At 43.2% G+C, this 72,089-nt stretch overlaps 1 protein-coding gene across 1 annotated transcript; it reads left to right on the top strand.

The window, feature by feature from the left end:
* Positions 1–33,496: 33,496 nt before the first annotated feature.
* LOC121945426 (glutamate receptor ionotropic, NMDA 2D) lies at positions 33,497–71,546 on the top strand. Its single transcript, XM_042489583.1, has 15 exons — positions 33,497–33,889; positions 39,137–39,465; positions 40,579–40,693; positions 47,980–48,185; positions 49,018–49,186; positions 51,680–51,833; positions 52,315–52,440; positions 54,582–54,811; positions 55,166–55,326; positions 59,106–59,175; positions 59,283–59,400; positions 66,148–66,383; positions 68,349–69,751; positions 70,196–70,370; positions 70,485–71,546. The coding sequence occupies exons 1-15, from the start codon at positions 33,512–33,514 to the stop codon at positions 71,544–71,546; spliced, it is 4,932 nt and encodes a 1,643-aa protein (XP_042345517.1). The 5' UTR covers positions 33,497–33,511.
* Positions 71,547–72,089: the final 543 nt, after the last annotated feature.

Genomic DNA, 72,089 nt, shown 5'->3' with positions numbered 1-72,089 from the left:
ATCTCAAACTCTGTACGGATGGTTTAAATCATTTTCTAATTATTTTAGTGACAATGGAAACAGAATAAATGGACAAAACAAAAATCTCAGCTGTGATCAGTATTTTCTGTATCAGTTTTACACCCACAGTTTATAATTTCTGCTGTTTCTTAAACAAAACGATAACATTTTGTTTTTAAAAAAGACAGACTTTGATGAAGTAAAAGTTTATCTGACGTGACCAAGACAAAAATGTGTGAAAGTTTTATTCACGTAACCCTAAGTCACGTAACTTCGTATCATTACGTTAGCTTGCTAATATACCTGAACATACCGTTAGCATAGATGAGTAAACTTTATAGCCAACGTTTTGTAACAAATTCAGTCACATTGCAGCGTTATCTGTGGTCAAAACCCTCAAAATAACTTTATGCGCGTTTAATGTTGTTGTGACGTTAAAACGTTGCTGTACGCATTAGAGGCCGTCAATAGGTGGCCAGTCAGTTCGTCCCCCGGTCTCACCGTCTCCTTCGTCTTCTGCAGCTGCTGCTCTGTCTTCTTCTGATTAATGGCGGATGGTAACTGGCGTTTAAGGTGCATTACCGCCCCTCGCTGTGGGCATATGGGTGGTTTCATTATATGGAGGATTTATCAAACATTTTTTTTATATTGCTATCAATGAAAATTATATTGAAATAATTATCGTAATCGTTTCATCGCCCAGCCCTAGGCTCCATTTAGGGGGGCGTCTTTGGGACAGTGACAGTGCACAGCTTAGTGCCTATATGGGAGATTGCAGGGGTTTGTTGTTGGCCATTGGGGGCCCCTTCTCCCAAATGTTTTTGGGGGGCCCCAAAACATTTGTCTTTAGTTTTAGTTTCACACATATATTAAAGGGTCAGTTCACCGAAATGCCCTCCCTAAACCACACTTTTAAAGTTCACCACTGCTGATATTTAGCCATATAGATCGTTGTGGTTTTGTTTGCCCGGGTTTAAAGATATCTGTGATATTTTTGCCTCTCTGTCAAGAGTTTTTATTGGAGCTACATACGAAAACTTTGACAACTGTTGACAGCTTGTTCTGTGGATAATCTGGAGTAATGAGGACACTGTTTTTGAGAGATGTTGTTGAATTTTTTAAAGTCTAATTTTTCAATGCTGTGAGAAGCAGAAATGAAATTCCAGTCTGTTTTATTGAAGGATGGATGCAGAGAAACTGTGTCTCAAAACCAGGGCAAATAAAACCAAAACTGTATTAGCTGAAAAATGTTTTTTTTTCTTTTTCCTTTTTTTTTGAAAGGAGAATAAATACATGTAGATTTGAGTGGGGGCGACATCTCCCTCAGTATTTAGAACATGTGCATTTCTACACCTCAAATTAAAAACAGTAATTTTGACAGAATTAAAGACATTTACAAATTGGGATAAAAAAAAATCACCAGAGAGCAAGAAATATGGGGTTTCAAACAAGATATAACTTAATACCTGAGATTTATATCTAATAACTTTTACAAAAGGCCTATAATGAAAGGGAGAGAGCAACATAGTTAGAAATGTGGCAGTCAAATCCCCTTCAGGACCAGCATCCCTCCCAAATTTGATCACTTCTGACTCCAATGAAACCTCGACTTCAGCACTTTGGCTGTCGTCATTTTGGTTTCATTGGGGGGAATCCACAAACCAGTGGGTGATGTCAAAATACCTACGTCCATTATTTTATACATTTTATGGTTGACACAAAACCAACACCATAAAAACATTTCTTTTAACTTAGAAAAAATACTTTTCAGGCTGTCTTGAATTTTAAGGGGACTGAATTTAAAAAGACAAGTTGAATCATCACAAAATAACATCAATTTTAAGGCCGCCTGTACACTAGCTTTTCCAAGTTAAACCAGTTAATCTATTTTTGCAGTGTAGCCTTTGGACAAGGATGCAGGAACATTTTCAAACAAAATGTAAACTCCTGCACACACACACACACACACACACACACACACACACACACACACACACACACACACACACACACACACAAACATATATACCCAAATAGTGCATCTTGTGTATTGCTTGGAGTCAGCCTCGTATTGATGATTGTTCAATTAGATTGGACTGAGCTGTGCGTCCATCATTTACCAAACCTCCAGGGGAAAAAGACACATTTCTGTCAATACAGTGAGACCTTTGCCCGGATTGTCCCTGAAGCAGTTCTTACGCTTAAACACTCTCTCTTTCTCCCTGTTTATACTGTTTGTGTGTGTGTGTGTGTGTGTGTGTGTGTGTGTGTGTGTGTGTGTGATCACAAATAACAGCCTCAGGTCTGATAAAATGCACCCCATGTACAGAGACAGTGGCTGTGGGTTTGAGTCCGGCCTTCGCCCTTTGCTGCATGTAGCCCCCACCCCTTCTAAATGATTAATAATTTTAATCTAATAATTTTAAATATAATTATTATGATAACTGTGAACATGGCTTAGTTTTAGAAAGATCTCCTTAGCCTTTTAAAATGTTTTAGATTCTTGCAAATTGGGTGCCCAATAGCTCAGCTAGTAGAGCGGACGCCTCGTGTCAGATGCTATGTCCTCGCTACAGTGACTGCGGGTTCGATTCCAGCCTCAGCCCTTCACTGCAGGTCATCCTCTCTCTCTCCCTCTTTCATAGTTAAGCTGTCCAATCAAAAACAAAGGTAAAAAAGCCTAAATAATGATGATAATGATAATAATCAGAATGATAATAATGACAATAAAAAAACAATCTTGCTAATTGCGGGACATTTCTTACCATGGCTTTTTTCACAATTTTGAAAAGAAATCAAACTGATTTTTCTCATAGTTCGAAGGTTTTAAATACTTGTGAGAGGTGTCTGAATGCGGCACGAGAAAAGTGATGTCGATCCAGGTTTCAGAGTGTAACACCCCAATAACCAGACCGTTTACTGAGTCACCTGCTGCGCAGCCGGCTGGTGATGAGGCTAGCTATCGCTCTATTGATTGGTGCTGACACACAGAGGAAAGGGCAGATGACTGAGGGGTATATATAACAACACATCCCACATTTAATGTACTTCACACCTGCTCTTCTTCTTCTTTGGATGGAATTGCAAACAAAATGTAATCCAGCACAGCCTTCTGTCGCATTTCACTGCAATAAATGGTTATGAAAAGCTGCTCTTTTATAAACATTTGAGCTCTGAAGCCAACACAGGAGGAGTTCATTAGTGTTAATGCATGTTCCTGTACTGTAAAATCTGACAAGTTGATGCTACTTAAAATAATCTTGGAAACCAACTGCCTTGAAAAATGAGTAAATATAACTATTAGTCTTGATTTGTGTTTACTTTATGTCAGATTTTTTAGTTTACTTAAAATTTAGATATATTTACTTAATTTCTGAAGTTGTTGCAGCTTAAAAAATGAAATTACCTTTTTTTCTAAGTTTTTGCACCTTCAGTAAACCAGGTTAGTATGACTTAACTTGAAGATGACAAAGAGGAGTTTGCCATGGATGAAGTCAGGAGATCTCTGAGTTCTGTTTTGTAAACATGTTTAAGAAAATACAAATATGATCACTCAACCAGCAGAATACGGATATGCAGCACAGAATACATGGTTTACTGAAGTTGCTGAAACTTGCAAAGATTGATTTAAAGCCTACAGAGATACCTTTTTTTGTTTTAAACATTTAATTCTGAATTTAATGTTGAATGCACAATGCAAATGCAATGCAAATTGGTTTGCTAATAGCCTAACTTTCACAATGCAGTTCTGCCTTCCTCTGGGTATGAACTCCGGGGGAAAATGAGGGATCGAATGACGGCACAAAAAGAACTGCATCAACCACTGTGCAACAAAACTAGAAAGAGAACTGTGCTGTTTGATTTTCCAGGTCAAGTGCTAGCTATCTGCGGCAGAGAAGTAATTCTGCAAGTGATTTTGCAGTTGTCATTCCTGCCCACAGTGTAACTGGAAATAACAGAGGAAGGAACAATTAAAGTAACTCCAGAAATTCTGCAAAGCAAAATAAAAAAGAGCCCCATGAACGCAATTATTATAATAATGCATGAATGTTGGCAAAGTTATGGGAAAAGCTGCCATGTAGCTAAAATCTTGCAACCGTCTTGCATAAAATCCCTACCCTGCAATTCAAACCTATATCTTGGCAGAGTTAAGAACAATTTAGTTGATATGCATCGAACAGAGTCCATAGCAACGGTCAAAATCAAGTTACGCTAGTATCAGTTTGTTTCATTTTAAAACAAAATGTGAGCATGTAGTTACAATATTACTTTACCTCTTAAGTAAACATGTTTATCTTCTCTCCTGAGTGTTTTTGTGTGTTGCTGATGTTGCTTAGTGTCGATTCCTTGTCCGTGGATAGTTGCCAGGCTCTGACAAAAACAAAACGCGATCCTGCTCGTCTTCGCGACCAACCCAGTCTCACTTTGAAGTTTTCGCATGGTGACAGTCTGGCAGTGACCGGTTTTAGGTATCCTCGCCACGTCAAGCTTTGACGGTCCGAGTTCGGAGTGGAGAACGGGTTGGGTAACCACGTAATATAAGGAGCGTGAGTGAGCTCATAGGGTGGACGGTGTGGAGAGGTGGACGAGTCACACAAACAATTAGCTTTCGTGCGGGAATCTGGAGTCCGCATCCTGTGTGTTTTTTACACTTTATCATGTGCTTTTAGTGCCTAATCCAAACCATCATGACAGTTTGCGCTGTTGTGTAAACACAAGGACTGTGACGTGTCATCTCACCACACGGGTATTGATCGACATCGCAGTAATGGGCTGCGTCATCCCACCATTACGTTATCCCACCACGTGCATTTATTGTCATCACCATAGCAGCATCCCGGCATATAATTGATTGACGTGGCAAGGTACCTAAAAAGTCATAGGTTGAGGTGTAAAGTCACTGACGGACCGTCACCATGTGACGAGTTTGGAGTGAGAATGTGTTGTCGCTATGGTGGCGTCAACAATAATACCACTTGGAGACGCTATGTTGGGGGGCATAATTGAAAAGTTGAAAACGCATAGTTTTCCACTTCAATGAAACTTGTCATTTTTAAGTTGCAACAACTTCACACATATACAAAAAATACTAATACATTTTAAGTAAATTTAGCAATCTTATATAAAGCAAAGGTAAATTAAGATTAAAAGTTATATTTACCTACATTTTTAAGGGAGTAGGTGTCCTAGATTATTTTTTAATGTAAAATCCACTTGTCAGATTCACAGTCCATCTGCTCCATCCCCCCCAGAGACTCCATTGATGAAAGTAAACAAAATATAAACCAGCATAGCCTGCTGTAGCATCTCACTGCAACAAATGGTTATAAAAAGTTACTCAATTATAAATATTTTAGCTCTGAAGCCAAAACACCAGGAGTTCACTGTTGTTAATGCATGTTCCTGCACTCTCTGCAAGCTGCTCACACATGGACATGCTACTGTAGTTTCTCTCTCTTTCTCTCTCTCGCGCGCGCACACGCACACACATGCACGCACGCTCTCCATGCAAAGACGCACCGGGCAGGGTGACACTCACATGTGGATCCACAGACGCTGGTGTGGCGCCTCCGTTTTGCTTCGAGAAGCAGAAAGAGGCGATAGGAGGCAGGAGGAGAAAAGGCAGGACGGCGAGGGAGGGATGCAGGGAGGGAGCCAGAGATGGATGGATGGATGGATGGATGAAGGGGAGGGAGGGGGAAATGCGGAGGGACGCAAGGGGAGGAGGGGGGTGGAGGTGGGGGGGCAATGAGAGGGCTGAGTGGTTCTAGTAAATATTTATATTGCAGTATGATACGCGCGACAGTGAGAGAGAGAGAGAGAGAGGGAGAGGGGGAGATATAGAGCGTCCATCCCTTTATTAATTTTATTCCGGACCGCTAAGTTTAGCATTCAACACGTGTCGCCAGTGATGGAGAGAGGGAGGGAGGGGAGGGGGGGGGGAAACGAGAGAGAGAGAGAGAGGGAGAGAGAGAGGTTGACGGTTGCTAGGTGACGGGGCGCATATACTGAATTTTAACAAAAGAAGAGGGAAAGAGGGAGAGGGAGAGAGAGTGTGTGTGAGAGAGAGAGGAGCGGAGAGAGGGAGGGAGAGAGGTAAAGAGAGAGATCGGAGAAATTGAATACATGTAGAAGACATATATATTTAGATATATATTTTTCCAGCGCGTGTGTGTGTGTGCGTGCGGTGGCGGCGGCGGCGGTTCGGAGAAGAGAGGAGGGGGGGGACACCCGCAAAACGGATACCTCAAAAAGGAAGGATGTGAAAAAGGATGGAGGGACGCAGGAAAAGAGGGGGGTGAAAAACAGTAAGTACATTTATTTTCAGTGATTATTTTGCAGTGCGGAGGCTTTTTTTTGCTCACACAGACTGTAGATTAATTGCGGCTCGGGCAGTAAGAGGGTGCTCCGCGTCATTGAGACAGGAGCTCGGGTGTCGGCATCTGTACGGCCGCCTGTGATGGAGAGATGGATGGCCGGGGGATGGAGAGGTGGACGCGGCCGGCGCACCGGGGCTTTGACCCCTCTGTCATTGCTGCGCCTGGAAACTCACGTCTTTAACGCATAGCCGGCATACATAACCCGACTCCCACATTACCGGTAGTTCAATTAATCATATAGACTTGCACCTTTAGGCTATGATTTTGTCTGCCAGGAATTTTCTATGCATTATTAATAAAGACAGAGTTTGGGTTCCGTTTAAGTCTTTAAACACCGGCGCTGGCTGCAGTTTCCCCCTCACTCTGCTGCGGATGTATTAATTGAGGTGATCATATCTGTTGATGCTCATTTTCTCAGGCTGCCTGGTCAATGTTTGCAGTCAGCGTCTGCCTTTTTTTTGGCTACACAGCTACCGCTAAAGCCCGCAAGATTGCCGATCAGTTCTTTTCCTCTTGATCTATTTATATCCCGATACGCTGAATATTTGGGCGTATGGTAGCACACACAGTTTTATCCCTCTGTTGCCACCGAGGAATCTTCCCCCCCAACGGGCTGACTTGCCTCAAACACTCTCAGACAGCTGGAACAGGCGGTTTTTTTTCTTTCCAGCTGAGTGTGTGAGAGATTTCACTTTGTAGGTAGATTTTTTAAATTTGCAGCCCCTGTGGGCGCCCAAATAACTTTTGTTTTTGCCTTGCACTACTTTAATATGGAGAAAAAGTGCAGGTGCAAACCACATCCAGCAGCACTCCTCTCTCTGGAGAAAAGAAAGGCCTTGGACTATATAGACCACCAAGGGAGAAGTCCATGTTGTTGACCTGCAGCACAGTGTTGCTTCTCTTCAAGATTTGCTGCAGTGATTGGGAGTGCAAGGAATGTATTGGCTTTGCACTGCATTTATCCAGATGGAAATTGGAATTAATGTGTTTGTTTTTCTGTTTCTGTGGGGTGTTTTCTATCTCTCCTCTCTCGGCTGAATATCCATTTCAATCAGCTCTTGCACCCACAGGTGACACACTCCGTTCAGTTGATCATTTTTTCCCCCTCGCAAAGCAAACATACACACAGGCGTACTGCAGCAGCATGCACTGCTGCCCGCTCAGTGTCAGCCCCCTTTTCTCTGCCGATCTGTCGTACAGTTGCCCTGAGAGATCTGTACTGTACCAGCTGTGAGCAGGGGTAGACAGGAGGGGAGGGGAGGTGATGAGAGAGACAGAAGGTGTGGAGGGAGAGAGAGATGAGAGAAGGTGTGAGGAGGAGGAGGAGGTGGAGAGAAGGCATGAGGGGAGAACCGGGTGAGAGATTGGGGGGAAAAAAGCAGTAGAACGAAGAGCAGAGTAAGAGAGGGCTGGAATTGAATATCAGAGGGGGACATGGTTGGGAGGCACAGGAGAAGAGATGAGAGGGATCGAGTCAACATTTGTATGCTTGTTTTCTCCAACCTCCCTGTTCTTCATCAATTTCACCTCATTGATTCATTGACTTTTGCACAGAAAACCTTAGCTCTCCCCCTCGCTTGTCTTCTCTTTTCTTCTGCCAATCCCCTTGTTTCTTCTTGCCTCAATCCTTTCCTCTCACCCCTCGCAACCTGTGACTTCCTCTGCACGGTTTCCTTTTCCTCTCTCCTCCTCCCGCCTCCCCTTTCATCATGTGTTTGATGCAACATTAGTGGATAGTTTCCTCAATCCTGCCGCCCACCCAAAACCCCTCTCCCACCCTCTCCACACATTGCACCCAGTGTTCTTTTTAATACCACTAATTAAGGTAAAGCTCGTTAACATAGAACATCAATTAGAGTTTAACGAGATCAGAGGCTGGTGTTTTGGAGCGATTACAGTACTCCCCTCTCCCGGTGTTCCTGTCTGGACTCTGCTCTGGGTTGTGTTGATGAGCATGTTCACTTTGGCCTGGAGCGGTGGCGAGACACAAGGTTTTATACATGCAGTGTCATTGGACGTGGGATGTTTTCATCAATTATTTAAATGCAATATTATGTGATATTAAGTTCTCTAAGGGGTTATTCACAGCATCAAAAAAATCAAACTAATCAACTACTAGTCTATATTTTCCCAAATAACATCCCTGACTGATGCTCGTTAAATAAATTCATATAATTTCAGGAAAGAATGCCCTCCATTGAAACCAGCAGGCGGCACACTTTATCACATTGACTCTCCTCTAAAATTAAGCACTAAATTGCACTAAAATTGCACTTAATCACTTACTATATTTATTTAATGTGCATAACTGACTTTGTGTTTTATTTATGCATTTAAACACCATAAAGGCAACAGTTAAAACCAAACTTTTATCCGTTAAAGGTGAAGTGTGTGAAATTTAGGGGGGTTTGGTGGCGTCTAGTGGTGGATGGCAGATTGCAACCAGCTAAAACTTCTCCCAGCTAGAATTCCTGCAGTTTTCATTATTAAGGAGGTTTTTTTATCGTGAGCCGAATTACCCTCAGAGGTCTCTTTCTCTCAACCACGCGATTAAACAGCTGTAAAAACAGAATAAATCAGTTTCATTATAAATCAGTGAATCTCCGACGTGGTTTGGTATCAGCAGTTGCAGCTGCTCGTCCATGCTCGCCCCTTTTTGCTAAGTTAATGTTTGCTCACCTTTTTGTGATCCACATGTTCAGGAGGTTTTCACTGTGAGCCGTATTATCCATAGAGGTCTCTTCCTCTCCAAATCAAAAAGACCTGGTGATTTAAACAGATCAAAAACCGAATAAAACAGTTTCAGCTTAAACATCTATGTATTTCTGCAGCACTTTGGCCTGACGTTGCGTATGGCTAATCCAACACATGCTAATGTGAAATGTGAAGTCACCTTTTTTTATCGGATAACTTAACGTTCAGGAAGTTTTCACCGGAAGCCAAATTATCCACGGAGGTTGCTTTCTGTCTAAAACAAATTGATCTGATGATTTAAACCACTAGAAAGACAAAATAAAGCAGTTTCACCTTACGAACAGCGTAACTCCGGTGCTGCTCGTTGCAGGTGGGCTCTAACTACAGTGGCTGACGCAAAAACGCAAGTGACCGTATCTGGAGCCACTGGTTAGATTTTCCGTTCTTGGCTGCTGTAGAAACGTGGCAGTGCAACATGTCAGTGGCCTTAAACATACTTATTATATTGTGTGACATTTCTGCCAGTTTATCCCCCTAAATCCTACACACTGGACCTTTAATACAAGATAGTTTGACACATCTGCAGTTGAAAATACAGTTTATTATAAATGTCCAACACCTGACAGTTTATTCTGCCTTTTTGTAATACTAAAGATTTCAGCTCTGTGAAAGTTTAGAAATTCAGCCGGGTAAAGGTTGCTTGGTTGCTGATTTGTGTCAAGTAAAAAAGATTTGACATTGGTGTAGATTTTGGGGATGGGGTGCGGGGGAAATACCCCTTCAGTAGGTACCTGCATTGTAGCTTGTCTGATAAAGAGCGTGACGCTTGAAATGTCACCTCGTCGTGGTTTCATTATATTTTTATGGGAGTATAGTCTAGTGTGCGGATTCCTTTTTTCGTCTTTTGTGTGGTCTTTTGTCCTGGTGTTTATCGTCTAGATGTGCATGCTATTATAAACTTTTTGTACCCCCCCCCCAGTATTTAGAACTTGTGTATTTGTCCCCCCATTATAGCATGATGGTAGTAGAGGATTTATATGTTGAAAAAAATTAAAGACATTTACACCTTTAATAGATTGAGGAAAAATCATCAGAATGCAGGAAATTAAGTGTTTGATGCTCAAAATTTGCTGGGTCAGGACCCCAAAACCCCCTGTTTCATCCCCGGGGTGTAAAAACAAAACACCTTGCCCTTTAAAGACACTGAGGGTCTAGCTGATCAATTGATTAATGAAAAACTTATAAATAAAATTGACAAATTGAAGTAATTAATTGACAAAAAATACTTACCACGGCGACCTCTAGCTCACCTGAAAGTGTGCATCCCACGTAGGCTTTCTGTCCTTGTAGCCGTCTGGTTTCAACTCCCACTTTTTGGCCCCTTCCTGTGTGTTTTTCCTCTTCTCTGACGGCTTCCCTGTCACTCTCGAGCTGTTCTGTAGCAGAGGTAAAAAGCCGAACAAAATAATCTTTTTTAAAAAAGCAATATTTGATGTTTAACTAATATTTACAAAAATCAAAAACAGGGAAAAAATACCAAATATTTTGTGGCTCAGTCTGCTCTTCTCTGTTTTATATCACTGTTAACTAAATATCTTTTAAACATCTTTGAAAGTCGTGATGGCATGTCTCTAACTGTGTTTTGACATTAAATGACTAAACGATGAATAAGCTGCCGATATATCGATTAAGTGCCGGTTGCAGCCCTACACACAGCGTTGGGAGTAGTGAACTATACGTAGTTAAACTAGTACTTTAACCAAATTTTGCAGTAGCATGTTGGTAGCTCGACTGCATTCATGTTTGCAGTTATTTGAATGAATTATTGACATTTTTTTGGGTAAACTACTGAAAACTACACACCATTTTTGGCCAGAATAGGAAAGTAGCATTTATTTTTATTTTACCATTGCTTCTCTTCTGTAATTGAACCATGATTAGTCATAAGCATTGATTATTGCTGTTTATTAACAAATGTTCAGAGAAATTGTTGCATGGTAATTTAGAAGTTTTCTGGCTAACTGAACGATAGTGTTTGGTGTGATAGCTCCACCTGTATCAGGCGTCTGACTGATGGACATTGTACCAAGACCAAAACTGACATTCCCTCCACTTGCACATAAATTGTAGTATCTTTAGTTAGCCAAACTAGATTTCGTCTTTTAAGGGTAGCTTTGCTGTGGCTCTGCTTCTTTCAGTGTGAAGTCATTGGTAGCTTGCAGTGACGTTGTTAGTCATGGGAGTCTGAGGCTTCGCCCTCGAAAAAGCCCCAGGTCTAAATATATTGGACATATATATTTCCTCCTTTTATATTTCCTATTATACCTCTAAATAGTATGATATTGTTAATCAAAAACACGAGTTTTGGTTCTCTGTGTCATTCAAGCAGCACATTTTGTGTGATTGTGCGTGCGGGCGCAAGAAATGGAGCAAACCGGTAGTCATTTTATTGTTGCTTGTAAAGGTGGAGCTAATTTTAAATGCTTTATATACTGCTGGGTAGTTCAGTCTATAATAATACAGCATCGTTTATTAGATGACTGTATTTTGTATTATTAATCTGAGTCTTCAGAGTCACTGAGACACATGAATAATCTGCAGTAAAAAGTATAATAAATCCCTCTGAGGTGTAGAAGACTATACATATTAAGTAATGAAAGTAATTACAAGTAGATTACCTCAAAATTCTCTCAATTTTAATGACAGCAGATGAAACAAGTATTCTGTTTCTTCTTCTGTTACTTCTTTTACGCTAGAAATTACTAACAATGACTATTATTTTCAACATCAATCACAATTCATAATTAATCTGGAAATGAAAAAAACAAACATTTTTTAGGGTAAATAAGATGCTGGAGTGCATAAAAAAGCATCAAAACAGTGCTTGTTCATTAAAAAAAAGAAAAAAATCCAAATCGAATGCCCTCAAACCCCAGAAACACCTCTGGTAGCTTGCAAGGCCGTTCTTTCAAAGAAGCTTCCCCGACACTGCCGACTTACAGTTGTAGGTGGCTGTGGAGGAATCATGAACTCCTTTATTTACCACATGTATTTAAAAGTCAAAATTAATTTATAGTTATGTTGTATTTAGCATTAGTTTTATTTAATAGTTTTATTATCTTCTTATTTGAACCGTATCTGCTATGTGCAAAAATAAAAAACTTCCATGGTAAAATTAGTGAAGGTACAGCAAATCTGTGCTGATAGGTTTTGTCACAGCTGCCAAGCTATCAGTGACAACTCAAAGTAGCGCCCACTAATTGGATGTAATAGTGACATTATGATGTATTTCATTGTGACAAGCTGCAGGAAAAACAAAAAATGATCCAGTTCCATGAAGAGAAACTGGGCATCATTTGTGAAACTCGGTTCACTGCAAGTTTTCAGAGTTAGAGTTAGAGTTACTCTTAGAGGAAGAGGAGCTGCAGTCAGGTAGTGAAATACAGTAGTAACCAATTGCTAGGAGAAGTGCAACTGGGTATGCTTAAAACATTTTTTTTTTTTTTTTTTTTTTGGATTTAGTTTGGTACAGTGTGTCAATTATAAATATGAAAGTTATTATGCTGTAAAAACTTAGAAATAACTTCTCTGAACTCCACATCAGAGGGTTTCTTTTCAGGGAGGTGGCAGCTGCTGTGGTTTAGCAACCCTGAGGTGCCGCCCCCGGCCCAGTTACAGCCCAACGCTGGGCCGGGACGAGCGAAAACAGTCAGACACATACTGTAGAAGGAATGACAGGAAGTCATTTAACAAACAGGTGGAGACGGAAACAGACAGACATATGGACAGGCTGGCAGGGAGACACGTTCATAAACAAAATCACACAGACAGGTACGAACACACACGACATAGTGAGGGAGAATTTAGCGTGCACTGCTCGAACACAGCCACTATCAAACAGGTGCACACACACACACATACACACACACACACATGCACACACACACACACACACACACACACACACACAAACCTGAGCCAAAGCCCCGCGGCTTGTTTTGGGAATACAAGTCTGGAGGCAGCTAGCAGGCACACAGCTTCACATGGCTGCATGCAATACACAATCACACACACTCTTGAAAAGTACATTCAGGCAGATACCCATGGGTATGCAGTCAGACACACACGCACCAAGAGCATAGCCAAAAATACACACACAATGAGTTGCACGCAAACACACACACTAGTAGCAGTTTTGGATGAGAGAGGACCTTGGGACCTTGCCCATGGGATTCACACACTTACAGACTGTATGTATACATTTGATTGCGTGCACACACACACACACACACTAATACACACACACAATGAGGAAAAGGAGGATGAAGACAGTTAATGAAAGCGGATAGAGAGATGTGCAGGAATGTTTTGCGGCGTGCAGCGTTTTGCAGCAGTGTGGTGCGGCCCTTCATAATGATGGATGGGGCAGGAAATGACAGCATAAGTGGTTATTAAAAAGAGGAAATGGGGGCATTTATAAAAACTGTGTTAGCCCATGTCTGCGGCCCATGTCGCATGTCACCCAGGGCTGCTGTGTCATGCCTCCTGATCTGTGAGACTTCCCCGCGCCGCATGAGGGCCGGCTTTGTTAAAACCCTTTGTCATTCTCTTCTCAAAGAGCCCGGGCGCTGGCATTTATAGCCAGCTTTGTGCCGGAGTGACTGTGCCGGATTTACTAGGTGCAGGTACCAGGTGCAAAGTTGAACCTGTTTCAACGCCTTATCGCTCCATATAAAAATAGCTTTGCTTTATTTCCTTTCAAGTTCGAATGTGGAATTCCTTCATAACCAGGTGCCGACTATACAGCTGTTACAAATGCAAATATGTGCGTTTGCACCTGAATGGAATTTGCACAGCGTGTTATCTACAGTACAGCAAGGAGGGGAAGACAAGGAAGGAAGAGGGAACGTCAGCGCAGAGATGGAAGAAAGCCTCTGATGAAGATAGTTTGATGTTCCTGGGCTTGTTTTAATGTGCCTCATCGCCGCATGTAAATAGCTTCTAAAACTGGCCTTTTGATTGGAGACAGTCTTGCAGATCCTGTTTTTATATTTTGTTTTTTATTTTTTTTAATTTGACGCCGAAAAGAACCAAATGTACAATACGCTCGGGATGCAATGCAGTCTGACTCAGGGTCGGGATTCATTTGTTCTCAAATCAGGTTGTGATGTTTCATTATTAGAATTAGACTTTTTTTGTCACATCGAAGCCTTCTTTAGTCTATCTCCTGAAAGGTGATTAGAGTGAACGCTCTCTTTTCAATTATGTAAGAGCAATTTCAATTAATTTTTTTTTGAACGAGCCGATAAATGACCCAAACCTTTGTCTGCTACTGATCAGGCTCATCATTGTTATGTGATCTGTTCAGTGTTAACCGAGGCATATTCTCTATCAAAGGCTGCAGCTTTGGGAAATAAGAGACACTCATTCACACATTTTTGCACCGAACAGTGATTGGAAGCAGCAAGGAGATCAATTGTTGGCACTGGATGCTCTGTGTCATCCATCTCTAAATATTACGACGGCTGATTACAGTTCCCATCACACAGTTGTCCATAGGTTGCATCCCTTTGTGAAGATGCTCAGATATTTTCTCAGTCTGTTTGTATGCGCTCATGCATCATGTTCCTGTGTGTTTTTTGCCCTTCTGTGTGATCTCAGACACTTGATGATTTTGACTCATCATATTGGCAGCGTGATAAAAACAGGAAAACCTCTCGTTATTGTGACTCAGGAGTGTTCACACATTATTCAAAGGTGGTTAGTCGCACCAGATAAAAAAAAATGGAGCCCAAATTAGCTGTATTTAGTGTGCTTCATATATTTAGCGGATCATTGACAGGTAAACTGGAGGTGAACAAATAGTGTGTAGCTTATTCCTAACAAGCTGAATCGATTGTATTCGTGTTAACATAAGATTTGTACATAAGATAATGTACAGCGAGCTGTGGGGTCCTGCATCACCCTGTTGGGGTTTATTCGACAATAATGACTCGCGCACTATCCCCGTTATCATAGCTACTTACCAAAGAAATCAATAATTTGACACAAAATGTTGATTTAAAATGATTTCATTGATTTAAAAATGTAGTTATTACCCTCTCCAGGAGTCTATAATTAGAACTGTGTTCATAGCAACCCTCTGTAATGCTGCATTCGTGTGATTTCGGAAAGATGTAGTTTTCGAATTGGAAAGTCGTTCTTCTGATTTTGTTGTGTTTATGTGCTTTGAGGTCGTAAAGTGGAAACAACATGGAAGCTTCAAAGAAGACAGGCTGTAATTTAATGCAAGGAGTGTTAAAACAAGATCGTTGATAGTTTTTTCCAGTTGTTTTTATTTACATATATATAACTTATTATATATTATTTTAAAATATCTTTTTACATTTAATTTAGGTCACTCTACATGGACAGCAGTTAACATTAATACCATATTACACTTTATATGTGATAAAAAATTAATATTTAATACATGAATTAATAAAAAAAAGTTTCCTACCATTGACCAAACATTGCCTTTTGCTCGCTATGTTTTTATGCATTTATGACGTCAAGTTGGCAACTTGTGTTATAAAATAACATTGTTATCAATGTCAGTATATTGCCTGGCATGCTTTACAGTTAAAAGTTTGCTTGCTGCGGCTAATAGATGCATATACTAAAATGTGCAACTACTAGAATTAAATGATTGCTATGAAAAAAAAAACAACATGACAAAATATATGATTTTTTGCTGTCAGTTGTTGACACTCTTTGCATGCTTTCCGCCTTTTCTGCTACCCTGAAACATCACGCAAATGTCACAACTGGGGAGTCATCAAAATCTCCCAATATCCCACTGATAATTATGACTTTGGAGTGCCGTCCATGTGGTCGTAACTCATAAATATGATATGTCTGAGGAGCTCGTGAAGGCAGCATTATTCATAGCAGCCTTTAAAACCAGGAAAAGACAACACTTAACGATAGGATTAGGGTTGAGTGCTGTTCACATCTAAACCAACACTCTATGGTTCCTTTTTCTGGTACTCAACTTTCTCTGTAATAACAAAAATTTTACTTTTGAATGAGCTGCAGGGGTGACGTAGTAGACTTACAAGCAGTTCTGCTCCTCTGCTCTTTTCTTATCGCACATAGAGCAAATCTTCTGTCTTTGTCTGAGTGTCTGCTTTTGTGTGTGTGTGTGTGTGTGTGTGTGTGTGTGTGTGTGTGTGTGTGTGTGTGTCTGCTTATCATGATACTAGGCTGTTATTCAAGTCATATAGAAAAGAAAATAGACCACACGCCAAAACTGTTGTGGCAGATGAGATAAGATAAACTTTATTGTCCCAAAGGAAATTTGTCTTGGGCAAAAAGTGCTGGACGCAGCTGCATTACATTCAGTACATAATAATACATAAACCACAGGGCAAACAATATTCAGTGGACAGCATGGTATCACATGACTTGGCTATTCTAGATTGGCGTCTGAGCGACAGAGCGACCTGGGAGCGCTTTCGCTGGCTTTCAGGTTTCAGGCGCTTCGCAGCACTTCAGCGTCTTGTATTAACCATAGACTGTGTCAATAATGGACAGAGCTATTTAATGCTACCTATTGGTTTGTGGACTGCAGTCGTGAAGCCCTGAGTTCAGCATTTTGGCCGTCAGCATCTTTATTTATTTATTTTTTTTAACCATATGTGGACAAGAGTGTGGCACTGTGGAGTAGTGAATCTAGTGACGCCCTGCACACAGCTTGTTACTCAAGCTGCCCCACCCTTAAATATGACTAACTTCGGGCTGTGATAAAATGTAAAAAGGTGACTTAAAAAAAAAATGACCCCTCTTACAGTTGTCATAAGTGTTGTAATTAGCTATAGGGACCAAAACCGTTTTTTTTACCAGGCTGTAAGCATGCTTATTTCTGCTGTAAAGTTTCAACATGGGGGTCTGTGTGGATTTTTTGGGCATTAGTGAAACTTTTAGGCACTTCCACATTGCCACTTGGTCATAACTTGGCATTCTCACCCAGATGCGCTCTCAGATCCCGAAATGTGGCATAGTTGGACGTAACATGAATCGGTACTCATAGCAGGGCTCTACATTGCGAGCAATTTACTCGCAATTGCGCCCAAAAATTGGTATGTGCAAACTGGACAAATTAATTTAGTAGTCCAAAGTAACAGAAACGCCTTTTTTGAAAGTGGAGGGCTTTTAATCGGAAATGACGGAAACAGGATGTGGTGACACTAACATCAGCCTCGGTAACTGTCGCGCAGTCATGGACAGACAACTTTTGCTTGCAAAAACTATTGGTGATGATACAATAGCTGACATTATAGATAAAAATGAACCCCATTAATGTTTATTTTTAACAGAGAGAGGAGGAGGAAGAGGATTTTTTTAACACCACCTCACTCACAGAGTGAAAAACACTGTATTGTAGAACCAGTACAATACACAAGGAGAAGGAATACACATGCACGCATAGTATAAATATGTATGCAATTAATGGTTTAATAAATTCTGTGTAGAAACATTTTTAACTGTACTCCTAATTTTCTTTATGTGCTCCTATTTTTTTCAATAAGGAGCACATGCACTCCTTGGGGAAAAGGTTAAAGTAGAGCCCTGTATTTTAATCTGTACCCTTAAAAGTATCGAGTTTGGTACCCACCTTTAATTGCAATAGGCCTATCCAAAAATTGAGCCAATATCTTTTCTCATATCACCGTATAGATATAGTATTGATATACTGCCCAGCCCTACCAGTTAGAATTGAGGATTCAACAAAGCTGCCAGCGATGGTAACTCTGCACTGTTTTTTTTGTTAAATTTGTGTACTTCTTTTCTCCGAGTAGAAAATCACAGCTGTCAGAAATTTTCTGATTTCTCATGCCATGAACAGCTTTTCCCCTCGCGGCTGCTCGTAATTACGTTCAGCACAATCTGATGTGAAAGCGCCATGAAGAGCTGTGGCCATCTCAGACTACTGAACACCTTCTCTGATGATGAGATACTGTTGCTTCATGTGTCAAGACTTGGAGAAAAAAAAAGACAGATATTTCATATTTGTTGCTGTGAAACAAACAGCACAGGATTAATAGGCTTCTGGCTTTGTCGGTGTGAAGACAGCACAGCGGGGCTCTGACATTCCCTTCACTAACCTCTCACCACCTTTTACTCTTGAGAATCATCTGAGGCTGCGCTAAAAAAAAAAAAAATCACTGGTCTCAATCCTCAGATTCCTCTCTCTCTGTCAGGCTTCTGCCTGCATGGGAGTGCATTTCCTGAGCCAAACTGATCCACCGGCGTTTATAGGATAGGCTGACAGAAGTGTTTCTAACACCTTTGCTTATGAGCGGGGGCAGAGCCAGATGTGCTGTGAACGCAGCTGAAACCTGTACACAACATTGTGACATTGCAGCGTTAGGATTTAAGCGGACAGAATCCGGCTTGACTTCAGCAACATGTGGCACCTGCTACTGAAAGAGACCAGCTCACTGTTTCTCTCTTACTCTACATTTTTGGGTGTGCATGTGTGAATATGATCTGTGCACATTTCTCCATATGTTTAAAGTCTGCATGCGTGTCTGCCTGTGCGTCTGCACGCGCGTCTGCCTGTGCGTCTGCACGCGCGTCTGCCTGTGCGTGACCTTGTACAAAGGCGCGATAGTTATCAGTGAAGGTTTCCCACACCAGTTTAATCTGTTTATCCTCAGAATAAGATTGTGAATCATTACTATGCAGAGCAAGGTGTTTTTCTGCCGAGAGTCTCGAGCTGCTTCCTAGTTTGTAGTTGTTACAGAATGTTTCACCTTACGGGTCCTGAAGGGCTGCAGTGTCGGCTGCTTTTCATCTTGCTCTTTTAATTAGTGACTGATTTAGATCTGGCGAGGTGATCCCAGTGTCTGGCCAATCAATGAGGGAATTAATGGAAGCGCTGGTGCAAGCAGAGTGGAGCAACACTGTGGCGTTGCGACAACTGGCTCGAAATGGAATGAGAAAATAATCCATTTAACGTTATTGTTGAAAAACTCACTATTTGCTCCGTGCCTTAACATGATTTCCCTAAATTCCGAACATTCCCGGAGTTATTTCGGCTGTCTCGTCCCATCTGCTGAGAATCTCTCATCCAATTTGTTCCTGATTTCAATCTCAATGCTTGTTTAAAAAAAAAAAAAAAACAGCAACAACAACAATCAGCCAAGCGTTTCATTCATGAATGTACAGTACATTATGTAAATTCACAGCATGAATGCATGTTTATTCTTAGATGATTTTGCTGCGTTGATAGCACTGTGATATTGAAGCTATTTTCCCCCCAAACACAAAGCCCTCAGAGTTTCTGGATGCCTGTAAGAGGTTGAGCAGTGACAAATTATTCCTTTTAAAACAAACATAATAAGATAATCCCCCAGGTCGTGCATTGTAATCTTGACAGAGGATTTGGGGAAGAAAAGCAACTACAGAAAACAATTTATATGTACATTAAATCCAGTAAATGATGTGGTTATAGTCGACCTGGGAGCAGAGGGGGGCCGGCGCTGCAGTCCTCTGCTCCCAGCTGTATTACATGTCAGGTGCTGAGGTGGGGGAATGAAATATTCTTACTCCTTGGCCGGCCTTAAAGAAGCACTTATATTATACAAGCACTGGCAGTGGGCATACAAAACTATGTAGTCTCCTTATAAAACCATTTTTAGTCATTCAAGTCAAGTCAGTATAGGCCAGTTAGGCTTATTGAAATAACACCCAGCTCTATGTCGTGTGAATTCCTGATGCAAGATCCCCAGACACTGGCCTTTCCACATGAAAGCATATGACCCCGCTGATATTTATGTCTCAACACTCATGAGGGTAGTAAACCATTTGTAGCTGTTTTCTGAATGGATGTGTAGATGCGCGTGCGTGTGTGTGTGTGTGTGTGTGTGTGTGTGTGTGTGTGTGTGTGTGTGTGTGAAAGAGGGAGAGACGATAAAATAGAGACAGTCTTGAAATATTTCTGTGCATCATTCATAACAAATTGACGTTGTTTATGCTGCCTGTATAAAAAATACAGTGTGTATGTGTATGTGTATGTGTGTGAGCTTGCAATGTCCTGAGGATTAAATGAATGACAGGAGGTTGAAAGATAAAACACACACACACACAAACAAAGTGAAAAAAAAAAATATTCAAGATGCCAAGGCTGTATTACAAAGCAAAGTGAAACAACTGACAGGCCTTTATTTTTATCAGCTGATTTCTCTCTCTCTCAGGTTACATGAGTTCATTTTCTGAGCTTTACTGCAATGACTAGACGTGTGCAAGCTTATATTAAAGCAAAATTAAACACATTCTCCAATTTGATAATTACTGTATGTACTCTGAGCTTTAGAAAGATGAGATGTGGTAATGTCAAATATTTCAGTGATAATCATCCGTAATGATGTGATTTCCAGTCACTGCTCTTCACGTCTCGTGTTTCAGAAACCACAGTGGGTAGCACTAAGACGTTTTCTTTTTTGTTGAAAAATGAGGTCAGAGGATTGTTAGTGCTACACTGTGGCAGCGTCCAGGGTCAGCTTCATCTCATTTCCATCAATCCATAGAGGGAAGAGAAACAAGGAGCGTCCTCCCATTCAAATAAGGAAATTTATCCCCTGAATGTACAGAAGTGAAGTCCAGTTAATTGACACTGTCTCTTGGTAAAAGTGTTTAATCCGAACCCGCAGAAAAAAGAAATATTTGAATTAAAAAATGGCTGAACTTTGGAGTGAGATTTGTTTTTGTACGACCACATGGAAATTAAAGGGACCTGAAATGTCAGAATAAGATGCTGTTTTGCGCTGAAGAAACAAAGATAGATGTCAAGGTGACTGTTTCATTTTGTTCCTGTAAAAGGTTACAAAATTCAGAAAGGACAAACTGAGAATGTGTCATACAGAGCCAGTGGAGATTTCACTTTCCCCTAAACTGTAACCACTTTAACCTTTGTATATGCAGAGAGATATAGGAGAAAATGCAAAGGTACAACACGGTGGAGTTTAAAAACTTTATTTAACCAAATAAGGGTTACAATGACAACGTGGTCATGACCAAAGTGGGGCCAAATCAATACAGGACATTAAAACATCCATGCGGCTGGTGAAATAAAACAAAATTAGACAAAACTAAAACATCCCAGTAAATACAGTATACTGTATATATATATATATAGAGAGAGAGAGAGAGATCAGAAACTTTAAAATCAAATATTGATATTGGCCAACATGCAACATAAAAATGCATATATATTTTTTAATTGACAAAATGAACATGTACAAAACATCAACCCTAAGCTGAAGTATTTTGCACAATGAATGATTATGCAGTGAAAAGCATTGTATTTAATGTTTCCATCTGCTGGCGGACCATCACTATAAGAGTATGCATAATATGATACGTAATTCTGCTACAGAAGAGACTTGATGATTACTAAAATTATGTGTGCAAAAAAGCAGATATATTGATATCGGTAAGCAACCAAATGAGTTGTTATATATTGGCATATTGGATATCCGCGGCAAAAAATCCAATATCATGCATCTGTATTATTAAAGGAGGGTAAAGGGATTGAGGTGTGGAGCTTTAGCGTCTTTAGCATCATGGAGGTTTGGACTTTGGCAATGACCATAGATATAAACTATAGCCTAAAGTGCGGTTATGAGGTTATCGAGTAGTGAGCAGCGATATAGAGGAGTTTTGCCGATGATAGTTTGATGAATGAAGTGATACCAGTGGATCTGTTGCCTGGTGTGGAGGGATGGCCAGTTGAGTAGAGCACAGGTTGCAGTGATGACTGTTGAAAGGGACGCGAGTGAGAAAGCTTATCCGTTACAGGGTTGCAGTGGATGGACATTAGGTGAGAGGTTTGGTACACCCTGGACAGGTCAGTAAACCACAGGGCAGACACATAAAGCCAGACAAAAATTCATGCTCAGATTTTGCCTGATATCAAACAGAATAGTCAACTTGCTACACTCCAGTTTCCATCTTCTGTCTGACATTGCATCCACTCTAACTGATTAATGTGGGAGAGTGGGATTCGCTTCTCTCTAACCAATCACTAGAGACCGATGCATCCGCCCGATTCTTACATCATTTTAAGTCTGCACTGATATGTAGCCATGCCAACATTCAGGTTTTGACTGGGCTTTTAACAATGGAACAGAGTGAAGTACAACCCTGATTTCTTTTTGTAAATATTTACTAATTCTGAATTTTGATGCCTGCAACACGTTGAAGATCTCTGTGAGCGTTTGGGAAATGAGGACGCTAATTGTTGAAGTTTTGAAAGTGAAATTCTTTTCCATTCTCTTGCTTGATATACAACTTCAGTTTCTCAACAGTGTGGGCTCTCTGTTGTTATATTTTCTTCTTCATAATGCACCACACATTTTCAATAGGAGAAAAGCCTGGACTGCAGGCAGGCCAGTTTAACACCTGCAGTCTTATACTTCGAGCCACGCTGCTGTCATGTGCAGAATGTGGCCTGGCATTGTTTTGGATTGCAGCATATGTTGTGCCGCAACCTTTACATACCTCTCAGCATTTATGGTGCTTTCTCAAGTTGGGTTTCCAATAATTCTCAAATTGGTCAAATTCAAATTGTGAATATAAAATCAAGCTCTCACATATAAGGGACTTGCCTTTCCGTTACTGCTTGCATAACACGCCTGCTTTGCCTTTGATTGGAAATAATGATGGCTAGTGCGGGAGCTGCAATAGAAATAAAATCGCTAATGTTTTGAACAAACAACATCATGCTTCTTTGAATGTTAGCGCGAGAGAAGAAGTCACATAACATCACCCAGTGGAAACACAGTCACCCCCTAATTATGTTTTATCACAAAATATTGCTTACGTTTTGCATAAATCTGTAATGGGAACCTGCCTACTGATGTGCAAGTTACCCATAATGCCATGGGCACCAACACACCCCCATGCCATCACAGGTGTTTGCTTTTAAACTTTGTGATGGGAACTATCTGGATGGTCCTTTTGCTCTTTCTGTGCCCCCAACTTTTTTGGAATCCGGTTGTAAAAAAAAAAAAAAAGTACAATATCGGGCAATGCTGAGAAGAAGTGTTGGTTTAGATGTTGAAAGCAGCGTCAGTCTTGTCTATAGCGGTTGACATTGTAGTTATTACTGCTTATTGGTTCTGTTGCACAGCTTGACAACAGGTAATGGTCCTGCCTATGGTGCTGATTGGCTTATCGTTTTTTAATAAAAAAATCAGCTGTTTCATTTTACGATGCCAGACTAACCTGTCAACTCTTTGGAGTGGGCAGATTCCAGAGCACCCAGGCAAGCTTACATTCACACCTATGGATAATTTACCAATTTACCATTTTTCTACCAAAATTGGTGCATGTGCATTTTTTCGTTTAAGCAAGGGCTAAACCCGCTAAAAATAGGCTATAGACTGCTTTCCCATTGCAAGTAGAGCAGAGCTGTGTGCATGGCTCTGCAGACTAGCGTGTGTGTGGGTTGTTTTGGTGTGTCTGTTTGACGTCATGGACAGTCCAGAGAACAGATAAACAGTAGACAGCAGCATGGACAGGGGTTTATGAAAAACTTCATGGTAGTTACTTCTCTTTATATATCTCTTACTTATTCAGTGTCTTTTTCAAACTCGGCACAGACTAATTTGGATCGATGTTTAAGTCCTGCTTAGGTGGAGACGGATGGTAATTACTGGCCATGCGTCATTGCATCTTGCCGGTGGAGAGGCTGAAATTAGTGCGTTCACCCTGTTATTGTTTTTCCATCAATGCCAATCAGAGCCAGAGGTAATAAAATACTCATTACTATTGCAGTGTCATTTGACTCGGTTGTGAATGCCGATTGTACACTTTCCGATTGAATTAAAAAGCCAGATATTAGAAGGTTTTTTTGGGGGGGAAGTGGCAATGAAGCTTTAGAGTCTCCAATTAACCTAACCTGCATGTCTGTGGACTGTGGGAGGGATCCGGAGAAAACGCTAACATGGGAGAACATGCAGACTTCACACAAAAAGACCCAGTACGTTTGAAGTGATGCTGTGAGCCACCAGTACTAACCACTGCACCACTGTGCCGCCTTTCTGTTAAACAGAATAATAGAAATAAGATTGTAGCAGTAATTTCAATATTCTTGGACAAAAAACAAACCTTCTGATGTCTGTGTGCCCTGAGCGTGTGCAATCGTCTTCCATTTGTCTCAAATTTGTAAACCCCAATTTATTTTCACATTCCCTATCAGCTAGCCCCTCAAATTTAACTGTTCCACATAAAAAATGATGTCAAGTTTATGAAAGCGACCAGCTCTAATCTGGTTATCAGCCCGTGGCATGTGTAATTTATACAAATATGATGTGTCGCGTTTCCCTGTGAGGACCTGGTGTCACAAGGGTTTGATAGATGGCTCCGCCGTTGTGTCACTTGAATGGCTCATGATAGCCACGGCTTTCAAGTCCAAGGGAGGCAACAGCGGCAGGCTTTACTACTGCTGTTTACAGCCATGCAGTAAAAAACACACAGCTCTGACTGTACGCCCTGCTGCTGCACGCTGCGCTACTCGCCGATCACTCTGCTCACTATGCACAATGGGAACAAGAGGCGCTCGCCTGCCTGGTGGCTCTTCTACTCGACAGGGATCAAAGAGAGAGAAAGGGAGAGATATGAGAGAGAGAGGAAGTGAGGGAGGGGAGGAAGTAGAGAGTGAAAGAAGTACAGGACAAAGACGTGGGGAGAGAAATAATGGAGGAGGGCTGGAGGAAAACAGGCAAGGAGATATCAGGGGGAGGGAAAAGGGGAGTTAGTGAAAGAGAGATGGTGCAGAGTGAGGTGAATGAATGAAAAGATGAATGAACAAGTGAAACACACCAAGTGACCGAGTGAGGCAGGCTGAGTGAGGGGAGTGTGTCCATGTGTGTGTGTCAAGTGAGAGTGGATGAGTGGGTGAACAAGTGCAGCAGGACGGAGAGAGAGAAAGAGAGAGAGAGAGAGAGAGACATTGGGAAAGGGAGAAAGAGAGGGAGAGAGGATATGTTCCGTCAGAGAGGACACACTCCAGTGGCTGTGATTGAAGTATGGGCCAATTAACACGAGGAGCATTGAGCTCCAGCTGCACTCTTCTCTTCATTCCTCCGCTCCCCCACACTGCCATATTACCCCGCACGACACACACACAGATACTGATACACTCACATATATGCACACTGTGGGCAACACACTGCGCTGGCACTTTATCTTATCTTTTACTATAGCACAGCTATGGACCCACGGAAATTATAGAGGCTACATGCAGCAGTGTTCTCGAGCACACTGCGGTCTTAAATGTGGACGAATGGGGGAGAACAAAAAGAAAAAATTGAGTTTTCATCTTTCGGGGGAGGGTTTCTTATTCTAGTGACTCACAGAGACGCTGCAATTTCTTCTAATGCCGTACAGTAGACTATATATTAGAGTGCATATATTTCAGATGTTTTGCGTTGGCTGAGGAAAGCTGCCCTGGCTGATTCAGTGCAGCCTGTGCCATAGGCAGCAGGGAGCAGGTCCATTACTCTGCATGACAGAATGGAATGAAGCAGCAGAGCCCCGACGTGGGGTAAACACAACGCTGAACACTGCACTTCCACAACTCCACACTCCAGACTCCTGCTTTCCCCATTCACATTTCTCCCAGCAGATCCGATGCAGCACAAGGTCTGGCACGCTGCCTCCATTGGAGTTCGGGGGGGCTCAGGGAGGCGTGATGCCAGCGACTGACTTCTACCCGAGCGGTTCCCCTCCTCTCTCGCGACTCACTCTTCCAGAGTCACCGCAGGCGCTCGCTGCAGCTGTAGCACGTACAGTTTAGGGGGGAAGGAGGGGATCTCATACTCCAAGACATTGCGATTGTTCTCCTACCATCACACTGACACCAAGAATCAATTTTTCATTTTGTGTTTAGAGGCTATACAACTTTTTTGTTGTCTCTTTGGAGTTTGCAGGAATAATATAGGCTTCAGTGTAATCCTCTGTAGAGGGATATACCTTCAAAGCAGCTGATTTGCCTTCAGCTACACAAAACTGCAAACCTTTTTTGACATTTTTTAAACCGGTGAAGAAGTTGTTGCAAAAGCTGCACATACAGTTCATTCGTATGTGGAATCAGAGTGAGCACATCATGCAGTGTAAATGAAATGTTTAAGCAGAGATATGATGATGTGTTTTGATTGTGAAGCACTGGCTGGCATTTTTTTTGGAAGAGAAAGAGGAGACTGGCTCGCCTGCCTGAATGTTTTCTCTCTCATCTTCTTGATTAGCTGTCTGTGTCAGCCTGAGAATATTCCTGCTCTTAAGTACTCTGTAAATATTCCTGAAGGTGTTTTTAGTTTGCTTCTAACAGTCGCTGGCATGTACGCCAGCTTCAGTGCTGCTGTAAATGCCACTTTCTTTGTTTTAAAAAGACAAACTAACTAGGCTCAGTGGAAAAATAATTATACTGTAGATACAGTAAGCTGCTTATTACAGTGATTGACAAATTGAGAGATCAACAAGGTACTATACAAATACTTTAGTGTAAGTGCTGATATAATGATTTAGACAGCAAATGATGATTGAGGGTGCATGTGCTGAGGCAAATTCAAAGTTTTAAAGTCTAAAAAAATCATCAAAGAAAGCACTCTTATGAAATTTGAAAGGTTTTTTCAATTCTGCCTTTCTTTTTTTTCTTTTGCAGTCAGTGCAGTCACATTGAAGAGAAGAATAAATTACAATATAATATGAATCTGATACATCCCAAATAACCAAACTGAACATATTATCAACCAAATAACAGGATATTATCCTCCTCATAAGGCACACGCAGCTAAGAAATGACTATAGCTTTTTTGCATGTGATGTCAGACATCTCTGTGCTGTCCAACAACTGCAGGTAAAGACAACACGACACAAATGCCAGTGATTTCCATCGGTTAGGGCTTTTCCAATTGATCCAATTGGAAAAAAACAAGGGCCACTTTAAGACCTGAAAATAGTAGGATATAAAGGGCAGAAGTGGGAAAAAAACTTAGTTCCTAAGTTCCTACTAAGTTCCTTTTTTCACTGCACAAATTTAATGCGAAAGGTCTGCCAGATGGTACAAAATACCATCCAGTTCAACCAAAGCAGCGCTCCAACATCAATCCAAATTCGCGCCACTGAGGTTGAAAGAGAGACCGAATAAGTAAGCGATATAAAAAAGAGGTTACATTTTCAGTGGCCTCCGTGCTGATTCACGCTGTTTAAAAACCAGTTTTCTGTCCGGTCTGTGACGTTGAATGTGACGTTCAGCATTACAGACACACACAATCGTTGTAGTCCCCTAGACGAGCGGTTCCCAACTGATAGGTAAGCCCATTCTGAATGGACTGCAAGTGACAAACAAACAAAAAAAACACATTTTATTTTGAATTGCAGTGAATTTCCTGCATAGAGCTTTTATTTTGAAGTGCAGTTTGTTACATTCAACTATTTTGTTGCCCTGTTCTTGGCATTATTTGGCCTATAGAGTGCCCAGGGGTGATGTTTTCTGTAGGCCAACCCTGAAGCTAACATTGCACTGGTTCCCTTGTCAAAAGCCCGTGGGATTCTTCCATTGGAAGAAGCAACTCAACAAAATAGCTTACACAAGTTACAAATAGCCTACATATTTTCAGAGCTTACCATGTAACGTTATAGGTTTGCTCACTAACCTCCGAGCCCTCCAAGTCCTTATTTGTTCTGTCTCTGTACAGTAAGGTACTGACGCTGAGGACGGGGTTATTTGTAATGACAATCATGTCCACTCCTGGGGAATTGTTGTGGGAAGTTATGGAAAAAATCACTTTTCTCCATACTAAATGGATCACATCCAACATGAGTTTCAGTTTTCTGATGATTCTTGCTGCCTGCAGGTTCAACCAAGCCTTTTATCTTGTCACATTACTCTACCTCCAATTCAGGCACTATATGGATTTCTCACTTCCTTCCACGCATGCAAACAAGCTATTCATGTCTCAATAACTAATTGATTCCTTACCTTGAATGGCATTCAGGGAAAAACAGACATCTATCCCTTTTTTCTGACTAATTGATCCCAATTTATAAACATTCCCTGGGCTGTAGGCGGTCCCTTGCCAAATATATATGCAGTATACACTCTGCTAAATAAGAAGCGCCTCCAAAGACAGGAGAGGATGTTTTTTTTTTTTTTAGCGGAATAAAATATACTTAAATGCAAACATTTGCATTTTAACAAAAGATTCATTTATGGTAGCAAATCAAATGAAACAGTAATCTCTCTTTTGCATTCTCCCACACTCCTTTCCCTTGTGTGTGTGTGTGTGTGTGTGAGAGAGAGAGAGAGAGAGAGAGAGACTCCTTTACCGCTCGCTTTTTTATGGTTCAGTTTGCAGAATCTCACACACATAATGAACTCTATAGTAGTATATATTTAGATGAGAATTTGATTATAATTTACTTTGCTTTATTGTGGCGCGCCTTGGCGAGATGTTGGCAGTGGTGCGTTTGATAACAGGCAGGGTACTCTGCAGGAGAAAGTGGATACTGTATATAAAAATGCACTGTGTTCACACTTCCAACAAGGCGCACTGTGACGGAATGGCACACGCTGGCTGAGCAGTGCAACGTAAACACCTCATGAGAGTGAAATACAGTGACAGGCCTAACAGTTAATGGCTCACAGCTCAGCACAGCAGAATACAGCTCCACCAAACGATATGATGTACCGTGTTCCCACCGCTTCGTCTTTTTCTCTCATTTTCTCTCTCTATCCTTCCTGCTCTCTCCTGCCACATCTTCCTCGCCTTAAAGAAGACAAAAAAAAAACAACAAAGGCCTGTTTTCTCCCCCTCCCCTTCATTATTACACTCTCCTTTTCCCTCTCTCCTACTAACAGGTCTGTCTCTCCCTATCTCTCCACACCTCCATCTCTTTTTCTTACCCGAAACTATCCGCCTCCCTCATTCGCCCTCTCACTCCATCTCATCCTCTCTTCCTCCTCCACCACACACAGCCCTGTCACTCAAAACAGGAGGTTTGGCACCTTATTTGTTTAGGCCAAACACGTATACACATCCCGGTAATCAATATTTCTCTTCCTGCTTCTCTCCTCACATATTTTACGCCACCTCCCAGCATCCCGCCACACTTTGTCCTCTCCTTTTCTCCTCTCTTTCCTTCAATCAATTGCTCCACCTTAAGTCGTGTGGCCTGTATTTACAGCACCTTTCTGTTCTATTCATCCCTCCCTTCTTTGCTCTCTTTCTTTTCCTCGCCGCTTTCTATCCAAAAGACTGATCAGGGTCAGGGAATCGGCAGACTGTGACAAAGAGAGGAGAGTCGGATGAAGACGGAGCGGAAAACATAGAGAGGAGGAGAGGGGGGAAGTGGAGGCGCAGAGAGGCAGAGTGACTTTAGAGGGAATATTATGTCAGCAGGCCCCTGTTAATCAATGCAATTGTGTTTGGTACCTGGAGCCATGAAAATAGGGAGAAGAGATGGGGAATATGAAAAGACAGAGGAGCGGAGAAGGGGGGGTGAGAAGGAAACGGAGAAAAGGGTAGGGAGGGCAGTTGGCACCAGAAGTAAATTGAAAATGATGTGCTGTGTTTTGGCGTGTGTGTGCGCGCGTGCGGCTCTCGTATTAACCCTGCTATCTCCCAGGTAGTCATTATCTTTTCGTTTGTGCGAGTGTGTGCGTGCATGTTTGTGCATTAACCCTCATATCTCTCTATCATTAAGTTGCTCCGCAGGCACAGTGTGGCCGTGCATTTATCTCGCGTGTACATCCAACCGCTTGCATTGTGTCTGCGCGCGGAGGCAGCTGTGTGAGGGCGAGCGTGTTTACAGTGATCTTAATTGTTGTTATCATTCATGCAGCACAATAACCACCTCCGCCCCCATCTTTGTCTCCGTCTGCTATTAACTCTCTCTCCCTCTCACCCTGCTTCCCTCCAACGGCCAGTTTCTATTTTTCCTCATATTGTTCCTTCTCAGCCTGCAGCCTAAATAGCACCCATTTCATCTTCTCTCTGTCTTGCTCTCTTTTCCTTCCCTCTATTGTTTTCCCCCCTCCTCTCTCTGCATTCCATATTCCTCGTCCAGCATTTTCTCCAGCCAAAGCTAACTTTTATTACCTCATGATTGGATTCAGAATTCATTACTCTGACTTGCCTGTGTGCAATCTCTGATCACTTTCTGTCTTCCTCCTCCTCACTCTCTCTGTCTACACCTCCTTCTCCTCTTCTTCTTTTTCTCTCTTGATTTGATGTCCTCTGTTCTGGGCTTGACAAAAAAAAAAGCATCATCTAACTTAATCTCTTCTCCTGCTTCTTCTTCACCTCCTACTTCTCGCTGTCTCTCTTTCTTTCAGGCACCCTCTCTTAGTGCGATATATATCTGCCTCCCCCCCTCGGCAGGTTGCCATGGTCGCCATACCTACTCTCTCTCTCCTGTTGGTCCTGGCAGAGTGGGCAGGTCTGGTGGACGCCTCCCCCCACCTCCTGCTCCGGCCCAGCCCGCGGGAGCGTGATGCAGGGGCCATGATGAACTTCAACATCGCCGTGATCCACGCCGGTGCTACGGTGCAGGCCGAGGCGGCGGTGGCGGGGCCCGGGGGAAGGGTGCTCTATCCCGGCTTCGGCCGGGTGTACGGCTCCCTGGGGGAGAGCGTGGTCACCCAGTGGGGCTCTGCTAACGTCATCTGGCTACAGGTTGGACACCTTCTCCTCTGCCCACTGCTCATCCAGCCTTACTTGAGGGGAGGGAATAACAATGACCATCCATTATTCATTCTCACTGCCATTATTTGAGCTGAATGAGCAGCACGCTGCTGCCGGTGCTTGGACCCTGCTGAATGAGCAGGCGCTAGGGGTGGGCAATATGGCCGTGAAATAACATCACAATTTAAAAAAAAAAGAAAGATATTCTTGTCTATATGCCAAAAAACTGATAATGCATTATTATAGATTTCAAGAAGATTCAGTTGTAACAAAATAAGTGTTATAGTTGTATATGTTAATGTAAATGTAGTTTGCTTTCAAATAACTGTTAAAAACTGTAGTGCGTGTCAAGATCAGAGACCCCCGCACACACACAGACCTGCATTTATTTTGACACTATATGTGTGTGTGTGTGTGTTTGTGTGTTTAAATTAGGACAGGCTTATGACAAAATTACCTGATTACACCAAAAGAACACACCAGGGATCCAGTTTTTCTGTAGGCCAACCCAGAAGCTGATGTCGCCCTGGTTTCCTCTTTAAAAAGCATATGGGATTTTTCCATTGGATTTTGTGTAATTGCAGAAATCTTTGTGGTAAACAAATGTTTATGATACTTACTCATTTTGTTCAGCAAAATAATCTTCACAAATAAACACCACTTTTAGGATTTTTGAAGCCTACATTCAGTTTCCAGAAGTGCTATATAGCTAAGCTATTGCTCGGTTATAGCCAACTTCACTACCATCGCATCGCCACCATTATGAGGCTGTAAAGCTGTTCAGCACCGTTCAGCTTGATAATGTTCTGTAGTCTCATTTAGCCATTTGTTAGCAGCAATCTTTTTGTAAGACACACAAAGGCTTCAAAGTTTGCCAGTGGGGTATTTACTGACATATTTTGTGTCACAGAACAAAACCTGAAAGTCTCTTAAACTTGTGTTAACCACAGACCTTGAAGGCTTTTAACCAAAAACCCATTAAAAAAAAAAACTATTGACTTTGAGACAAGGGAACCGGAGGTGCTAAAATGTTAATTCATTTCCGGGTTTTTGGACTCATTACCGTTTGCACATGGCGAGAGGAGAGGCAGAGATGCGCTGTGCTGCTCAGAGCCGCTGACAGTTTACTCTGAGCACTGAGCTGCAGAAAGAGTCTGAAATGTCCGAGGCTGTTCTTTAAACACTGAGGACGCCCAGGCCCCTGATTCCACACCACTGAAGTTGCTTCTGGCCAGTCGCAGTTTTCCTTTAAACCGCGCTTGTTGCAGTCGTATGTAATGGTCTGCAAGTCATGGTCATTACAAGTCGAAATATTGCAAATATAAAAACAAAATGATCTTTTCTTATCATATAGAAAATTATAGCGGTATTATCATGAATTATATGATACGACACACCCCTAGCAAGCACCTGGCTCTGAACTTTAACCACAGTTTGTACTGATAACCGGGCATGTCATACATACCAGACACTTTTCATATGAATAACACAAAGTCAAGACACACTGCCCCAGTTGATCAACTCCCCTCTCTGTTTTCCTCTCTTCATTCTGTCGTCTCCCAGGTGAATGACAGTAGTCCTAAAACGGTGCTGTCCCAGCTGTGTGAGCTGTTGGCGGCGCGGCCCCTGCAAGGTCTGGTTTATGAAGAGGAGAGGCCCCCACGCACGGCCTGGGGTCCTTTGGCCCCCATGCTGGAGTTTGTCTCTGCACAAACAGGACTGCCCATAGTGGCTGTAGGAGGGGGAGCGGGGCTGGGGAGGATGCCACAGGTAGGAGGAGGGGTTTTGGGGTTGGGGTGGGAGAGTGAAGAGGAAGTGTTTGCGGCTTGTGTGTGTGCGTGCGTGCGTGTGTGTGTGTGTGTATGAGTGTAAGAGACAGAGAGAACCAGAGTAATACAAGAGGGCAGATGTCCCAGACGTGTGATTGTGTAGCTCCAAATGCGAGGCCTGGCGAGCGGAACAATGTTAATTAGCTGTGTGCTGTATACTGAAGCAGTATGGATTGACAGCTCTATGAACGGAGTATAAAGGAGAGCTGCTTATATTGCCATAACAAGTTACAATGTCACAATGTCGTGCATCCTCTCTGCGAAGAAAAGGTTTGGGCAAGTGCCGGTGGGACGGAGGGGAAGTTGAAGGTCAGGGTCGCTGATCTGCTGAAACTCTGCGGTGTTTGATCTGTAAATGGCACCAACTGGGGCTGTCGCTCTGCCTCTGATGTTCCTGGGAGGGAGGCAATGAGCAGACATGGGTGTGTGTATGACTGAATAAGTATGTATGTGTGTGCGCATGTGTGTGTGTGTGTGTGTGTGTGTGTGTGTGTATATGCACCAGAGGAACTAATGTCACATGATTTTCACCACCAAACGAGGGGGGAAAAACGAAACAAAAAGCGTTGCATTTTGTGCTTACAAATAACTGTTTTAGCCTTTTACTCTTGAGGAATTAAATTGTAGCACTTTGATGAACTTCCTTTGAAGATGTACCCTCGCCTAGTCCTCATCCCCTCCCATCCCTTGAACAGACTTTTTAGAAACACTCCCTTCTGGACGTCACGGGAGAATTCATGCAACAATCCTAGCTGTTTTAGCCCTGCGGCTGCACGAGTGCTGCTGCTCCATAAAAACTTCAAGCCCCGTGATGCCCTCGATGTTGTGCATAAAGATGGAGCAGTCCAGAGAGTTGTAGTTCTTTGTTGTGAAAATGCTGTCTGTTACTGTATTGTGGCTGCGTTTTAGACGCAGCACACATACAGAGGATGAATTCCACGCTGAGATTTTAAACCAAATCTGCTGCTTCTCTTTCCCAAATCAGGAATCAGGTTCCATCTTTCTCCAGTTCAGCTCCTCTACTGCCCTCCAATTAGAGGTCATCTTTGAGGTGCTGGAGGAGTATGATTGGACGTCCTTTTCCGTGGTGTCCACGCGCCACCATGGCTACCAGGACTTCCTGTCGGTGGTGGAGGGCCTGACCGACGGCTCGTTCATCGGCTGGGAGAAGAAGAGTGTGGTGATCCTGAACGTGACCGACGACCCTGGGGGGGCACGCACGCGCAGGCTGCTGAAGGAGAACGAGGCGCAGGTGAGACAGGGGGGGGGGAGGGGGGAAAGGGGGGAGGAAAGGGGAGGAAGTGCTGCGAGTATCATTGGGGGCCCCCTTTCTGACAGGCGGCTTCCCAGCTTTTTCCTTCCTTCTTCGTCTCTCCCTCTGTCCCTCCACATCTCTCTCTCCCCTCTCTCCTCTATCCCTCTGTTCTTCTCTTCCCCTCCCATCTGCCGAGGCATAAAGAGTTCAACGGTACAACGAAAACCACGAGTCAGTCTGATTTGCTGGCTGCTTGTCGGGTGGCATTGTGCGAAGAGTGATGCGCAAGGTGCTAAACAATTTAACATAGAGTTTTCCCCTTGTTTCCACTTAAGTAGCTTTAAAGTTGGAAAAAAAAAACCATCTTGTCCCAAACTGTCTGTCAGGATCACATACAGTATATATTCTGCAGCTCCTCATACTGTAAATAGTGTTTACACCCAGTGAAATATTCATGGCTGCATCCTCGTGCATTTAAATGGAAATATTCGAGATGTCTTGTGCATTATTTTATACACATATCCCCGAAATGCAACTTGACTTCGTTGGCATCTCTGGAAACTCTGAGCTCTCAACCAGCATCTCAGATAAAGATCTGTGGGTGTGAATAACGATGCTGGCAGGCCACTGCTTGGTGAAGATGAACATGTAAATCTCTAAATCTTTTTATCCAAACATCACCTTATTTAACAGACAATTTCATTTTAATTCCTTCCCTTCTTCTTAACTTCCAACCAATCACTCTCTGTCTTTATTTAACTTCATTCTGGTCACTTTCTCTCCATTACCGAAGTCAACGTCATGTCACAAGATCGGCCCGGTCTTTGTTTGGGGGAAACAGGGTTTTGATTGAAGAATATTGAGGCCAACATGGCATTTGATGAATTTTGAAGTTATCTCTGGCAATTCTAAGGGAGTGTTTCCCAACCTTTTTCCTCAAGGGACAACTGAGTAAACTGATGACCCCTGACTTAGTGGCATATTTCATGGATATTTTGTATTATATTCAATGTTTAACGATAACAGTACAGGAAAACTGATAAATTATACAGTTAATCCAAATAGTGAACACAATAACTGTATAATGAGGGATCTAGATCTGTTTTCACCATATTATGTCCAGTGAATATTGCATCTGTGATAAGTTTTCCTTGTCATTTTTAGTAACTTGGCCATTGTTATGTTGCTCTTAAGTTGTTTTAACTGTGCGCTTAACTAAAGCAGCACAAAGCTGTTTGGTAGAGAGCGAGGCTCTGTGAATATAGCTTGTGTTCAGATCTTCTCTAGGCCCTTATCCTGTGAGATTTTTTTGAAGTTTGATTTCGATTTGATTGTCCAGATTTCAGTTTTCCTTACAGAAATGAATCAAATGCTGCGATAAAGGCCTATTGTATCTTTGTTTCTTTATTTTATGTCGTCTCATACCCCTTAAAACTAAGAAAGCCTCATGACCCCAATGAAGCTTTAGCAACCCATAGTAGGGGTCAGGACCTCCAGGTTGGGAACCACTGATCTAAGGCATGTTGTCCCAATCAGCCTTGAATAATGCCTGAGGTTGGCTTACATGATACCCCTACCTTTGCACATAAACGAAGTATCAGGAAAGTTCTTGAAACTGGCCAAGCCTGAGCCTATAATGACTGCGGATTTTGTGGTCTGTTTTTGGGAATGTTGTTGCCTGAAATGTCTGATTTCACAGCTGTCTGTCGTTAAACCTGTTAATAATTTTAGCCATGCAATGCTACCAGTGAGCCCTGTCGGTGTGTTTGTGTGACTGTTTGCGAATCAGTAGCCTACGCAGCAGTTTAAAAAAGTCAAATTTGCATTGATGGGACAAAATTACAAGCAGAATTCACAGGGATTAATTTGCATTAATTGTTGTGATTGCAACATCCTGGTCGAACTGATTATTTGACTCACAGTACTGTGCAAAAGTCACATAGCCACCATAGAATTATTGTTTTAACAAAGCTGTAATGAGGATGTATGTATATTTATTCCTTAGTCTCTTTATTAATATACAAAGAATACAGAGAACATGTACAATGCATTAGAACACCAAAAACAAGTTAACACAGAAGAGTGAAGTCAGTATTTAGTGTGAAACATGGAATTGTACAAGCATAACAAAATGTAGCTCAAACAATCAATATTGAGCTTTGGACATGTCTGGAATGTAACCAGGTGTAAATACACACAGAAGATTAGTTTAGTAAATGTCATATTGTCTGCCCAAGAGAGTTCAAGACAGTTTTATTTTGAAATATTTTCATTTTTAGTATTATACACATATTTCCTGTGTGTTCCACTCTCAGTAAAGAGTCTACAGAGGAAAAAAAATGTATAATCACTATAAACTTGCTAAAATAACAAGGTTTACAGTGGCCTACGACATCTGCACAGTATTGTATTTGTGTAAGATTAGTTATTATTCTTGCCTGAACTGGGAATAGCAGACATAAGTGTGATTTGACTTTGGTGTCGAGGGTCTGTTTTGGTTGACACTCCCATCTCGTCAGTGTTTACCGATCCCTCTTGATGGCTGCCAAGCTGTTTTTTCTTTGTGATTTCACAACTGGTATTTTATGAAACTGGAGACTTGGATTTGTTTATTCTTGTTACTTATACAGCCAGTTACCCGGCAGCTCTTTGGCAGACTGGAATGCTGATATCACAAGAAAAACAATCTTAATTTTCCATTTTTCCGAGCTATCTGCATTGCCACGAACAGTACTGTGACTGATTTTCCCCCCACCCCATAATCACTGGCAACAGCAGGCCGTAAGTAGACTTTTATGTAACTTATATAGAATATATATATCTATATAAAGTTAACAGCATCAATCTTTTATTTTATATTCTGACAGTGAAACAAAAACTCACCCAACATTTCAAATTCACATCATGATTAACCAGAATGACTCGTGGTTTTGGCTTGTACCTGTCGAGTGTCATTCCTCCATACTGTGTGCCTGCTCCCTCTCCCTCCCAACTGCCTTGCTCGTTCCTCCCTTTCCTTTTTAACTTCTATTCTCGCTTCCCCCTCTTAACTTGTTGGTTTTATTCAGCACTTCCTTTATCTTCTTCTTTAACCCTGTCATCCTTACTTAAACCTCCTCTTTGGCCCCAAGATCCTCCTGTTCAATTTTTCTCTCATCTCCATGTTCTTCCTCCTCTCCCTCTTTTCCTCCCACCCCTCTCTGCCTCCCCTCCTGCGTTTCTTTGCCTGGAGACAAGCTCACTCTCCTCTGCTGCCTTCCTGTTCACCTCCATCTCTGTATGGCTATCTTTCATTCCTTCAGTCCATCCCTCTTGCCGCATGTCTTCCCGGCCACAGACTCTCCGCTGGCTCGGTTTAGTCTGGGTCTCAATGTCATCGCTAATGTCCCAGCATGGCCACTGCAGCTCTGCGTGTGTGTGTGCGCGCGTGACTGTGTGTGTGTGTTTGTGTCTGTAAGTGTGTGCGGTTGTATTGGATTCCTTAGACTCCACTCTGCTAGTGTCACTGTTAATACAACATACTGCCTGCAGCGGGTTGCCTATACGCAGTGCTTGCTTTTTAACCCTCTTACTTTTCAACGAACCCCGTTCTTTTAGCGTTTTTACTCCTGCAGGGCTAATAAATGCTTGCGATTGCTTAGTGATGCTGTGTTTGCATTACATGCTTTCTCTCTTTCTCTCTCTCTGTGCAACATATATGGTAATTTCCTCTACATTGTAAGGTCTGACGCAGGTCTCTGGGTCAATTTCTACTCAATTCTCTTTCTTTTATTCCATTCCTCTTCCAGCTTCTGCCTTGTCAGTATGTCTTCTGCTCTCTCTCTCTCCGTTGTATGTTCCTCTCTTTCTCCATTTCCCGTCTTTAGATATCGTGTGTGTCTGTTTATAACTCTGATTCTCTCCTTCCCTCTTTAATTCAGTCTCCCTCTCTGTCTGTCGCCCTCCTTCTCCCTCCTTCCCTCCGTCCTCTCCCCCCCTCTGTCACTCTCATTCCCTGCCTAATTCACTGGAGGTTTATTGGCATACAGGCAGGATTGTTTTGCCAAGCCATTACAGTTCAAAATTCAATGAAGGCGCAATTCTCAAAATGTGCTTTCAGTCTGTTTCCCTTACCCCCCCCACTCCTCCTCCTCTTCTATGAAAGAGTTGTCTTTCTCTTTTCTTGTCCTTCGATTCCCCTTTGTCTCATTCCTACACCGTGTCATTTTTTATCTTTTGTTTTAAACGCTCTTACTCGTCCTTTTAGGACCCCCCCCCCCTTTGCGCCTTTCTGCTCAGCTCCATCTTCCTCTTGTCGATCCCTTTCCTCTCTTTCCATTTCCCCTCTAACCCCTTAAAACCCTCTTTGGTCAATTTCTACCCCCTCCTTCTCTCCCTCCTCACCCCTCCTTACCTCAGCACTTTCAGCAGAGAGCTCATCCACTGTCACTGCTCTGTCTGTCTATGTTCTTCTCTCTGTAATGTTTTCCTTCTCCCCTGCCACACTCCGTCACCAACACCACCCCTCCCCTGTCTTTTGCAAATATCTCTTATCTCCCCAGGCCGATTTCACCAAAATATGTCACCCTACGCCACCACCACCCTCCTCTTTTTCATTCCCCAAGGAATGACTTTTCTGTTTTTACCTCCTCCATCCGCTTGTTTTACCCCCCCACCACCACCTCCTGTTGTCTCCTTGCTTTTAATAACATATGTCAGTGTTTAACCTCTTTCCCCTTGTTTTCCCTCAGGTGTGTTTGGTCTTTAACCGCCCCTCCCTCCCCTTGCCTCCTTGCCTTTCTATCTCTCTCCTCCACCACTTTCATTTTCCCTCTCTTCTTTTACCCCTGTTTTCATTATTCATAACTGTTTCATCAGGCTCATTAAGCACTGACCCCTGTTGCCTCCCGCACCTCCTGGTTAGCAAGCATCACACAGCCACACCGCCTCTCCTCTTTCTGCCGCTTCTCTCCCAGAATCATATGTCCGACTCCTGTGAACCTTATCACATCGGCTTACAGCTATCTCTCCTCTTACCTCTCCGAGCACCCTTGGTTTTTTCTCGATATGGCCTTTTCTATCCAACCTTCTTCCCCCACCCGTTCAGGTGCACCTCTGCTCCGGCTCTATCTGTCTCCCCCTTACTTCTCCCCCCCTCTGTCTCTCTCCACGTCCCCCCTGTCCCCTCCTTATCTCACTAGCGTGTATGTGTGTGTGTGTCTCCCCTCGTCCCTGTTCCCTCCCTGCCTTCCTGCTGTCCTCCAGGTACGCTTGCTGTACTGCTCCCAGGAGGAGGCTGAGCTGGTCTTCCGAGCCGCCTGGGCCGCCGGTCAGGCCGGAGCCTCGCACATGTGGTTCGCCGTGGGGCCAGCTCTCTCAGGTTTGAGCATGGAGAGCCTGCCCCGGGCTCTGTTTGCAGTGCGGCCTCAGGGCTGGAGGGACGAACCTCGCCGGAGGATTGCTCGGGGTGTGTCTGTGCTGACTCACGGGGCAGTGGCTATGCGCAAGGATTACGGAACCACGGGTGGGCCCAACTTTGTCACTAACTGCATGACGGACGCCAATCAAACCCAGAGACTACGAGGCAGGATGAGGTGAGAGGAAAGCTTTAAGCGGAGAATGTGAGGAGCAAATGAAAATAAATGTAAGGATCGGGGAGAGCACAAGGCCCTTGGCAGCCTCCAGATGAAAAAGAAATAGAGACAGGATCAGGTGTATTCTATGAAACGACTTGGTTCAGCGCCAGAATGAGCTGGAAGGTATATGGGTGGAGTTGGTACATTCAGTGTCAGAGAGCAGGCACAGAGGGGATATCTGAATTTGGAGCTGGCTATCATCCATGCAAAATAGATGTTGTTGGTGCGTGTAGTTGTGAGTTGGCAAAATTACCCCAGCATCTGTAGCAAGCGGACCATGTCTCATGTATATTAATGAGCCAGCTTTAATATATTCCTCGTAGGCTGTGCAAACAGGCAGCAGCACACTCTAACAGGTAGCCCGAGTGGCTCTCATCTTCGTTTGCTTTTAACGCCACTCATGCACACCATACGCGTGATACTGTATAGAGAGATTACTCCAAGTTTGGTCAGTGTGATGAGCCAAACATATAATTGATTACTTTATTTACAGTAATTTTAGTAAATGAAGCACAGCACAAGCAGTGTGGCAATTAAAGGAGAATGATTAATGGACTCCTTCCTCCTTTGTTTATAAACTATGTCCATGAACAGAACTCTTTTATTATTTTATTTTTTTGCAGTGCTACCTGCTGTTCACCGTCTGCAACTACAAGCTGCTCTTCCATATGAGCCTTTCTGTCATGTTAAAAAAAAAAGAAAAAGAAGCTTTCAGGTTTTGTGTTTTGAAGCCAGCAAGATGACATGAGGAGACAATTAAACGTCTGTCCCGTGTGATTATCAGGCAAACTATAGAGCTCGCAGGCGATGCAGAGAGCAGCAGTTGTTTGACTTCAAAGATCCTGACAATTCTGTGTGTCTGATCATTTGTCTGTAGATTTGATTCACAGACAAGCCCTCTCCGTCACCACAGAGGTGCTGTGATTTAGTTTCAAGAGGGGAGAGAAAAGGCTTACTGTTGCATCATAAACAGCCTTCTGATTTCTATTTTCTGCCTCAAGAAAAAATTAGTTAATGTGACTAATATTATGTAATTTACTTCTCCTTTTGTCTCCATCTGTCACCATGCAGATATTTCGGCAACATCACGCTTGGTGGTCGAGACTATTCCTTCAATAGCGACGGTTACCTGGCCAACCCCTTCCTGGATGTAATTTCCTGGACCCCTGGACGCGGATGGGAAGATGTAAGGACATGACATCAGTTCTTGTTGTTTAATCGTGTGCTCATTTGACGAGAAAGGTTGCTGTTTAATCACATAATACACCTCATTGACTATTATTTTGTTGTCTCCATAAGCTGTTTGGATCTTGGGATTTACGAGAAACTGTAATTTTGTCCTCTGCAACAACCGCAAGGACAAAAGCGTCTAGCAATTGAACTCAGAGCAGGTTTTGTAGTGATTGGTTGTTGAGTCTTAATCACTCTGCATGAGCTCGAGGAGTAGATCCGTGCTGCATTGGCATCTGCAATGAAAATATAAACCTGACAGTGAGAATAGGCAGGTCGCGTGGGTTCATGTTCATGTAAAGTTCAGTATGGCTATCGGTGCCTGAGGCAGGGTAGCGAAGTTGGCTGCTGACCGTTTGACCGTGCTTTGTGTGCTCCTACTGTGCCTGTTCAGTTTCTGCTGTCTCTCTGTAACTCTGCTGTCTCCCGTTTAAAGCACTCTCACACAATACCACAAATGCACACACACACACATTTATAGTGCAGAAATGATTGTGAGAGTTCTTATAATCACAGTTTTGATAACTCTCTTAATCATGTAAAGGGACAGTCGACCCCCAAATGAAAAAATACAGACTTTTCCTCTTACATATAGTTCTGTTTATCAAATCTAGATTGTTTTGGTGTGAGCTGCCGAGTGTTAGAGATATCGGCTGTAGAGACGTCTGGCACTCGGCTTGTGGTGCTCAAAGCGCTCAATATAAAAAAGATAAAAAATCAACAACAATGTCTCTTTCCAGAAATCATGACCCGGTTACTTAAGATAATCCCCAGACCTTGTTGTGAGCAGTTGCATGTAGGAACTACTTTCTTTCTAGTGAACGATACCTGCCAGCTGTATCACAGCACAGGAGGAAGTGTGTGTGTACTCGTGCTTTTGACAGCACGAGATGTAAACACGAATGGCCTCCTCCTTGTCTAAGGTGTCATGTTAACTATCTCAGTGGTGGTAGCTGTGCTTGCAGTAGATGCACGCTTCCTAACACCATTGGTGGGTGTAGTTATACCGAAAGAAAATAGTTCCTACATGGAACTGCTCACAACAAGGTCCGTGGATTATATTGAGTCATTGGGTCATGATTTCTGGAAAGAAGACATTGCTTTTGAGTTTTTGAAAATGTATTTTTTGGCCATTTGAGCAACACAAGCCATCGAGTGCCATCTAGCTCCGTTACATTGAAGAGAAGTCAGACATCTCTGCAGCCAAACAATCTAGATTGATAAATACTACTACAGGTAAGAGCAGGAACATGTCATTTTGATTTTGGGTTGAACTGGCCCTGAACAGTCAATAAATAGGTGAAAAATATTTACTTTTTGATTGTAATTTGAATATTTTTAGACTGCTGGTCTGACAAAACGAGCATCACCGTGGCATTGGGAAATTATGATGGGTCAGTTAATCGATAAAACATGTTCAAAATGTCTTAACACAATACGTGCATGCTCATATGAAGCTTTGAAGACATGTTGGTTGTTGTAATCTTCCTTCCTTTCTTTACTGGTTGTGACCGTGACCTTATTGTGGTTGTACAGTAAGCGATGAAGGACAGAAGCCACAGTACTAGTTTTGTTGGGGTGAAGCTCAGATGTCTGAGTCATTTATATTGAGACATTAAGAGTTTCTTGAGTTTGAATTTCTCTTTTAATGATTTCCTGGGCATTGTTGCTGAGATCAGTCAGAGGAATAGAACATAAGAAGGGACTTTTGTTCCAAAAAATGAAAAATACCCAATTGATTTGACTGTTTTTGTAATGCATTACTACACAGAAAGAGGATTGTGGATTTTGTCGCCAATCTCTCACATCATTGGAGTCGTCATGGCTTGAATAGAGAGGAAGAATCCTTTAGTCTTTAAATGTACATATGGGTAGGAGAGAGTATTTAGACAGGCTTAAAAATGTTAACCTATCCTTTAATCGATAAAACAATCATTAGTTGCAGCCCTGCAGTCAAACACATCCACTTGTACATTTCAGTCTTCGTCATTTTGCTGAAAGCAGTGTTCTGATGCTGGTCTGATCAGTAGCTGCTTTTTTTCCTTTTCTGCTGCCTGTGTTTTCAGGTCTTTAACTGTAAATGAAATGCAGATTTTAAATAGTGCTGAAGATTCAGGGTGTTATTACCATCTAGTTGTACGATCACCATTGTGCGTTTGAGTGTCTTGTCTACATAACTGCATGCGCGTCTAAAGCACCGGTATCCGCGGCGTGTCATGCATATTCTATAAAGCTGGTGGTTTGTTCAGAAATCCTTAATACGAAGCCTTGTCACCTGTTGGAGATGTTTTCCCTTTAATACGCCGGGATTTTACCCTTGTCAGTGTCAGAAGAGAAAGCACTGCTCATTTTCTCAGCTGCACACTGCACCTCAACACCACACGCCGAACATGCATAAAGACACACGGCGCTCTCGGAACATACACTCCGCAACTGCACATAATCACGAGCGCTGCACTAATACAAATACCGATGCACCCACACAAGCTTACGCACACACATGAGCATAAATACACACATTGGTGGTTCTCAGCCTCCTGCTGGTTTTAACAGCCCACCAGAGTCCAGTCTCAGCGTGTCGTAACATGCTGACTCCTGCCATATCCCTCAAATCCCTTTCAATTAGAAGCTCCTGCACTGGTCCTTCGACTCTGTGCAAACCCAGGGTACGAAACCCGCCCACATACACACACACACACTGAGAACTTACACACAGACATCCACATGTGTGTGCACACAAATGAGGGCACATACTGTATGCGTATACACACATGCTTACACCCTTCTTGCATAAACCCTATTGCACGCACACCCACAATGAGGATAAGACGCCTGTATCTGCCTATTATGCACATCCACGCTGTTGGCTCTCCCTGAATATTTAATGTTCTCTTTACAATGACTGCACCATTACCTAGAGCCCGGGAGCACCCAGCTTAGCTTACTGAAACACTGCAGACTAATACTGAAGGTTGTCCAGCATTAGCATGGCTTGTTTCAGCTACAGATCCTGCACACGAAGCGAGATGTTCCTGGATATTACCGTAATTTAATGAACATTTATCAACGCCACTCACAGCTGCTAAAGGCTAAAGCAGCTCCCAGTCCTCAAAGTTTTCCTCCAAACCAGAATACTTTCTCTGCTTCAAAATGTTCCAGCAATTTGAAGAGTCTGAAGTGGTATTTTTTCTGCTGTTCTTTTCCTGACGTTTGCGTGTGCATTTTTCTGTCTGATAGAGAGTAGTGTGTTCTCCTGTAAGCTCTATCTGTTTTCTGTCTGTGTTCCCCGAGTGTGTTTTGATTGAATGTCTGTTGCGGAGCTGCGGTCGAAGTGCAGTCGAAATACTGTCATTGTTGCCACCTCCTCCTCTTCTCCCTGCCAACGCTTGCATTACACAGACAGGCAGGCTGCCAAACTTTACATTACTTTACTGCCCTGCTTAAGCACCCACTTTCATTTATGTATTTTATATATGTGTGTGTGTGTGTGTGTGTGTGTGCGTGTGCGTATGTAACTGTATATCTTTATATATTTCTGTGTGTGTGGGGGAGTGTACAGTATGATTGAGCACTTTCTTTTATGTATGTCGCCTCAGATACACTTGTCATGACACTTAGAAGACACTTTTATCAGGTGATCATGCCGAAATGTGTCAAGTGATGCTGCAAGAGGAAGGTTCAAAACAAAAAAAGAGACTACTCTGAATCTTCTTGGGTGTGGTTTTGCCTTGTGCAGCTTTCAAAAGTGTGAATATGCCAGGCAGCAGCATCCAACACATCCAGAGAGCATATGCAAAGCGAAGGGGAAAACAATGATACAGCCAAAGGGATGCTTGACAGACATTTTTAGGTCAACAGTGGACACAGAACAATGTGGTCTCACAACATCATCCCCGAACAGATTTTAGGAATCATACTGAAATGACATCTGTGCACGAGTCTATTCTCTGCACACATGCTTTTTGTAAAAATGTCTAAAAGACATTTGACCAGAGCTTGTCACATGCAATTCCTCAATCAAACTAAGTCAGATTTAACCTTAAAGGGATAGTTCACCACAAAATCAAAAATCCATATTTTTCCTCTTACCTGTAGTGCTCTTTATCAATCTAGATTGTTCTGGTTTCAGTTGTTGAGTGTTTTGAGATTTTGGCTGTAAAGATGTCCGTCTTCTCTTCAGTGTAATGGAACTAGATGGCATTCAGCTTCTGGTGCTCAAAGCACCAAAACAAAACATTTGAAGAACTCATCAGCAATGGCTATTTCTAGAAGTCATGACTGGGTCAGTCGAGATAATCCACAGACCTTGTTGTAAACAGTTTCATGTAGGAACTATTTCCTTTCTCAATCATGTCACGGCACAAAAGGAGGCTGCTGCTGTTAGTTCACCTGGCACCACTGAGCTAGCTAATCAACAACTTGGCCGAGAAGGACGTCATTAATGTTTATTTCTTGCTCTGTCATGAGAATGTTGCAGAGTGTTGGATATATCGATAGAAATGTTTGCTCTCTTTTTAATACAACACAGCAACTAGATGGCACTTAGCTTGTGCTGTTAAAAATGCCAAAAATACATTTGGTTACTCCAGTTACTCAAAATAATCCACAGAACTTGTTTTGAGCAGTTTCAATATTTCATTTCTACCGGACTACACTGACCATATCACCACACAGACGGAAGCGTGCGTCCACTCATGGATGAGAGGCTGGATGTCGGCATCCTCCTCTGCTGAGCTGCAACATTATCTAGCTCACTGGTACAAGGTGTTCTAACAGTCGATGCACGCTTCGTCCAATGTCCAATGATTCAGTTGGTAGATGTAGTTTGGTGGAAAGGAAGTAGTCCCTACAGGAAACTGCTCACAGCAAGGTTTGTGGATCATCTTGAGTAACTGGGTCATGATTTCTGGAAAGAGACATTGCTGTTTTTTAAATGTATTTTTTTGGCGCTTAAGCCGAGTGCCACCTAGTTTCATTATAATAGAGAGATATCTCCAGTACTCGAGGAACTTCACACCAAAACAATTTGGACGGATAATAGCTCTATAGGTAAAAGAAAAATATGTATTTTTGGGTTCAACTGTTCCCTTTAAATTTAGTCCCATGCTATTAAAACGCCTAGGGAATGGAAATGTGCATTTCTGCCTGCTGCAGAAACACTTCCATCACCATAGTGTAGCTCCCTGAGAAAAGCTTATTGTTCTGTTTCTTGCTGCACTCCTACTCAAAGCCATTATATCTAATTATATGGCAATGTCTGATTTGACACCCAAGTAGATGGCTAGTACAAACAAATCTGGATCACCACTGTAACCCCATCAGTCAGAGTAGCCTTTGCACATGCATAAGTGTTTCAGGTAATTGCTCCCAGCTCACATAACGATAAATATTTAGGACCTGGTGTTCTAAAAAATAGAGCGAGTGGGCATAATAACTTGTATAATACATGTACCATATAATTAAAACCGGTACCATAGTCCTGCAGTAAATACAACCTTTGTGAAGCTTATTATATTACCTTTTTATTGAGACTGTCAGGAGGGAGATGTCCATTAATCTCTGTAGTCATTTTGTGGCCATGGGTTGTGATACAGTACAGTACAGCTTATTTCCCCTTATCGATGTCATGCAAGAGTACAAAATGAAGTTGAATACAGTAATTGTCGCAGGGGCTTTTGTATATGTTTGAGACTGTATAATGTTGTATAGGTGTTAATGTTGTTTTTAATTCCCTCTGTGTAAAATCATATAAGGCTATGCTATCGTTATAAAACAAAATAGGCTTCTTTAATGAACAGTTGTTTTATATTTAATTTAGTGGTTCCGTAACAGAACATTGCTCTCTTTTTAAAGCTCTGTTCTGTAGCTTTCTTAAATTTCATTTTATAATATGTGATAGATACAGTATTTTAGTGTGCATACTTTCAATAAAAGTAATATTAAAGTGGTTGTAGGCAATTATACCAACTATCAAAAATTAAAGAATGAATAAATTACATTAGAAAACACTCCACTGAAAGACTTAATATTTAAACATAATTATATTTCCGTACTTTGGCATCAGATACACAGATCTGTATTTGTGCCCTGTGTGAATGCAAAATGCATTTGTTAAAGGACTCTTGAAGCCCTACAACTGTAACTTTCTCATAGACATTGCCAAGAAGTGTCAATGACTGACTGACTGGGAATTCTGTGTAACTGAATTACTGTGAAATGCTGAGTGCTGAGGCTGGCTAACTGCTCTCTCACACCTCTGCTGCTGTGCCAAGCTAACACATGTGGACCAATCTTTCTACCATATGAACAGATACAATATTACTACCAACCCAGTCTTCTAGCAAGAAGTAAGACAGCAAACAAGTTGACCCCAATACTGTTATAGTAATGGAGCGTTGCAAATTAGTAAAGCCTAAGATTGGACTTATTTAGCCTTTCTGGGGTTATTTTACAGTTAAATCAATGCATTTTACCATAAGAACAAGATCTGGATTTGGGATTCAAAATGTAACCTAGGAGATAACATCCCGCGTGTAGGAAATAATGTCTCGGAAGAAGGAGACAGCATCCTGTGTGTAGGAGACAACATCCCGTACATAGTAGCTGATATATTTGTATGTACGGTATAACATCTCATGTGTAGAAGATAATATTTTGTATAAAGGAGATAACATCATGTACATAGGAGATAACATTCTGTACATTAGACATAATATTTCGTATGTAGAAGATAACGTCCCATACGTAGGTGATAATATCTCTAACGTAAATGCATCAACTTTGGCCAACACCAACACTGCCCAAAACAACAACAAAAAAATCCTCCTTCCATCCCTCTCAGGGCTTTACTATGTAAAACAAAAACAAAAAAAATGACAGCATTAAAATACTAAAAGTTTAAAAAGTGTATACATTTCCATGATGTTCCTGACCGTCTTAATTTAGGATAGCAACAAAGGCTTCTGTTACTCTACTATATTATAGACATAAGTAGAAGTCGTATCATGCAGATGTAATTATTGCAAGTGTTACTCATTGTACCTCTTTTCTACTATCCTCAGTCAAGGCAAATGTGGGTTGACTTATGTCTTTTTGATACTTGCTTTGTTTTCTGCTGGTTTTGTTCTCAGTATAAACAAAGCTGGCATTCATTAAAAGAAAACATATACTGATCGTGGCAGAAATGTGTGTGTGTTTGTGTGCTCCACCTCTCTCTAATGTCTGTCTTGTCTGTTCCCTCAGGTAGGCTGGTGGGAGAACGGCGTGCTGAGGCTTCGGTACCCAGCCTGGTCTCGCTACGGGCCATTCCTTAAACCACCTGATGATGCCCAGCACCTGCGCGTTGTCACACTGGAGGAAAGGCCATTTGTCATTGTGGAGCTGGCGGACGCTGCATCGGGGACCTGCATCCGTGACTCAGTGCCCTGCAGACGACCCCTTAACGCCAGGTTTAAGATGATGTCTTTTATGTAGGATTTGATGCAAATGACTTATTCCATATTCTGTTTCGCACAGACTAGAATTTTAATAATGGAAAAATGAAGAGTAGTAGCCTCTCTACTTTATTTATATCTGTGTTATGACTGGAGTTCCTGAGCTCTCATGATGCCATCCAATTGAGGTGACATCAATCACCTATCAAGACTGTGGTCTCCTCACTTGCTGAGCGTAATCAATAACAGACTGCACTCCAGAGGATCAGTGGAATGACTCAGGGGTCTGGAATCAGATATGACCACAGTGGAGCTTTATGGTTCATCAGCTTCTGAGGGGATGACAGCACCTATCCTACACTGGTCGATCAAACCTGTCACCAAGTGCTGGGCTACAATATTCCTCCTCTGTGGCCATTTCCCTTCCCTTCCCTTCCCTTCCCTTTTCCTTTTCCTTTTCCTTTTCTTTCCTTTCCTTCCCATTCCTTTTCTTTACTTTTATGTTTCCTTTCCTTTCCCACTCTACAATACTCTACTCTTCTACTCTGCTCTACTTTACCCAACTCTACTCTGCACAACTCTGCTTTACTCTGCTATACTCCCGGCCCATCCAGCCTGCTCTGTCCCTGCCTGTCCCGGCCCGGCCCGTACTGTCCCTGCCTGTCCTGTCCCAGCCTGTCCCGTTCCCTGCCTGTTCTGTCCCCTTCTGTACTGTCCCGGCCAGTCCTGTCCTGTCCTGTCCTTGTGATTGATTACACATTCCGCATTTCGTGATGCAGTCTTTAAGGCTTTTTGTTTGACACTTTGATTTTTCGCTCATCTTTTCTTCTCTGTGATTCATCCACAGTGCCATCCACGAGGGTGTGGCTCCCATGAAGCAGTGCTGCAAGGGCTTCTGCATCGACATCCTCAAGAGGTTGGCCAAGATTGTCGGCTTCACCTATGACCTTTACTTAGTGACCAATGGGAAGCATGGGAAGAAAATTGATGGGGTTTGGAACGGCATGATTGGAGAGGCAAGTCTTTGTGTGTGTGTGTGTGTGTGTGTGTGTGTGTGTGTGTGTGTGTGTGTGTGTGTGTGTGTGTGTGTGTGTGTGTGTGTGGAGGTGCCCGTGGTTCTGCCTGTCTGCCTTTGTGAGAAATGTGTTCTTGATGTCGGCCCTGTATCACTTTTGTGAAAGGTGTGTGTGTGAGTGTGTGTGTGTGTGAGAGAGTTTATATTTGTGCCTCTGCGTATTTTGTGTTGCATTTATAGCTACCAAGCTGCACAGTAGCATTCCTCTGTGTGTGCTTCTGCTTCCTGGGTGAGCAGTTAAACGCTATGTGTCACATCAATCGCTGTGAGAGTTATGGCCACTTAACCACTGCCGGAAATCAGACAGCTGTCATTTATTAAACACGCACATGCACACACACACACAAATGTGCAGACACACACACAGTAATGGAGGACAAAATAATGCACAGTAACACAAATTAGACTGACAAGCACATGTGGTGAACACACACTTCCCTAAAGTATTTTTATCTGCAGAGACTAGGGGTGTAACAATTCACAAAATTAGCAGTGCGGTTTTTAATTTTTTTCACTTTATGTTATTTTAATTAATTTACTTATTAAAACTAATATAAAAACATTAAAATATAAAATGAAGTATCAAAATTTTAAGCAAATTCAAACAAAAGGAGGGCTGTAAACTTTGGTTGGTTGGTCAGTTGTTTCGTTTTTATTGGCTGTTGGTGATGCGTTAAAAAGGTAGCGTGTCCACCAAAGCTTTTTCCCAGGTGGAGACACAGGTTGTTTTTCACGACTTGTATTTGTCCTCTGTGACGGATGATCATTGTGGTATTTGTCCTGCTCTTTCTTCACTGATTGGCTGGCAGATGATAGTGATAATCGCAGTGTTTTTACTCTTTTTCAACTCTTATTTTTAATCAGAAAACGGATAAATAATCACTGAGGAAATTAGGTGTTGAATTCATCATTATGGATTTATTATATTAAATCTTCAAAAAGACACAGTTCAAGGCTGGATCACAAAGCTTCTGAAAGGAATGTGATCACACTGGACTTACTGAAGTGGCAGGATGGCTATCGTTAGCTTCTTTGCCAAAAAAAATAAGTCTCTGTCTGGTATGCAGTGTTACAGACATGTTTAACATCAGTAATGTCATGTTGTTTATGATATCGTAAATCCCAGAGTTAACCTCCATAGTGTGCGAAATATCCGATTTTTCTCGTTGGTCCTGTTCGAGGCGTTGTGGTTAGACGGACTCTCGCATGCAGCTCAGGTGGGAAAGTGTTACCGGGTGCTCTTTATTTTCAGATAATATTCCATCAGATCACATTCATTCTTTCACTCGAGGAATTCGACTTACCTGAATTAACAGAGATTAACAGAGTTTTTCCGAAATCCTGCAGAAATTTCCACTTTTTTTCTTTTTAAAATGTATCCAAACTTAAATTATAATTGCCACTCGGAGCTGTGTATTTTTCCCCCAAAATGTAATAGCCTTAGCTCAAAGAATCGTTCGGTTTGTTGTTTGTGTGTGCCAAACCGAAAGCCTCATACTGAACAGTTCAGTACAAATGCGTGTATTGTTACACCCCTTGCAGAGACACATCCATGTACACACATAGAAGCAAACAAAGGCACATTGTCAGACACCCCCTGGCTAGTTGCGATTAGTCCTTGATATTTTCTCTGCAATTCTCACCGAGGTTCATGATCCGCCATCAAGAAAGACACAGAGATGCTGGCATGAAAAAAACAGGCACACACAAACAAACACATGCTCACACACATACTGAGATCGATACGGGGGCTGCTGTTTCATTGAAGCGCCCCGCTGTTTCTATCTTTGTCCCAGAGGGAACTTGCCAAACGCCAGTTGTCACGCGTTCCAAAACAGCTCCAACGCTCTCTCCTGCTCCATCATTTATAACTTGAGCCGGGGCCAGAGCTGGCTGTCGAGTCTATTTTCACATGCGAAAGGCCAAGTGAATTTTGTTTTCTCAAACTAATGTCTGTCTTTTGATCAGATGTTCCAAAGCCTGCGATTCTTTGATCAGGTAATCCAGAGACTTGGCAAAGTTGAGGGGAGGGTGCTCTGCTTTCCGCTTCACTTCATTTTTCTGCTGATTTGCTCTGAAGAGCGGATGTGCCATGTCTAATGTAGATTAACATTTCACTTGTACAATCAGCAGACACAGCGGTTTTCAGGTTTTTCTAGATGGTGGCAGCGAGGAGAAGGGCCCTCACTCATTTTGTATGCTAAAGAGATGCACAAGAGACACGTGTTCAGTATTTGTACCAGATTGAGTCCCTGGCCTTTCTCATGCAGGCACATTTGAAGATGTACAAAGGGTCAGGGTGCAGAAATGTCACTATCTCACCTGGAAAGAAACCTTTTTGAACTGTAAAAGATTGGCTTTGTGTGTGTGTAACCGCCACAGGAATTACCCATAATTAGATTTCGCTCTCAGCACTGATTCTTGTCCCCTTCAGGTGGTTTACAAGCGAGCCGACATGGCCATTGGCTCGCTGACTATAAATGAGGAGAGGTCAGAGGTCGTGGATTTCTCCGTCCCTTTTGTGGAGACGGGGATCAGTGTCATGGTCTCCCGTAGCAACGGAACTGTATCACCATCCGCTTTCTTAGGTAAGAGGCTGTGTTTGTTTGAGGCGTCGAGCTGATGTACAGAATCTAATCTAATTGTAAAGTGTTGAGTTTGCATAAAGAGCCTCAGTCTTTGGCTGCTGGTCCTTACATCTAGATTAGCCGTTACTTTTTCTTAGCCGCTCGTGTCTTCCCAACTTGTAGTTTCACTCTGTCAGCAGACTCCAGGCTCCAGCGGGAGAACAGTTATTGGCCTATAGACTGCATTGAGATGATTGTTAAAAAAGAGAAACAGTGTTTATGGACTTCTGGAGAATATGTTTTCTCCGATGATTCCTACAATATTTTCACTGCATACAAGGCTCAACTCTGTGTATACAGTACATAATGTGCCTGAAAGCTTTGTTGCCCCCTGTATTGATAATGATAATAATAATGATGATAATTTAATAATACATTTTAAATGTTTTAATATGCCCTTATATTATGTTTAATTTAAATCTTCCTTTGTTTCTCTTTAAAGAGCCCTACAGTCCAGCAGTTTGGGTGATGATGTTCGTCATGTGCCTGACTGTAGTGGCTGTGACCGTCTTCATTTTTGAGTTCTTCAGCCCTGTGGGCTACAATCGCAGTCTCCAGACCGGCAAGAGTGAGTGATGGATCTAAGCTGTCTGTTTTTCTCAGTCTGACAGATGGGTCTGCGTGCAGCCCATCGCTTTTGCCACATGAATCAAACGGACAAACACTAAACACGCTCCTGGAATGTGGTTAAAGGACTTCAAAGTCAAAATGTTTTCTTTAGTGTGATAATGAACTTTGCTGTTTTCTTTTGAATTTGTTTTCTAGCTCTTTGATTGGTCAGCTGTCACATTCAGATTGAACCAATTTTGGCTTTATTCCCATACAACCCTTACCACTACCCATCTGTTTTTTGTGTTCCCCCCATTACTCCCATGGTGCCATAATGAAACAAAAACATCCCCTGTATGGGTGTTGCCATGTAAAGCTGGTGATGCTATTTTGAGGTTATCTGCAAAATAGCGAACTTCACGGTCCGGCGTTCCCACCCATACACCCGTTCAACCAATTTTGAGCAGCACCACTGAACACAAGCATCGCGACTGGAGCACACAGCCACCAATCATGACGTCAGAACCTTTTTTTATAGCATCAAATAACTAATTAAACCCAAACGTATCAAAAAAGCAAACACCTGAACAAACAGCATGATCAGAACTACGTAGAATAACAGAAACCATCCTTAGTTTGGTCCATGTCCATGGAGGAGGTGGGGTTTATGACCTATATTGCAGATAGCCACCAGGGCGCGATTAAGATGTTTTGCTTCACTTTTGGGCAGCTGTCATGGCGTCCATCGTTATCATACAGTCTGTGGTTCATGTGTAGGGGTAGGGTGTCCTGATTCTTGTTGGCTTGAGGGGTGAGATAAATTGCATCCTCCTCCAAGCCAATGTTTTTCAGAGGCACGCTACTAACCAAGTATTATGAGGCATCATCGACAAGATGGCTGCACAAGCAACAAAAGAAACCCTTAATTGTATTTGCTTCATGAGTAAAAATTTGACAATTCTGAATTATCTTAGTTTAATGTTTTGATGCATTGTGGTCATTTTCTTTATAATGAGCATAACAAAAATAGAATCTCTCTCAATTTGTTGATGTATTAGTAGCTAACTAGCTTGCCAGTTAACATTACATCGTTACTGCTGATTTGTGCACGACAGTCCTGCATTTAGACATATTTCCATGATACCTTTGCCCCCCTTTGATGACATATGACGCCCAAAGTTTAACTAGAGCCCAGCAGCAAAGTTGCTGCCCTTGTTCTGCTAATATATAATGCAGACTGACAGGGTAGGAGCACCATGGATGGATAATGAATGGGTCTATGGGGCACAGACAGGCGTCCATGCTTTTTCTACATAGCTCATGTAATTGTGATTATGACATTATATCAATAGTCACCTCTGCTTAAAATCATCTACGACTAGTGATGTTTTATCAGGGCCTTGAAGGGTTTTCCTATTTCAGAGGGGAAGATTTCAAACACTAGTCCTTGTAACTCTGTTCTGAGGGTCAGCTGGGTGAGGGTCAGAAGTAAAAATAAGAAATGGGATTGGACTTTGAATGTTCTGCCCTGAATCTTTAACTGTGAATGTGGCAAAGAGGAAATTACACCTACAGTATGTTGAACTGCATCCAAGTATTCTCGATATTGAAGCAGCCATTTATTATTCAACAGCATAGTTTGGACCCCTGTGATATTCAGTATGCCTGATGCCTCAGTCCAACACCCAACCCGATTCGCCTCTTTTACTGCATGATTGCTGTGCTCTACATAATTTTACCTCTCTGTCATCCTCCCATATATCCCTCTCATTCACTCTCATCTCTCTCCCCTTCCTTCCTCCTTTGCTCCTGTCGTATAAAGCAAAGGAGTGTTTGAGCCCTTTCAGTGGTGATTTGCACCATGCGGTTTAATCATTTGTAAGATCACGTAGCAGCTGAATTGAAAGCTGCCACTATCGAAATGTATAGTCGCCGCCTTATGAGCTTTGGTGTCAAAAAGCCTGCCAGGTATTTTCATATCCAGTAAACCCATTTTTACAAGATCATTCAGGGAAGTTTAATTTGAATCGGTTGCTTCATCTGCAGTCAGACTCTGCTGAATAGACTATTGTGCTGTGTACTGGCTGGAAAAAAGTTAATGTTACAATCACTCATTACGCTCTCTTGCTTTCTCTCTCTCTTTGTCGTGATTTTGGCCAGAGGCTGGAGGATCTACTTTCACTATCGGAAAGTCTGTTTGGCTTTTGTGGGCTATTGTCTTCAACAACTCTGTGCCGGTGGAGAACCCCAGAGGAACCACCAGCAAGATCATGGTGCTGATCTGGGCCTTCTTTGCTGTCATCTTTCTGGCCTCCTACACTGCTAACCTGGCCGCCTTTATGATCCAGGAGGAGTACATTGACACAGTGTCAGGCCTCTCGGACAAGAAGGTACCTCATTGCTTGAATACTGATTAAGTAGGGAAAGCAGAAGGAGAATTAAAGTCTTAGAGTGAGCCAAATCCCATGCATTTGAATGTTAAATTGATTAAAGCACAGGAATTCAGAAATGAATAAAATCTCATTTAACGTAACTCAATTACCACAGTTCTCGAATGCTTAAAAGACAGTTCTAAATGCTACTTTAAGTCCACGGACTGCTCTCTTTTCAAAGATTTGACTGTGCATGGAGTGTTGTAAGTTAGTCTGGAGAGTGGACAGAAATAGGTCAGACAGATTGGTGCACAGGCTGGTGTGTCTCATGCCCCTTCCGTCTCCCTCCCTCGCCTCCCTTTGCTCCGCTAGTTTCAGCATCCCGAGGAGCAGTACCCACCTCTGAAGTTTGGCACGGTGCCCAACGGGAGCACAGAAAAAAACATCCGCTCCAACTACCCAGACATGCACCAGTACATGGGCAAATACAACCAGAGAGGAGTGGAGGACGCCATACTGAACCTGAAGACTGGGTCAGTCTACTTTAACATGATTTTCATGTGTCCAGCCACATCTGTGTTTTTCTCCACATTTTCAGTGTTTTTAGTAGCTGAGTTTCCATTGAAGCATGCTTTGCAAGTTATTGTCCGTTAGATTTAGGGAAGTTGTTAAAATTGTTCACACTTCCCTTAGGCAAATATAAAACTATGGTGTTGTTTGCTTGAGACATAAAATCTATATATAAGCTTACAACAACCAAGATGCTCACATCACAAATTATTCAGAACTGCTCCATGAGTTTTAATGTGGAAATAGATACGTTTTTTGCTTTAAAGAAGTTTTTTACTTTTGGAAAGATGGTCTGCTCACAAAACTGGGCTGTCCATGGCTATGATGACACAAATACTTACAGAAAAAACAGAAAAATGGCTGTGGCATTTGCTTTTGTTCAAGAGTTAGTAAACTGACAACTACCAGAATGCACTGTGCAGCTTTCAAAAGAAAATATGAAAACATTTAAAAAGACCCCAGAATTGTCTTAGCATTAGGGATACAAGATTCTCCGTCTTGGTGGTCATGCTTTTTTAAAAAAAAAACCCCCAAAAAAAAAACAAGTGCAACAAAGCAAAAATTAGTGCAGAAAAAGTAAACGCAATGTATTCCCTTCAAAGAACTGTAATAAATCAGGATCCTTTAAATCAGGGATATGCAACATGCTTTGCTTGGGGAGCACAAAATGACAGGAGGCCAGGGGTCAGTCGCAGCAGCCCCATACATGTTTCCAGGACTTTAGGACATTTGTCAGAATTTAAGGAAATTGTGGGCTTAGCGAGGACCTCTGTCGAGGGGTGTGTGGGATCCTCCACTCTCACTTTTTTTGATGCACAAGCTCTATTTTGATGCTGTTTTATGCACTCTGGCATCTTAGGCATACTTAAAGTACACAAACAATTCCTAGTATGAATCAGTTTATCTTTATTATGAATGGCACCCTATTGGGTGCCAGATTTGGATCACGGGCCAAGTTTTTCTTTTTTTTTCGTTTTTATGAAATAGTGGATTCCTGCTGATGAAAAGTGATGTTGAAAGTACATTTGTCAAATACGTTCTGATAAAGGTTTCACAAGAATAGACTTAAAGATTTCAAGAAAAATTATGTTAAAGTGACACTGGCTACTGACGTGATATTCCTCCCAGAAAGCGTTCCCTTTGTACTGCCATTCAGCTAAGGTGCTAGTATAGTAGTGCCATCAAAAGAAGAAGAATTTTTGCCATCAGAGATCACTCACTTTCTGACCTCACTGCTATCGATTTGATTTTTTTGTTCTAATTTTCTATCCATATTTTTCATTAAGGTTCTGTATCTGCATAGCATTAATTTAGCAGCACACCACAGTTTGCAATGTAAAGATATAGAGGAGTAATGATGCTGCTTTGCATTGTGCTCATATGGCAGTTACTTCTGATTTTGGTATGGTGCCATTTCAAAAGCGTTGCACCCGCTCTACAGTTTCCCCCTGCTGAAAACTGTTAGCTCTGTCAGCACCATTCCCGTTGTTAAGTGCTGTTTATGGAGTTAGCACTGTTAGCTGCTAATCGCTGGCTCAGACAACTCCATGCTGAAAACCGTGCGATGATAACGCATACTCTTAGAATTTTTCATAAATCCACTTTAATTAGCAAAATCAACATTTAATCTCATAAAACAGTAATTTTTTAATATGTTAGAGCGCCACGTCCTTACATCAACTGAAGTTTTCATGTTGGTCAGGTATGCAGCACTTATAAAACACTCTCATATAGGTTAACATGTACAAAAACCCCCCCCAAAAATGCTCAAATTGAATTTTGTGTCGTCAGAAAGTGATTGATTTCTGACAGAATGCCCCAGTTGTCTTCTGATGAAACATGGCCAAAATAAACTGATAGTGACTGCAGACTGCACAACACAATCTCACCACTAAGTCCATTCAGTAGCTGCTTTGGAGCGATTATATCACACAGTCTTTATTGACTACTATATGGCTGCTTAAAAGTTGCGATTGAAAGTTCACTGTTTACCTCAGACACAGCAGTTACACAATACAGTCTCAGTACATGGTCCATTCTGCAAACACTACTGCACTTACTGCATTTGCATCAACCCATTTACTGTCAGGGTTCCCACGGTTATGGAAAACCTGGAAAAGTCATTAAATTTGACAATGTCATTTTCCAGGCGTGAAAAATTGATAGAATTAATTTAAAAAATCATTGAATGTTTTGAACAAGTCATGGAATTTTGTGTTTAATAAATTGTTACCATAATTTTCCAGGGATAACCTTCCATGTGATGTAACAGCACTTTTAATTTCTTCACGGTAGCAGCTGACACAACGTAGCTCTAATGCGAGTCACGTCATGTCGTTGCATCATGAACATTGTGATGCGCAGTAGTTGCATTGGAGGACGTGCAATACAAGTAAAGCAAATTAACTCAAACAACTTATTTGCTGGTTGGTACATATGGAAAACTTGCACAGTTCTTCCCCTTTAAGACAGGTTATATGTATATGTGACGTAGTGTGTTGGCATTTGTTATGAGACGTGTGTGTGTGTGTGTGTGTGTGTGTGTGTGTGTGTGTGTGTGTGTGTGTGTGTAAAACTTCTGTAACCAGGCCAGCAAGTGCAGCAGTACAGTCATTACATTGAAATTTTATTACTGGTCCTTGACATGTCATGGAAAGTTTTTACATCTGGTCCATGAAAATGTGTGGGAACCCTTTAATATGTTTTTTTTCGTGGAGTCATACCTGCTGCCATTTACTATTTGTGATTTTTTTTTTTCATGTTCTCACTCTCACTTGCAGGCCATCATACACAGCGGCATGCTTTTCAACGCTGACTAACATTTCACATCTTTTGTCACACTTCCTGCTTTCCTGCACAGATGCTCTCACCTTTACTCTCTCTCTCTCTCTCTCTCTCTCTCTCTCCACCTTCACTGCTATCTCCACCCACACAGTGCAAGCAGCATTTCCCTCTCCAGTTTCTAGTAGAATCTCTATCACCCGTCATGTGCTGGATAATCCCAGTTTACTTTATCCTAAGCCTCTGTCATCATTTCTCCCTCCCCATTGCCTTGACACCACAATTATAACTCAGTGTTAACATGCACAAAAAATGAGAAACTTGCTTTTTTTCTGCTGTCTTTTCTCCTCTTCCTCAGTGCTTATCTTTCCTTTCCTCTCACGCCTCATCTGGCCTGTTATCTTACCGTTTCTGTCTTTTCTTCTTCTTTGGTCCATTCTTTCCCCTCCCAGCGTGCTTTCTCGGTGTGTCTGTATTTAAACTTTATAATCCTCATCACTCTCTGGCTCTATCCCATGTCTTTCCCCCCTGAAGTGTGTAAATCTCCCCCCACCCTCGCTCTCTCTCCCTCTCTCCCTGTCACTGCGCTCTTCGCGCCGTATAAATCCCTGTCCTCCTCCCCTCCACCTCTTCCTCCACCACCTTCCCGCTCCCTCTTACTCACACATCTTTCCCTGATCTCTGCCTTATTTTATTCTCCTTGTGTTTTCACTCTTTCCGCCAAGCCTGCTTTACTATTCCACCCATCCTCCCTTTTTTCTTGTTATGATTTAACTTTTCATGCCCTCTCTATCATTCTGTGCGCCTGCCTGCTGAATATTTTTGCACCCTAAGTCTCTTCCCAGGTAACATCGCAGAGATCCACCTTTATGCCTCCTCCCCTGCCTCAGACAGTCTCTCCATCCCTCTGCTCCTCTCTCCCATTAAATGATGAATGAATTCTCCCTTGATCCCTTTACAGGAAACTGGATGCTTTTATTTATGATGCTGCAGTATTGAACTATATGGCCAGGAAGGACGAAGGTTGTAAGGTGAGGACTAACCCACACAGGCACTTTTGCTCACACTCTAGCTTCAACATGTTTGTAACTCTTTGTCATTTTTTAAAAACATATCTGCGCATTGTCCTTTTTCCAAGGTGATGACCATAGGCTCGGGGAAGGTTTTTGCCACCACAGGCTACGGTATCGCCCTGCACAAAAACTCACGCTGGAAACGTCCTCTTGACCTGGCCCTGCTGCAGCTGGTGGGAGATGGTGAGAACTATGGGGAGGGGAGGGTGGAGAGGAAAATAATTAGAACAATGGAGGGGCAAAGAGAAGGTTACAGTTAAAATGACAAGACAGAGAAACGAGCGTCAGAGTAGCACTGGGGGTGGGGGGTGAATGGAGGACACAGGGGGTAGATGAATGAGAGGATGTTGAGAAGTCTAAGGTGTGGGGAGAGCGATGGATGAGAGGTGCTGCGTTTGTCAGGGAATAATGGTGTGTAGGAGAGGGCTGATGGTGATGGTTAAGAGGTTTGTAGGTCTCTTTATTGACTATAAGAGAGGAGGGGAAATAAAAGGGGAGGTGGGAGCAGGAGGAGTACTTTTGCTGTTTTCAAGCATAGACTGTATGTAAAGATGGGCGACATGTGTCCCCAAGGAAGTGCTCTGATGCAAATTTTACGTGGTGGCCAAAAGTGGAATTACACCATCCGGGGTCAGTCACATGATGCCCACTGCCCTGGAAAGACTTTTCCCCATAGACTTACATTGGGAAAGAGAAGTCTGTAAATCAGTAAATAATTTTTTTGTGAGCGTCAAAACCTCCCTGAAACAACTCATTTCAGGAACAACTCGCAAACACTTAGAAAGTCTAAAAGAGCTGCAAGATCCATTTTTAGACCACCATTCAAGCTAGCGAAGCAGTCCGGAAGTTAGTTGCTCTGCCAGCGCGGTAGTGGACAGTAGTGCCCGCCTTGGGCACACTCGCCCACGCTTAGCCATCGTAGGTGTCTAGTGCTCAAACCTTATGGGCCAGTAGATTTGGGTATTTTATTGTATTTTATAACCGGAAAAAGAGCTTTATTCCTTTATGTGTCAATGAGCAGCTCTCCTCAGAATGAATGAGGCCACGCCGCCCCATGGCTGCATCCAAACTTTAATACAGCCATGGTCTCCACTTCCTCCTACTGTACAAAAATAAAAGCAAAATATCCTGGATTTGGAGCCAGACTCTGCGGTAGAGATCTCTGCAGCATCAAGTTCACACCTGTCCAGCCAATCCAGCAACAAAATCAATTGCAAGTACACTGATTGGGATACACACCTGTCTCTCCTGACGTCATTTTTTTTTGTCTCCATGCTGGCGATAGCTTTTGCCAGAGGAATGATGTTTTCAGGTCAAAGTTAATGTGTCCTCACATCTGTCTCATTCTCGTGAACTTGATCTCTCTAAATGGCCCTGAGGGAACATCCTCAAATTTGGCACAAACATCCACATGGATGCAAGGGTGAACTGATGAGAATGTGTTGGTCAAAGGTCACAGTGAGCTCACGAAACATGTTTTTGGCCATAACTCAAGAATTCATATGCTGATTATTACAAAATTTTACACAAAACATTTCAACCTCATAATTCTGGAACTGAAAGGGAATCATTTGGTCAGGTGTTTAACTGGTGACACTAATCTTAGGTATCCAGCTTAAAACTGATTGTGTGGATCTTATTTGCTGCCGGGGGAAAAAGTGTGAGAAGCGTTCATGTTTTAGAATTTGTAGCTTCTTTGCAGCGACATTTGAAGCATTGTCAGCTGTCATGGATCACTATGAGTCATTGGACTCATGGATGTAAACTGTAGCTGCAAATTGACTGATCTGAGGATGCATAAAACCACTAGGTGGTAATTCCAGTTAAATCATTAAATAACTAATTAAATGAACACTTAAGTCGCTGGTGTGATCAGAACTTCCTAAAATGACAGGAATTATCTTTATTATTTGACATGTGCTTTGATCTTGTAGTTTGGCTCATGTCCCATCGGCTAACATGGAGCAGGCGGGGTTTATGAACTATACTGCAGCCAGCCGCCTGGGATCTGTCATGTTGTCCATCTTTATGTGCGGTCTATGGTTTCTAGCACTGCAGAAAGTACTTGACTCTTTTGGTAAAAATGAAAGCACCCTCCCCTGTTTTGACTCCTCTATACCTATCCGATGCACACTCTCTTTTCTTCTTCCTGCTCGGGCTGAAAAAAAAAAGGATTTACTTGTGTGAGTCAATGTTGTAAAAAAAGATCATCACAACTTGTGCTGTGACAGATTTACACTCATTACAGATTAGCTGATGCTGACACGTGGAGTGAGGAAGTGTGAGGAAAAAAGAAACACCTGAAAATACCCAGAACATGAGATGAGTGCACCGAAGCAAAAAAGAAATATAAAAAACAGATCAGATAATTGGATAATTGATAGCTATGGGAGCATTATTAGTATGCGGCACACACTTGTGTCTAAAATTAATCCATGGGAGGACGCTTCCTTGTCTTTGACAGAGAGAATCTGTTTTTAGCAATAGTTGTCAGTACACTAATGCTTGATTGTCATTTTACACAGTCCGCCACACGCATTTATTGTCTCAATCGGATGCTGCTTGTTTGGCTTTTCCTCGTGCTTTAAATCAGCTTTGCTTATGGCGTGGCGGACAAAGCCCTTTAGCTGTTTCTGGCACGCAGACACTTTAGCTGCTTACACACTGATAATGCCAATTTGGTGCCAAGATCTATTAAATAAGACCGGCGTCTGGAGCTGAATAGTTGGACCTGGGAAAAGATGCGCGTGCGTGCGCGTGCGCGCGCGTGCGTGCATGCGCGGAAAACAGAGAGCCCAGACAGCCTTGACATGCTATGTCTGTTGTTCTTTTTAACTCCTGGTACATTCCCTTGTCCTTGCTCCCGTTCCGTGTAGCAAAAAGCTCTTAAAATCAGCTGTGCACATTGGATGGATGTAGTTAAAGGGTGGTGTTGAATGCTGAGGGTTCTAGTTGTAGGCAGGCATTATTGGAGTGGATTACTAAGGAAGAGGATTAGTTTGTTTGGATGTGGAGAGAGGGAGGGAGTGGAGAGGGGGACTCACATTCAGAGTGCCCTCAAAGGCTGCATCTCAACAATCGCCCTGCGGCTCAAGGGCTCGGCATCACACCTTCAGCCGGGCTAAATCATGTCACAGTGTTACATCATTATTGTGCCACGCCGTGTTGAGTCATATCATTTTACAACTGCATTAGAGGGGCACTAGAGAAGTCCGCAGCTGCTTTGTCAACCCCGTGAGTGTATTGTTCTCCTTGTTGCTGCCTCTGGTGATTCATACCGCTGCTTTTAGAGAAGGTCCATTGATCTCGCTACAACTCGTATCCTGATAAAGGCAAAACTGCTGAGTAGGAAGATTTGCTTTCTCCCCCCTCTTATCAGATCCACTTCTATTTTATGCATAGTATCAGGATTTTGATTCCAAGAATATATTATTCAGTGAGTAGATATTAAAAAAAAAATTGTAAGAAGCTGGGTTTGCAGCTCTTGGCTGGCAGAGTGTTTTTTTTTCTTTCAGCAATCTTGCAACGAATGCCGAGAGGTTTGTCATGTTGTGATAAAGGCACGGGTCACGGTTTACTGCTCAACAACTGTGGAGCTCAGCGTCTCTGGACATGTTTGGCATCGTGCCACATCTGGCAAAAATGCAAGCATACACGCAGGCACTTGGGTATTTACATATGCACACAGACACACACAGATTCACACACACTAAGACACAGAAATACAGTTCCCTTTATTAAATAATGTCTTTGTGGTGCGTGCCAGCTCTGTGTTTGCAGCATGCCAGCTCTACCTGACCTGACCTGCCAGGAACGACAGAGGTGGAGTGTGGATTTGACACACCTGTCAGATTTGGCAGGCCTGAGCTGGCTGCGACTGAGAGGTAGAGACAACTGCCATCACAAAGGCCTAAGGGAGGGAAGAAACCTGCGCAGTGAGAAAGAGTCAGATTGTAAAGGAGGGAGACGAAGAAGCAGAAGATGAATCACTGGGAGTCAAATGGCAAGGAAAGCCAGGAGATGAGACTTAGAGCTTAGAGAAAGGATTCAACGGGGGCTTGTGAAGTGGAGGACAGACATGAGACTACCTGTTTATCTGTACCCTTCACTAAGACACTCGCTGTTTTCACAACAGGCTCCTGTTTGGTGACACAGCTGCTACTGAAGGTCATTGACACCGATAAATCCTCTTCAATGGGGCTCTGCGCTTGAGTTAAAAACAGACCTTTGTGTCTTAGAATGCAGAGACGTAGATTTCAGGGGGGACGCAGGGGACATGTCGCCCTCAATAATTAAAACATGCAGTTTTGATGTTGGCACAGATATTTTCAGCCGCTTCTTTGTCAGCTCTGCTAAATTTGTGCGTATTTTAGGCCAAAGTGTATGTCTGTTTTTAGGAGTTGACCAATATTGTTTTTTCAGGGCCTTAACTGATACCAATTATAAGTAGTTAATGAGACCAAGAACCAATATTTAGAACCGATATGCATTCACAATAAAATTGAAAATCTTTCCGCCAAATATGCCTCCATCATGCACCTTTGGGTTGGATTATTTAAAAAAATACAAATTCAGTTTGCTGTCTTTCCTTTTCCTGTCTTTTTCTTGTTTTTGTTACCCTGAGTTTACTTTTTTGGGGAAAGACATAAACATGTACATTGATGCTCCAGCAGCATAAAAAGGGCTCTAACTGCGTTTAGAGACACTTTCTAGCGCGGGGGGTGGACTAAACCATTTTGCACCTTGAAGGGGTGAGAGGAGCCTCAGAGAACTTCCACTATTTTTTTTAAATTCAGTCTTTCAACTTATTTATTCAGCCAATTTTAATTTAGTTATGGCACTAATTACTTAGAAATAATGAACTGCAAACAAAACCAAACTCTACATGCCAGGCTTTTAGAGCCCTCCCCTCCCATTGGGGCCCTGAGTGATCAGTCCCACTTTTCCCCCCACTACGACCCCTCTATGGAATTGTAATATCCTTTGATTCACCAAAACTTGGCTAAAAGGAGTGACCATGCAGGATTACCGGAACCATCCAGAAACATGGACAATTATAAATCAGCAGACAACAATGTACGAAGAAAAAAAAGTGCAGAAGTTACAGGAGCTGATGGGATCAAATTTCACTAGAAATAGAGTAGAACCTTGTATAATTCCTTGTGATAAATAAATTATCGATTGTTTGATTTGTTTCCCCTGAAACAAAACCACCAGAGGTCTTTTATTTTGATATCCACCATAAATTGATGTGTAAAAATTCACCAGAATGAAGTAAATTAAGTGTTTGACCCTCCAAAGGTCCCCTATGAAACCCCTGCTCATGTGGGAATGTATGTATGTATGAATGGATCTGAGAGGGGGAGTTGTTACCTGAGTCTGCCAGTGGGCTGCAGTAGCACTGTGTCCATCTGTTGCTGTAGCTGGAGGCCACGGCTGATTGGCTAATGATGTTCTACAGGAGACACATTAGCCAGATCACACAGATGACTGAGTCGGCTTCATCTGAGCTACGCAAGCACAGCTAATGATGGCACAAATGAAAAACCCGGAGTTTTCGCAGAGCAGTGCACCGCAGTGTTGCAAGTGGATGCGTTGACTTGTGAGCTTCTGAAGTCGCTTTGGCACTTAGAAATAGTTCAGAGACTGTAATATGCAGTAAAATACAACCTTCAGACCTGGTTATTGCAGCGCTGCACATCCCGCCATTGCTATTAGTGTAACAGAAAGCTCTCATTACGAGTTCTGTTGGAGAATACGCCTCTTTAATTCCATCATGAATCATTTGATGCATCTTCTGGCTGTCCATCACTATGGTTACGCCAGCAACCCCCGCAGCCAATGACAGGTTTAGCAGGGCGGCTCGGATTCGTTAGGCCGGCGAGATCATAAGTGAAAAGGCAGAGTGGTTCCTGGTAGGTTAACAGATGGGAATCTCAAATCCTCCAGAGCTTACCACCTTGATGGAGATTCGGACCATCCCTCCAGCACAATTAAATGATTATGATCTCCTCCCTCTGCCTCTGTCTCTGTCCCTTCCCATCGTCTCTCTCTCACTTCACATTTTTTCCTCTCCTCTCATCCTCTTCAAGCTGAGGAGTGTTCCTGCTGTTTGTCATAATGACACAATCTCAGCCTCTCGTCCTCCATCTCTGCTTCCCTTGTTCCAGCCCCCTCTAACTCTCTCTGTCTCTCTGTCTGTCTCATTTCCCCTGATGCGTTCGTGGACAGAGAAAGAATGCCTCTCTCTCTCTCTTTGTAAAACATTCTTCCCAACTCTCTCATTACCCCGCTCCCTCTCGTCCAACCCATCCCACCATCTCACTGTGGCTCCTGGTCTCTCCCTCTCCTCCCCTGCTCATTTACTCCGGGTTACAATGTTGAGATTAGGTTGTCGCTGCCATTTTACTTCTCAGTGCTACTTCATTGTCTTGGACTCTCTCTCTCTGTGTCTCAGGCTGCTTCCTCTGTGTTACTTTGGACACAGCGCTGCTTTTTGTATACTGACCTCTGACCTTGAGGAGTCACCTTGGATAATGGGCAAACAGCAAGCAATACTGTAGACCTGTACTTTAGTGCTTATTATTAGCCTTTCTGTCTCCCTGTGTGTCCCTTGTCACTATCAATTGCTCCTTGTCTTTGTCTATCTGTCTGTCTGTCTGTCTCTTTGTCTGTCTCTACAACCTTGAAATAACCCCAAACCTCGCAGCTGTAACTCTTCTTGTATCCAACATGATCCCTTCTTTCTTCCCTTAACCCCTATATGTCCTGTCCTGTCTTACTTCACCTTTTTATTTTGCATGTCCTTCCCCCTCCATGTTCTCTCATTTATTTTCTGCTCTACTTTTACCCCCTTTTAACCTCTTTCATTTCCCTTTTCCCGCCTCTCTTCCTCATCTTTGCCGAACCCCCCACCCGTTCTCTTTCCAGATGAGATTGAGATGCTGGAGCGCCTCTGGCTGTCAGGTATCTGCCATAATGACAAAATTGAGGTGATGAGCAGCAAACTGGATATCGACAACATGGCCGGGGTCTTCTACATGCTGCTGGTGGCTATGGGACTCAGTCTGCTGGTGTTTGCCTGGGAGCACTTGGTCTATTGGAAGCTGCGCCACTGCATGGCCACCAGTTCTGGCAAATTGGACTTTCTCCTGGCAATCAGCAGGGTAAGTGTTTTTATCTGCAGTGTTTTTCTGCACCAGTACACCAAATGTCTTACTCTTTTGCAGACCTTCTGAGAAGTGTTTTAGGGTCTCAGTGTTTTATATCCACATTTCCAGGGCTGATGTTTTAATGTTAGGCCTATTAAAACTATTTTTATGCCTCTGCACTGGAGATAGCAGAGGCTGGAGGCATTATGTTTTGAAATTGTCCTTTTCTCAGTCCATCGGTCAATCCATCCGTCCATCCCATTCTCGTGAAGGCAACATCACAAGAACACCTGGAGGGTTTCTTCACATTTGGCCCTATTGTCCACTTGGCCAATTTTTGGATTTTGGTTGTCATTGGTCAAAGATCATGTTCACCGTGACCTTGTCTGTCTCATCCTCATGAATACAATATCTCAAGAATGCCTTGAGCTTTTTTTGTTATTTGGCACAAACATCCACTGAGTAAGGATGAATTAATCAGAGTTTGGTGGTGAAAGGTCAAATGTCGAGGTTACTTTGCATCTGTCTCATTCTTGCGAATGCAATATCTAAAGAATGCCTCAAGGGGATTTCTTCAAATTTGGCACAGGTGTGCACTTGAACTTAATTATGAACACATTACTTTTTGGTGGTCAAAGGTCGAAGTTAATGTGATCTTGTCTGTCTCACTCTTGTGAATGCAATATCTCACAAACAGCTGGAGGAAATTCCTTCAAATTAAGCACAAATGTTCACTTTAAGTTTGGGATGTACTGATTAAAATTGGGTGATCAAAGGTGAAGGGTCGAACTCTTGCCTTGCATTTTTATGAGTGTGGTATCTTAGGAACACCCAGAGTGAATTTCTTTAAATTTAGCACAAACATCCACTTGGACTCAAGCATGAACTGTTTAGAATTTGGTGGTCATACTTCATGTCTTTACAAAGCATCTTCAGCCATAACTCAAGAATTTATACAATAATTATAATAACATTTCTCATAAATGTCTAATTGTGTAAAATGTGATTAAAAAAAATATGCTACGTTGAATCCAAAAGATCAAAGGTCAGCTTCACTGTGTCTGCATAATATTCTACAAAAATACTTTCCTGGCCATTACTCAGTGTCATATCTCAAGAACAGATGGGGAATCATTTGGTCAGGTACTGAATTAGTAATACTAATTTTAGGTGCCTACCTTGTAACTGTGTGAAAACACGGATGCTTCTCAAACATCTTCAGCAGAAATGGATGTAATCTGTGACTGCAACTTGACAAGTTCGCGAAGGCATAAAACAAGGAGGCCATAATTGTAATGCTACAACAAGGTGTTCCTACAATCTAATGCATCAAAACTATTGTACACTCTAACAGGACAACGTGATTGGAATCAACATGCTGTGCACGTTACCATGTGCACACACATGTGTAAGAACATGTGTGTTCCCGCCTGTGTGTGCCCTTATCTGTTACTGGGTGTGAGTGTTAGAAAGTGTGAGGTCCAGGGGTCAATTCAATTCCACTCAGTCAATTCGGGAGATTAATTGAAATTCAATTCCGCTCACACCCTGGATATCCTGTTTCTCTGACAGTGACCTTGACAGAAGCAGCCCGTACCATATGCATGCGATTATTGTAGCTTCACTGATAATAATTTGTCCTTTTTCACCACTGCCGTTGTAATTTATGCATTTATGTATGCAATTCCATTAACCAAACAATGCACTACTGTACTATAAATAGGAATGGATGTTTATCTGAAAAATAGCAATCTTGCATTTCTTATAAAAACTGGAAACTTATTTGGATTGCTGTTTTATGATTTCCATCCTAATCCACTCCCCTCGCTCTCTATCCTTCTGTTGCTCGTGTACATACAGTAAGACAGTGCCTTTTGTACATGGGTGGTATCTTATCTGCATCTATGTTGCAGTTTTTACATGATCACAAAAGCAATGTTTGACTCTTTGTCCTTGATTTCTGCTTTCTCTCTTTTTTAGGGCATGTATAGCTGCTGTAGCTTCGAGGATGAAACAGCACCAGGTGGATCTAAGTCTTTGCCGGCTCACCACCACACCGCAATGGTTACAGTCCCGTCCCAGCCACATGTTGTCTCAACGTCTATGACCAACCCAGTCATGGCCATGGCGCAACAGCAGCAACCACCGCAACAGCAGCAACCGCAGCCCGTCTACAAAACACCTCTACCGGGCTCTCCTCCCACCGTGGTGCATTCTGGGACAGCACTGGGTCCCTCCAACACCCCCATCGCTGGTGCACCCCTCCCTTGCTCCACCTTTCTGCCCCGGCCAGACCGCAGGCTGGCTGTGGTGGATCGCTGGAGGCTGCCCAAATCTGCTACAGCCACCAACCCGTTGGCTGTCAGGGGGGCCATCACTGACATGGGACCCTTTGCTCAGAAAGTCCCACCAAACTGGGCTTCAACTGCTGGAGGGGGTGGGGGACTTGATGGCTATAAGAGATACTATGGTCCCATTGACCCTGAGGGACTGGGGCCCTGCATGGAGCAGCAGGCAGGGTCCCAGACCCCCAAGACTATGCCCAGGGGCCATCCCCAGCCCCCTCCAGCTAGTGTGGCCTTCTATTCAGAGAAGGGCATGGACCACGGGGTGGGGAAGAGGGTGGTGGGAGGTGGCAGCGGAGGTCAGGGGAAAGGGGCCAGTAAACCTCTTGGCACTCCCAGACTGCCTCCTAAGAGTCAGGCCCCTCTGCCTCCTACACCCCCACTGCCACACCCCTCTCCCCCTCTCCCCTCATCCTTCTGGAGGAAGCGGAGGCCCAAGAAGCCCAAAGAGCCTGGAGGGCCGCTGTATGAGAACATTCTGCCACTGGGGCGGAGGGGAGGAGCACGAGACGGAGTGAGGGAGGGAGGAGGGAGGAGGGCACGCCCCCTCTCTCCCCCGCTCTCACTTCCTGTGCCAGTACCCCTCAGCCCCTCTTACACCCCTCCTTCGCCCTCTGCATCTTTGCACTATACGTCCTCCTCCTCTTCGTCAACCACCTCGTCCACATCCACATCCTCATCGGCTTCATCTTCTCGCTCCACCTCTCCCACCTACTCTTACAGCTCCTCTAGGAGCACGCGAGACAGGACTGGAGGAATAGACGGAGAGGATGACGACGATGACGAGGAGCTGACAGAAGAGTCGAGCCTCCTCCTCGGCAGGGGGAGGGAGAGGGAGCGCTCAATCATCCGGCCTCGTTCCCTCAGCCACGGGCGCCTGCCACCACCCATACCCCCCAGGAAACCACGCACATCCTGGGGTGACAGAGAGAGGGAGCGAGAGAGGGAGAGAGGCGGGAGCCAACTGTCTCAGCTCCAAGAGTGGTGGGCAAGCTGGAGCGAGCGAGAGAGGAGCGGAGCGGGTGGGGATGCTGAGAGGCAAAAAAGGGAAAAGAAGAGGAGAAAAGAGAAGGAGAAAGAGAAGAAGAAGAAGAAAAAGAACAAAAAGAGGAAAAAGAGGGAGGAGAGGGAGAGAGAGCGAGAGAGAGAAAGGAAGCGGCGAAAGGTGAAAAAGAAGAAGAAAAAGGAGCTGAAGACAAAGAAAAGGAAGAAATCGATAGGGGGAAGACGCTCCGAGCCAGAGGAGGGAGATGTAGAGCCAGAGAGGGAAGGGGAGGGAGAAGGAGAGAGGGAAGGAATACAAGACTACTCTTCCTTCTCTACCCAGTATCGGAGCTCGTTTGCGGAAAAGGGGCGAGATTCATGGGAAGGAGAGAGGGAGAGAGGTCGGAGAGAAGGAGGAGATGAAGGTAATGACAGGGATCAGGAGGACAGCGGCAGGAGCAGGGAGAGGCGTCCCAAATCCTCACGCTCTCATTCCAGACATCGTATCCCCAGTAAGCGCTACCCTAACCTCAACAAACTCCCAGCATCAGTCAAATTTTGGGTGAATGGGAGAGGTGATGATTCCAATACTCCTCCAACATCCCTCCACCCGCTTATACCATCCTCCAAGAGGAGAAGAAGTGGAGGGATTGACAGGGATGATAGTGGGAGGGTCGGAGAGCGGCGTCCTTTGTTGATGCACTATGAAAAAGAGAAAGGACAAACCAGAGAAGGGCTCTCCTTCCCTGAGTGGGACTCTGAGGATGATGAGGATGATGAGGAGGAGGAAGAGGAGGAGAGAGTGAGGGAGCGGGTGGAGGAGAGGGGACGGAGAGTAGGTAGGGGGGCGGTGTCTGAGTCAGAGAGGGACAGGGCCAGGGCGGAGGATAGTTATTCAGATGAGGGCTCGTCAGGGGAGTTTGGGCGTTTTGAAAGATACTGGGAAGGAGGTGCAGGGGGGAGCAGCAGTGGGATAGGAGGCATAGGAGGAGGAGGCTGGTTCTTTGGCACGTACCCCTCCAGAGAGAAAGGAGGCAGCATCAACAGTCGGGATGATTCCTTGTTAGGAACTCGAGCAGAGGGATGGATCGGTGCTGATTTTTGGGGTTCAGGGCCAGGAGTAGGGTGGGGCTCAGGGGGAGGGAGCGGAGGGCTCGGCTCACAGTGGCCGCCACCTCCCGCCGCCTTCCCTCCGCCAAGGAGATACTGGTCTATGGACAAGATCCCTGTGAAGGGAGAGAAAAAGTGGAAGAGTGGAGGAGGGAAGAGCAAAGGGCGATCTAGGGACAGAGGGGAAGAAACAGGACGGGCCACCATGTGCTCTTGTAGCCTTTACCCCCAACCCCACCCGTACCCGCACCCCCACAGCCGCTCGCACACCTCCCACTCCAAGAGAGGAGCCACGGCGCTCTCCCACAGCCAGGAGGAGCTTCTCCCCCACTGCCACAGCTTCAGCGGGGGTTCTCGCCCCAAACCTCTGCCCCCGAAACCAGATTCCAGTCAGGCCAAATCAGGCAGCCAATCTAACCTCAGCCTCAGCACACAGCCCACAGACCATCCACCTCAGCCCTCGCCGTCGCCGCCCCAGCAGCCGTCCATGTCTCCCACCTCCCTCCCGATGCCCATCCCGCCTCCGCCCTCCTCATCCTCCGTCTCGCCACCAGCAGGGGTCGGGATGGTGGGCCAGGGCCAGGCTCAGGCTTCGGCCAGTGCCAAACTCCAGTATCAGAGACTGCGCTCGGTGCCACAGCCACGGAGGTTCTACTCCCCCCACCTGCCGCTCAAAGCCAAGAGCCTGTGCTCACGCCGAGGGTCGGCCCACTTCTCCAGCCTGGAGAGCGAGGTATGACAGGGGGAGAGGAGAGAGGGAGACGTGGGAGCGAGCACCACTGCTGTTGAGAACCGTGGCGCCATGGCAGCCAGAGCCAGGGACGACACCAGAGACATGGCCGCCTTGGTGACCATCGGGAATCAACTAGCGACTATCACCGCGGGAACTAACTTGGACAGTAGTTCTACTGCAAACACTGCTCTGTGTGAGAGCAACGCTACCGCCACCCGCTCCATTGTACGCGTTCTTGTGAGGGCGACAGTGAGACGCCACACCAGGGTGAGCTACATCCGTTTGGATGGTTCCCATGACGACGAGAGTGAAGGCGAGGCTGCATCACCGGGGACCGCAGCTCCTGAACTCCTCCTCCGCTCAGAATTGAGCTTTGTGATGTCATCTTCGGTTCTCCTCCCCTCCCCGAGTCACAACTATGGATAAGAGTAGTCTCCAACTTGTGAGTAATGATGTCATATTTGTACACACAAACACACACACACACACATGCACGAGTGCACACACACACACGCACGCACGTACACACACAGATTTATGCTCAAAACG

The sequence above is a fragment of the Plectropomus leopardus genome, chromosome 7 (genome assembly GCF_008729295.1).
Source record: "Plectropomus leopardus isolate mb chromosome 7, YSFRI_Pleo_2.0, whole genome shotgun sequence".
Lineage (NCBI taxonomy): Eukaryota > Metazoa > Chordata > Actinopteri > Perciformes > Serranidae > Plectropomus > Plectropomus leopardus.
Note: the sequence above shows the minus strand (reverse complement) of the source record. Positions and strands in the feature narration are given on the sequence as shown.

Coding starts and splice junctions, on each gene's coding strand:
- LOC121945426 (XM_042489583.1), top strand. CDS start 33,512: ATGCTGTCTGTTACTGTATTGTGGCTGCGTTTTAGACGCAGCACACAT. Junction 40,694..47,979: donor CTGGACGCGGATGGGAAGAT/GTAAGGACATGA, acceptor CTGTTCCCTCAG/GTAGGCTGGTGGGAGAACGG. Junction 59,401..66,147: donor GCTGCAGCTGGTGGGAGATG/GTGAGAACTATG, acceptor TTCTCTTTCCAG/ATGAGATTGAGATGCTGGAG.